Source organism: Acipenser ruthenus, chromosome 9 (genome assembly GCF_902713425.1).
Source record: "Acipenser ruthenus chromosome 9, fAciRut3.2 maternal haplotype, whole genome shotgun sequence".
NCBI classification, from domain to species: domain Eukaryota; kingdom Metazoa; phylum Chordata; class Actinopteri; order Acipenseriformes; family Acipenseridae; genus Acipenser; species Acipenser ruthenus.
Window position 1 is genome coordinate 39,984,614 of NC_081197.1, and position 59,713 is coordinate 40,044,326.

The window sequence follows — 59,713 nt, forward strand, 5'->3', positions numbered from 1 at the left end:
AAGCCTTCAATATAATGCCTACAAAAACAGGCTGTCTAAACTGTGAAGTATAACTGGCAGAAAGGAGGGTGATTATGCATAGGAAAGGGGGCCAAATCTGTATACAGTGTGAAATGCAGTTTTTTTTTTTTTTTTTTTTTTTACAATTTTATGCTAATCTTGGTTGATGTTCTAGTAAAACATGTACTGGTTTGGCTCTGTGTATGTATTATATGAAATATAGACGCCTATTCACAAACAAAGTTAAACATGACAAAAAGGTATTCCTCATTTAAAAAAACCTAGGACTACACTCACTCCTTAAGCCCGCTGCACACAGCCCGACTCAAGCCGTCCCGACTCATCTCATCTGAGTATGCACAGATTTTGCGATCAGTTTTGCTCAGTTTTGGTTTGACGTTACAGTACAGTTTTTTACGACTGTATGTCGCACACTGCTAAGACTGAATTACTGACCACAACTAGATCCTAGTGATTTCTGTGTATGCAGATTTAATTAATACTGCCCTGTACACATTTTTGTATTAACTTAGCCCAACATAGCGACCCTCATATTAAGCATGGCATCGTATGCTGATTAGACGGTGGAAACAGCGCCGCGAGGCAACCAAAAGAAGCGCTTAGCCTATTAATTAATTGACCATTTACACCGTGCAAACGTTTCAGGCATTGTTTGACTTTTTGTATAGTTTGTCTACTAGACTTTAGCCTGTGGTATATAAAATCCAAACTGTTGATTTTTTTATTTGACTTTGGCGTTTTTTTCTCAGCGTGTGGATCTAGGGGCTTGTGATTTGTGAACTGTATCGGAGATCTATGCACCGGTTACTTCTGTTTTGCACAGTAATAAAATATACGCTGCCAGTAGATTGATAATAAAAAGGTAAATTGATAATTTACCTTTGATTAGTAAACGCCTAAAAAAAACTATTCAAATGTGCACATATCTGGTATTATTTTTAATTCGGGACACTCGGAGCAATTCAAGACTAATGTATTTTTACCTGTGGATCTAAAGCTGTCAATATTCCGCCATCTTGTATGGCAAGTTACAAGACAAGCTACATCACTTAAACCTGCTTCACCATTGGTTGACACCCTCATGACTAATCAGTCTCAGTCAGTCTTGGTCGGCAACCGCCGCACACAGACAGACTGATCACATCTGAACAAAACTGCGTCTGAAAAAGATTCAACATGTTCAATCTTCAAATCTGAAGACATCCTGACTAAAATCTGCATAATCTTGGTTTTAAGTGCACACACACTGATACGATTCATCCAAACTCTGTACAGCCAGTTGAGATGAGATGAGTCGGGACGGCTTGAGTCGGGCTGTGTGCGGCGGGCTTTACATGCCTTCCCTTTGTACCAACAACTCTGCACCACAATTTAGTAAAAAATAATTTTACTTTCAAGCTCCAGTTACTTGGAACAAATAGCCTACTTTGACTTGCCCTTCATCAAGACTGGAAGTTTTTAGGAAGCACATTAAACACAGTGTTCTTGATTTAATCTTTAATGTTATTTTGAACTTATACATTATACATTATACATTAACAATGGCCACAGATTCATATAAATTATTATTCCTAAGATGTTCTACTTATGAATATGTGGGCATTTATTGTTGTTTGTAGAACTGCACGCATTACAAAGTATATCTAGAAAGTATACTCTTGAAATAAAATCTATTGACATTGATATGAATTTACAGCCATTGTACTATACATACACAAACTGTAAAACAAGAACTAAGAAACCAATTTACAAAACATGTTTTAACTTTACCAAAGTATCATTTCCCAACAGCAACAGAGCAACATACTGTAAAGTAAGATTATAATGAAACATTTGTTTCATGTGTTTAACTGATTGCACATTAAAAAATAATTGTCCTGTGTACTACAAAAGCGTACTGACCCAAAACAGGATGTAAATTTGCCCCTGGCGGTAAAAAGGTATTGATGGCTATAATGGTGCGTGACAACACTGGTAGTTTTATTTATGCATTCCTGTAACAATCAGATGTGATAGACTGAGGGTATAAAAGGCAGTCACCAGTTGTTGAAAGACTAAATAAAACTACAGTTGCTGCAACAATGTGTCTTTATGCCGGTAAGCTCCTTAAATCTTTTCATTCAAGTAACTGTGCAGGTCATTTAGATTTACATGTTTTTTTTGTTTTATTGAAGAATGTTCTACAAAATAATGCTGTACTATATTATATATATAATTCAGGTTTATCTAATAAAACTAGAAAGGCTCAATATAAGATATGATGCAAGGCTAAAGTGATCTAGAATGTTAATGTTGTATATTTATTTAATGCATCAGATACTGGAGCCAACAACAGTTAAATGTCTATAAGAGATTCCAACGGTTCAAAGGAAACGGTAAGCAATACGTTATATATGTATAAATTAATTCATTCATTTACTTACTTTCATACTTATGTCTGTTTATTATTTGTTTATTATTCAATATAGAATACTTAATTTCCCCAAAAATATCTCATAATCTGAAACCAAAGAAATGCATTTTATGTTCTACTGATAACAACAAAAATATGGACTGTGAAATATGAATAAGGGGGATGTATCATTAACTCAATAATAATTTATTTAGAAATAATGCATGAATGCATAGGTAATTACATAGTTATTCATGTAAATTATATTAAAGGGTAAATCATATTCATGTTAAGGGGTAGAACCTTTCAGAACCCACATGAGACTTGTCCTCTAAATAAATCCACAGTTTGTGAAACAGTTTTGTACCCTTCTATTTCAACACCATCTATGTTCATGATAGTGTTTACAAAACGCAAAATTTTAGCAAAAACATACTTTGTAATTTGATGTAAATGTAGTTTACAAAGTAGATAATCTACAGGTGATGTCTTTGTGGAGAAGACGGAAATCCAGCCTGCCACTTCCCCAAGAAGAAAGAGGTTCCATTGAGGTGAGTTCATGATTGCTTTAGTGAGCTCTTCCATGTATCAAATGTTTTCCCTGATCACCGTTACTATAAAACAGCATTTTAAAACCGGCAGCTCTCAGCCTCTTAAACCCTGATATTGAACTTCTCTTTTTGTAAGTGTTTCAGTTCTTGGTGAGTTTCATACTGAATATTCACCTGTTGTGTTAAAAAGATTTGATTAAAAATACAGTGCTGCTTTATGAGCTCTTTTCCTATTACACTATCCAATTAAATTTGAAGATGAAGGAGGAGGCTTCCCATCCCTACTACAAACTGTGCCCTTAATTGAAAACACACTTCCGTGTTTCCCAGTATTTTTGATTGAATGCTGCCATAAACAGAAACAAAACAACATATCTGCTGTTTTTGTTTTTGTTGTTGTTGTTTAATGATTTAACTGTTGGTTTTGCCACTTGTTTGAAATGATCAAGTGAAATGGTAAGTATATGTACTACATTCATACACTGTATTTATGTACAAGCAACAAACTACTAATGCATCCTCCGACTGATTATTTTAAAAATCAAAACGGTCTATAGTTGGGCATCAATATACTATGTCATCATCAAAGCAAGCAGACACTGCGCATGCGGCTCTGCTTTACCCAATTAGAATCCTTTCCAGCGCACGAGTCAGTGTGCTGACAGAACGAGTAACGAGATGCTTCTGGGAAATGTAGTGGAGTAAAAAGTACAAGTATCCCAAAAACAAAGTATTTAAGTAAAGTACAGATCCCGAAAACAAATACTTAAGTGTAACAAAGTATTTCTAGTTCGTAACTTTCCACCCCTGCTATAACCTCTGCTTAATACAATCTTTATAGTGTGTTTATAACCAGATTTAACAGATCTAAAGTGTTACTAACAAAATACCATTGTAATACCATGAACTGCAATCCAAAACACTGTTTACTTACCCCCGGCATACGATTATACCTAATTAATAGTACTGAACATTATTTTTTAAGAGTAAGTTGCTGATATCAAACTTACATTTATCAACATTTATCTATAAGGAGTGTTGTATTTTTTAGCTTTTTTTTTTTTTTTTGTCTTCAGCATTTTTCTTGTAGACCAGAGAGTCTGTCAACGGTTCTGTTCACCATGTCTAACTTGTCAGTAAGTGAGCCAGCGCTGGAGAAGCCGGCGAATGGCAGCTGTTCTGATGTGTACGAGAAGTACGTGTTGCCCTGTATAGCAGAGTTCCTGGGTACTGCCTTCTTCATCTTCAATGGATGTGCATCAGTGATTGAGAATACAGAGGGGACTGGGCATCTTCAACCTGCTCTAGCACATGGGCTGGCATTGGGAATAGCAGTAGCAATCTTTGCCAGAGTAAGGTATCTATATTAACCTCATGCTTCATTGTGTTTGATGCGGCACACATGTCAGTCTCTGTTTTACCATTTAAAAACAGCTAACTCCCTAACCCACTGTCTTATCCCAAATTGTTTTAATCGGTTCATAGTAGGTTCTTTGTCAGAATAAGGCAGGTATCTTTTCCTCTCCCTGGTCTGTTTTACAATGGTGTTATTCTTCTATGAAAATGTGTCTTTGTGCTTTTTTTCTAAATAAGGCCAAATGTCATATAATTATACTATTGTCCAGATTGTTTTTATTTAATTAGTATTCGATGGCTACATTAGAAGATGATGTACCACATAGGTATGAGAAGATTGTGGTAGATAAAGTACATGAACTCCTAAATGGATTTCAATTTATAAATAACATCTAGAGGCAATACTCTTTATGAGAGAAACCTTTCTGGGTAAATTTCACCAGTTGGAGATTTTCCTCTGGTGCAACAGAAAAGTGCAATCACAGATATTCCAATCTGAGTTCCTGAAGTTCCCCAGTAAATATATCTTTAAAAATCAAGTGATTCTAAGATTTATTTTCTAGTGGTGGTCACATGAACCCTGCAGTGTCCCTGGGTGCAGCGCTGATTGGTGGGCTAAACATCTTTCTGTTAATTCCTTACTGGGCAGCTCAATTTTGTGGAGGAATGGTTGGCGCTGCCTTAGCAAAGGTAGGTGAAAACCCTTCTCATCAAGACCAAAGCCAGTGTGCTGATAATCAGCTATACATAAGTATGAGGCATCCCTGAAATCCAGAACAAACTTGAAAGAGTAAGAAGAGTTCAGCCTCCTATTGCCATTATTATTTTAAGTGCAAAGAGTGGCTCAGAAGCGCAAGCAATGTGCAACAATAATGCCACAACCAGATATGCCTTCATGTTTTTTTAATTTATTTTTTGCTTTTTTAACAGGCCATAACATCAGATGTGAAGTTTTTCAACGCAACAGGAGCAGCATTTAAGTCTATTGAACGAGATGAGCAGGTTGGCAGTGCCATTGTGGCAGAGGTGGTCATGACCGCATATTTGGTGATGACGGTCTGCATGGGCACAATAAACAAGAAGAGCACCACCCCATTAGCCCCACTGTGCATAGGTCTGTCGGTTACTGTGGGTATTCTTGCTGGGTAAGTTTCAACTGCCTTTTATATTTACTATACGTATTGGCTGATTTAAAATGCTGGGATTGTTGGTGCTGAATCTCTCCACCCACGTTGGACTGGATCTCATTCAAATACTAATACATCAAGTCTACCACATGTGGGTGCAGTATATATGGGGACGCCCATATCTACACGACTGCTGCTCTGGTGCTACACCAATGTTGTTTTAATTTTGTTTTGTTTTGTTTCTGTTGAATAAGATGTAGGGTTTGTTTGCCATTTGTACTCAATGTACGAAATACTTTAAAAAGGTCAAACATATGTAATAATGTTTGGGGGTTATTTGTGTGTGTGCTTTCAGAGGATCTGTATCTGGTGGGTGTATGAATCCAGCCAGAGCATTAGGATCGGCTTTGATTGCTAACTACTGGGACTATCACTGGGTCTACTGGGTAGGGCCAATATCTGGCTCTTTGATTGTGGGCCTGCTTCTCAGGTAAGTGCTTTGAAATTTGTTTCACAACAGCTCACTGTAGCAATGAGTTTACTATTTAAAATATCAATGATATCTATCTGCGTTTCTAGAATTGATTTGTTTTATAAAGTATAGCACAGGTGTGTCCAATCACAGTCCTGGAGGGCCATTCCATTCCAGGTTCAACAGGTAAAATGATATAATAAACTACTTCAGGGTATGGCTAGAGATTTAATTAGTTCAATTAAACCATTTAGCACAGGGTTGGAACAAAGACCAGAAGCTGAAGAACCAACTTTGGCCACCCCGGGTCTAGCTATTTACAGAAAGTCCCCATGTTAAAATAATTCCCAACTTAAACATACAGTAGACTACAAATCCACTTCCCTCTAAACATAATCATAGGTATTTTCCTGAATAGCGCTAACAGAGGTGTTCAGTTCATTGTTTTGGGAGTGTTTCGATTATATTTTCAATAAAATATGTGCAAGCGTGTCCATCCAGTTAAAATGCACAACTATTACTTTAGAGAATGATGACTCTTCAAATCATTTCAAAATATGTTTAAAGAACTCATACCCTGTCCTGATAATTGCCTAATTTTCTTTATTGTAGAGTTTTCATCGGTGATCAAAAAATACGTGTGATCATGACATGAACTAAACTGGTGGAGAAGAGAACCGGTACACAGAGCTCACGTGGCAACTCGCTCTGATGCACAAAACAAATGTGCTAATAATATTCCAAAGAAATGTATTCTGAAGAAATTAAAGTTTTACTGTACATGGTACAGTTATTCTATTAAACTCAGTATTTGACCAAATGGCTACAATTTGTAGCTATCCCCCTCCCTCTCTCTTTTAGAAGTGGCAATACTTTGGTTTGGTTTGGTTTAGTGTTCACTTGAACATTTCCTCTTTGTATATGTATGCAATAAGACCCTTTAAGGCGTCCATATACGTCGAATATACAGACACCTCGGGGCGTTGGGAGGACAGGCCTTCAACCCCCGAGAAGTCTGTATATTCAATGTATACGGACGCCCTAAAGGGCCTTATTGCATTTATAATCCAAGAAAAACAGTGGATTTGATGTAAAAAAAAGCATAAATCGTGTTTAGGGCAAAAAATTATTAGTTTTTTTTATTAAATAGCATTACGCCAAATAAAGTAGTCCCATGTATAACTCTGTATACACACTAAATTAAGCTGAGCAAATTAATTAAATTAAAACATGTAAAAGAAAGTAAATCATATTTTGATATTGTGCACATTCCCATTGAAAAAATACACCAGGGGGCAGAGCTGAGAAGGCACTGAATTATTTTTTTCCTCCTGTCAGTGCAGACACACTGTTTGAGCAGAACAGATGGGAGGAATAAAAATAAATTCAATGACGTCTCGGAATTCAGTCATTTGTTCAAGGTATGTGTCAGAGAGGGGTGGATAATGTGCACAAGTGACTTTTTGTGTTTTTCTTTAGCGTTTACAAACTGCTAAATTATTTGAAGTGACAAAGTCAGGGTAGGTAAGCATAAAGACAGCGATTCGTCGGGTTTTTTTAAAATATTTTTTCTGTTTTGCTATATTCCAGTTCATTTAATTGATCTTCGTCCAAATCGGCATATCCAGTTACTATTTTGGGATTTGTTGCAGGTAATTGGTCACTCAGTTTCATAGTTACAGCTGTACATCTGTAAGTGAGTGTAAGCAAGATGGCTACCGATACTTAGGGCTGGACCAAATCAAACCTGATCGCTCTTGCAAAAGAGTGTTTATGTGATAATATTGCTGGTTTCCATATCGCATTTTCTTTATGTGTGCAAGTGTTCGATATATGAGGTCAGTGGAGCGGCTTGAAGTATGTACTTTTTTTTTGTTTGCAAATATCAGGATGTTTAGTGTTATTTTTTTTTTTTTTTTGCTTAATACGTGATAGTTTCAACAACTTCGAAGTTGATTATAAAATCTGGTTCTGTGAAAGTCTTGTGATGTGATTTAGAGCTGGAATTGAGTAGATTTGGTCGGGCGATAGCAAACCACTCCCCCTTCTCAACTGTTTGTAGTCAACAAGCGATAGCTTCTTTTTGAAGGGCGGAAAGGGCTTGTTTTGGTTTCATGAGATTTCGCTTGGAATTTTTCTTGTGTTTTATTACAGCAAATGCTTTCGCATCCTTGTTCATTAAATGCTAACTTTGATTTGGTCCGGCCCTTAGTTTAAATTCTGTGAGGCAGCGCAGTGATTTTGAAATATGTGAGAAGGCTCCAACTGTCCATACACATCCAATATATGGACAGATGGAACCCTGCTCGACCAATCACATTGCTTGTTTCACGTTCCATTATGAACCCTGGATTATAAAGTGTATTATAATATTATGTAAATAAAATACCAATCTGGATCATTTTTTTTTAAATTGCAGTCATTTGCATATAAAGGCTGAATAGTTGATAATACCAGTACACTGTATCATTTATGTATGACACACACATCCACAATGTTTAGATTTCACATGCTAGCCTTGTATTTAATGTATTACGCCTGTATTTAATGTATTTGCATTGTTTTTTTACTGTTTGTATTTAATGTACCATGTCCTGTATTTCACTGTATTTAATGTATTATGCATTGTTCCTCACTATCTTGTAAAGCGCTTTGTGATGGTGGTCCACTATGAAAGGCGCTATATAAAATAAATATTGATTGATTTTAAAATACATTACTGCTTCACTGTTACAGCTTTCAACAACATGTCAGTGTAATTCTGTTGACCTCAATTTTATATTTCCAGTCCACATGTGTGCTTTTGTTTGTTGTATGTACAGCTATGGCCAAAAGTTTTGCATCACCTAGAATTTTAGGATTGAGATATAATTATAACAAAAACTATATGAACATAATTTAGATATTTCATTTATCATCATGTAATCAAAGAAACTAACTTGGTTATTGGTGACTTTGATAACCAAATGGCTAACACACAATAAAAGCCACTGCTTGCTTTATTATACTCTTTATTGTTAATATGTGCTGTCTCTTTAAGAATGGTTAATGCTTTTTTCTAATACAGAGAACCATGCACAACAAGTGAGGTGGGTAGAAAATGAAGGCTGAATTAAGAAGGGTCAGCTTTTTGAGATTTGTGTGAGAGGTCTCCAATGCAATTTGGAATTGGAGTTTATGAAATAAGAAAAAAAGGACCTTTTGAGAGGCACAGCTTACCAAAGTGATTTCCTACTACAGTCTTCTCAAGAAAAGTCTTTCCCAATCTTGTTTACATGCTATACTGTTGTTTTACTTTCTAATTGCTTGGGTTTGTATTGCAGATGAGAAGGTTTACTTTTTGCTGTATAAAATGATCTGTATGAAAAGTCAGTGCTAAATTGTATACCAGTAAATAAATAACACATCATATTTATATATGTCACGGTTTCATGAAATGATTATTCATGGAACAGGAGCAAGGGCTGCGAGGAATAAGCCCTGGGACTTATTACACGAGAGTAGATGTTAAAACTTCATGCTGATATGAACTTGGCTCTCGCCAAGATAAGCACCAACTAAGACGTAGCTTTACAGAACTATGTGCTTGTGACTTACGAGAGATAACATGCTTTCCCCTTGTCTTGCGGAGAGCCGCCCTACGACTGAACTGATGGGTCTCCAAGGCTGTGTGGTCCAGTGGTTAAAGAAAAGGGCTTGTAACCAGGAGGTCCCCAGTTCAAATCCCACTTGTAACCAGGAGGTCCCCGGCTCAAATCCCACCTCAGCCACTGACTCATTGTGTGACCCTGAGCAAGTCACTTAACCTCCTTGTGCTCCGTCTTTCGGGTGAGACGTAATTGTAAGCGACTCTGCAGCTGATGCATAGTTCACACACCCTAGTCTCTGTAAGTCGCCTTGGATAAAGGCATCTGCTAAATAAACAAATAATAATACATTCTCCCAAGGGGAAAAATGAAGAGAAAGATAGATACGTAAGAACATAAGAAAGGTTACAAATGAGAGGAGGCCATTCAGGCCATCTTGTTTGTTTGGTTGTTAGTAGCTTATTGATCCCAGAATCTCATCAAGCAGCTTCTTGAAGGATCCCAGGGTGTCAGCTTCAATCCCAGGGTGCCAGCTTCAAAAATACATTTCAGAAAAGTTGCCCGAACTAACAAGGAACACCTGCGCTTCAGGAGATTGGCAAGGTCAGTCATCCGAGACAGAGCCACGTGGGGAGACAGGAATTCTAAAAGAGAGCAGGAAATTAACATGATAAGGGTCCAGAGAGGAACACTGGTATAGAGGAAAGCAAGTTGTTAGTAAAGGATACAGGGTTTCCCCCTGGCTCAGGGAGCATGTCCGGAAGTGGAAACAAGAGATAGAAAAGGGAGATTTGAGAAAAGCACAGAGTTGCCCCAAGACTCAGAGAGATACCGTCCTCGCGGAGGAGAGACCTCCAAAGGCTGGGGAGTATGCTGCCCCCCCCAGGGGGAACCTGGAATGATACAGAGATTGTTAAGATTTGGCTGGGGGTCCACTCTGGCTCTCAGAGAACCTTCCTAGCTGGGCCTAAGGCTCCCTGCAAAAAAATAAAGAAAGAAATTAAAAATAAGGTTAGTAAAGAAACATAAGTTAGTAAGTAAGCAATACTGGAAGAGTATTTATTTATTTTAAATTAATGACTAATCTCATCTTGGGAGGAAACCTCTGGTGGTCCAGGTGGAGAGATGGCCCCCACTCCAGACATACTAGCAATATTGTGTTGGGCCAAATAAATATCAAGTGAAGTCCCCCCCATCATATTTAAAATATGTGGCAACTGAAACCGGCAACTGCTCGACTTGCGACAGTGAGCTTGATTTGCACATAACACTACAGGTGCCACTACTGGAGCCCACTCAGAGGTGTGGGTGACAAGCATTGCCGCTCCATAATTAATGTAGTCAGAACTAATTAATGTAGACAGAACAAGCATAGTTGTGAGTGTAAGGGGCACGGCTGTAATTAAATATTTTAGTAAGACTGAATGCGTTTCCAGTAATTCTGGAGCCTGAACGGGTCAGCGGGGCCGAGCTGGTAGGCTCGGGATTGAACAAAAGTACACCGAAAAACACACAGCAAGCAGGATAGGACAAACAATCCCATGATTCAATCGTGCTAGCCCATGATTCAATGCTCGCACCACCACGCATGTCATCATTGGAGCCCACTCAGAGGTGGAGGTAAACAAGCATTAGACAGTAGAAACTGAGCTTTTAATTACCAACCCTGAAAAACAACCCACTACCAAAATTGCACAGGCTATCACTTCAAGCCAGAACAAGAAGGTGTCGTGAATACATGCTGCCACAATTAATGTAGACAGAACCAACGCAGTCAATGCCAACCTGGCATTGGCGTCTCTTGTGGCAGTCTCAGTGGGGTTGCCAGCTTCAGCTGTACACGCTTGGCAGTCTCCCTCTGTTCCAAATGCTTCTTGCGAAGTTCCTGTGCTAATTGTAAAATATATTCTCTCCTTGGTAAATTATTCTCTGTGCATTCTTTGTAAAGTACTCAGGAGTTGATGGCTGCTAGGTCCAATACATTGTAAAACACCTGAACAGGCCACCGTCAGGAGCCAGGTTTCACAGAATACTTCCGTGCCATCTGATCCAAAACATCAACTCCATATTTTGTTACGTTGTAAAACTCCACAGTCTCTGGTATTTATTTTAACTAGTCCCGATACTAATTGACGGACCAATAAAGCGCACCTGGCAGCAGGCGCCAGCCTTTAAAAAGGCTGATTGAAAAACAATACACTGTCAGTCATTCACTCAGGCAGAGAGTAGAGACTAATCTAATTACATCTAAACACATTGCGGACTGGTAAATAAAAATAATAAAGTAGAATACCGTTCTGTATAATTAAAATACAATTGTTTTCTGTGTGGCCGTCAATGTGACTGCTCCCGGGGCTTTTAGGTATAATGTAATATATCTCCTTTATTTCTGCACTCCCGCGTTTCATGCTTTGTGAGAATATTTAATACATACGGACAGAAAGGTACATGAACGCGCAGCCCCATATGTGTTACATGAGTGGAGAAAATTAAATTTTAAAGCCAAAAATAACTGCCGCTGGGCTTCTAGTGTTAAATAGGAGGGTTAATTGATATATTGCTTGGTTAATTAAGGCAAATCCTCTGAACCTGCCCCTGAATAACACACAATGGTTGCAACTAAAATGGTGTAATGTATTGGAAGACAAGCATTCTGCCATGGCATGCTTAATTCACATATTTGGTCTCAACAAAACTAGATATGTGTGGAATATGTTTAGATAAGTCCTATTCTTTGGGGTTTAAATGAAGAGGTGTAGTGTGCATATAAAATACGGTTTAATTATAGAGTAAAGCTGTATGGCCCAGCCCAGGAGAGAGGTTATCCTTGTAAGAAAACAGCACAGATATAAATCAGTGCTGTAAAATTCCTTCAATGTTTGTATTGATTTTCCTTTTCATACCTGCAGCAGTCTGGGGAAGCTAATATTGATTAGTCATTTCCTGCATACAGCTGCTGTGAAGAAAAACAGTAGCTCTGCACGTCTGCAGCCAATCTTAGGCCAGATTGCCACAGCTTCAAGTTTTGTCTTTAACTGACGTTAATTCACATATACATCAAACTTTCCCAACTACTGCACATTGCGAAGCACAGTGTGACTTGTTATATTCAATTAAATACTGTACAGTTATTACTTAACATAGCCAACAACACCAATTTAGACCATAAGATATCACAGAAACAACAACAAAACAAAATGATTTGGAACACCAAGTAGTGAACAGATGGGTTTTAATTGCCTTTTTAGAGCTAGCCAGGAGTCAATTTTACAAATCTCAGGGGGCACCATATTTGAAAGTGCAGGTGCAAATCTTTTGATTGGGAAGTGCCTAAAGGAACAAACCAAGAATATTCATCAGGAAACATTAAAAAAAATAAAATGCAATTAGTAGGATGACGGAGGCAGTAAGTAGACAATTGCTGAAGAGTAGTTACATCTCATTAGAATATTAAATGGTTATAACATTTACATATATGTATATTATAAAGTACAGCCTCACACTCTACAAAATAAAAAAAATGAACCACCAATAGCAGCAAAACCCGTGGAAATCAATTCTTTCTAGTTTTACTATTAATATTTTATGTGGTGTATTGAAAGCTGTCTACAAAAGCATCTTCACTATAAATAATATAGGAGGCTGTGTGGTCCAGTGGTATATTATTATTATTATTATTATTTATTTCTTAGCAGACGCCCTTATCCAGGGCGACTTACAATTGTTACAAGATATCACATTATACATTATTTCACATTATACAGATATCACATTATTTTTACATACAATTACCCATTTATACAGTTGGGTTTTTACTGGAGCAATCTAGGTAAAGTACCTTGCTCAAGGGTACAACAGCAGTGTCCCCCACTGGGGATTGAACCCACAACCCTCCGGTCAAGAGTCCAGAGCCCTAACCACTACTCCACACTGTGTGGTCCAGTGGTTAAAGAAAAGGGCTTGTAACCAGAAGGTCCCCGGTTCAAATCCCACCTCAGCCACTGACTCATTGTGTGACCCTGAGCAAGTCACTTAACCTCCTTGTGCTCCGTCTTTCGGGTGAGACGTAATTGTAAGTGACTCTGCAGCTGATGCATAGTTCACACACCCTAGTCTCTGTAAGTCGCCTTGGAAGGCGTCTGCTAAATAAACAAATAATAATGCATTTTGACTCAAGTATTAATACATTCATTTATTTGTTGATTTATTCATGTATATATATTTTTTTACATTTGATATATTTCAAATATATAATAAATATAAATAGATCATACAATATGTGTTAAATGTGATTTATTTCCCCAGTATATATGTAATATATTGCATTTTGTATATATTGTATATATTGTATTGTATATTTATCTGAAATATACAGTAAGAACATACATTTTATTTATTTGTCATATGGGTTTGTTGGTTTGTTATTACTATAATGAAGTTAGGTGGGTAACATCATAAACTTGAATCCAGTCCTCAGTAACTATGCTTGAGTTTTTAAATTATAAAATCTATGGAATTTGTTCTTAAGGCTGCTGCTTAATGATTCTGGTTTAATGATGAGTGAAACTGGCCCGTGTTGCTATTGCACCTTTAATTGACCACAAGGTGGTGCTGCAGGGCATAGAATGCAATAGTCAGTTACTGGTATCAACATCTCGTCTTAACAAATGCAGCCGGATATTTATAACAGTAAGTCAAAAGATTTTGAAGACGTTATTATTTATTTATTTATTTGTATTAATTAAAGATACGAACAGAGCAAAAGCTTGGTCATTTAACTTCGGTTGAATTATTTCTAATAAATTGTTATGGTTCTGTATATGAATCTGTATTTTTTCCAACTAAATATTGTTAAAACTAAAATAAACAGAAATTAAATACTATATTTAAATGCTACTGTGTTTACACCCCAGTAAAATATGGTTTTTTTTTTTTACTGTATAGGTTTGAGTTTATATACACCTTACCCCATAGAAATAAAGAAAATAACTTAAACAGACCTACACCAAATGTTTTGTCAGTTTCAGCTGTTCAATACAAATAAAGCAATTTATTAAAATGCATCTTCTGGTTTGTGCTTCATCTATCCATTGGTTTACAAAAGGCAAAAGTGTCCAATTAAAATAGAAGAATAATTTTTGATGTGAAAGTGACACAACAAAAGATCAAATGACATCCAACTGATATATATGTAACTTATATAGATAGACATATAGAATAATAAAGAGAGAATTTACTCAATACGGAGAATCAGTTTTTTTATTATTATTATTCAGCTTCATGTTGCGCTGTATACATAATGCCTGTATCAAAGCAGTTAACAGCATCACAGCTAACTAATGTAACCTTTATTTTGCCTCCTGCATCTCTAGGGAGCTGTGCAGCTGCATGTTTTGCACACAACTAAGATGAGCACATTTTAGTGTTGATCCTTCGTCCTACACACGCAAACCCATTGGATATACTATTGGCAGTTCCCTTAGCCCTGGTCCCTTGTTGTATAAGCATATCCCCCAGACAATCGTATTTGTGTTACACATTTACTGTTGTTTTCCTAAAAACAGATGCCTCGGAAAACTGTAGAACAATCAGGAAATGTTTATACCTACTGAAAATTATCACTATTATCAGTTTAGGTGGTGCATATGAAACTTTGCTTGATGTGCTTGATTAAATGGGATTTGTGTTTCAGGTAATAACCAGTAATAAAGCAGTTATAAAGCATATGTGGAAACTCAAAGTTTATTTAAAGGGCTGTAACAAAAATGTAGGTTGTGTGTCTATCAAAATTGTTGCAGCATTTGAATATATATTTGAAAATATGTATTTGTTAGTATCTACTACCCACTCAAAATGGAATGTTAATAAAGCTCCTAACACCCTTTTAGTTACCAGATATATTGACATGACATATATAGACATGATTTTATTGGTAAGTATGTATTTACAATTTTATTATGCCAACAATCAATCTGAGTAACTCTGAATTCTGTTTGCTGAAATATATATATTTTTAAAATATATATATATATTCCTATGTATCACAGTCCACCTGGCATATTAGCTGTGCCTTTAGAATCCTAAATGCAAGCTCTTTTTGAGAACTTCCTAATTCCACAGAAATCACATGATGTGTTAACCTTTCCATTCTGCTGGCCCCGAAGAAGTAAGATGAAGAAGGTGGGGCTAGTAGAATTTAAAAGTCACTCATTATGAAAATGCATCTATACATGAAGTTCATTGCATTCATTTGATGAAAAAGTTAAAGATCAATAGTTAAAGTACCCTTTCCCTTATTTAACAAACCCTATTGTACTTATTTGACAGCATCTAATTATGTGCAAGAGCACTTGCTGCACACAGTCTGTTTTCTTGTTATCTATGTGTTTCTATATAAACTTGACATTTCTAAATGTCTGATGGGTTAATTTAAATATTTGTGTTTGCCTTCATAAAAGTGGGAGCAAAATAGATTGTTAGGACAAAGCATTCCCCCAAAACAGCAATAGCTTTGTTGAAACCTACTTTGCAAACCTCCATGTTTTACTTCTCTGTATTTCAGTAGAACTTAATGAACTCAAAGGCTCCCTAAATTACTTGAGACAATTGTTTATTCACAGGACCTATTGTTCATCAGTCTTGCATAATTTTTAGTGTTGCTTCTTTCTTTAGGAGCAAAAACCACAGTGTTTATTTAGCACCCTGTGTAGGTTGAGTGGGTGTTTGTATATATGTGTGAGTGCATGTGCGTACTTTTTTTTTTTTTAAACTGTGTCAGGTGTCAGTGGTTGCTGTTTTTCACAACGTGATGTGAAAAATATCATGAGGACTATGCTGTTATACAATTATAACAATTCATTAGCTTTCAGGGAGAATATTCTGGGATCTTTTGATAAAAAACACACCCAATTAATTTTGTGGACAATAGTTTATAATAGCTTAAAATATGAGGCCATGTTGAATCATACTAACATTCTACAGCTGCAGACTTCATTAACACTAGAATGACCGTGCTTATAGGCATACCTAGAACAACAATGACCGGTCAATTTGACCTGTGTATTAAAAACAACGTAAATATTATAATGCAAGGACAAACAATTGAATATTAGTCGTAGTTTTATTCAGAAACGTCATATAAAGCATCTACACAACCAAAGTATTGTAAATAAACTGACATTTGAACAGAAATGTGTTTATATACAGACATATTACATAACATGTATCCTAAAGAAAAGTATATCATATATATACAAAACTATACAACAGAAACGATGTAAACAAGTATCACTTTTTTTAAAAAATGAATGGGTTTATATTGCTTACATAACAAAGTACAACCGAAGCTATATGTTTATATACAGACATACTATCATCGAAATGACATGAATAAATAAACATTTGAACAGAATGGGCTTCAGTTACAATTGTTTACAAAGTGCTGGCACAAATCACACAGATACTGTGCTTGTCAAAATATTCAGTGCACTTACTGCATTGTCTGTCTTTGCTGCATCAGAATCTTGTTTGGTAAAATTTGCAGTAATTCCAAACACTCTTTTTCTGTCCTGCTTCTTCAGTTATCCATGTTCAATGTGTATTGGGGTAACAATGAATTTCTTAGAAAAAACATGTGAGTTATAGTAACCAGTGCAGACAGACAGCCTCAGAGGATCATTGAAACAATAGAAATGTCAACAGACAGCTCACTTGAGGAATGCACACTGATATAATCAAACTTCAATACGGCTGCAAGCCCCGACTGATAAACACAAATAATACAGCAACATTTAATTGTTATAATATGTATCGGTCAATTTGACCGTGCCTGGTCGGAATAGGTATGGCAGTATTTTATCTCGCTAATGTTTGCAGCTACGCGATTCTTTCTTTGTCAGAGTAATTAGTACATATATTTAGGAAAAGTCAGGAAAGCACAGCTTCGTATCTTAAACACACTCACAGCAATTTAAATTTAAATTAAAAAAACAGCCAAAATGACCGTCTTTGTCATGCAGAAGAGTATGATGCAAAAAAAAACCTCAGATTATTTTACAAACTAAAAATACACAAGAAATAATGTCTTCCATCCTTCAATGATTATGAGATGGGTGGTAATAGCAGGAAAAGCAACTGAAAATAGGAAACACCTTTTCAAAGAAGAAGAAAGTACATTACTTGATATGCTATAATGGGAAAATGTGGATATTTAATACACAGAGGGGGTTTTTTTTAAAGCAAAGTTAAAAAACAGAAAACATGAGACAATACAAAATGCCAGGTAACAGCTGATTCAAAAGTGCAGTTTAGTGCAGGAGGACAGTTCAAAGTGATCTTTATTAATTGGTCAAATGTATGCTCAATAAAACAGAAAAGGCAATCTGCTTGTATTGTTCACTGCTTCTCCCAGATCTTGTAAATCTTTCTGCCATCAAATCATCAAAACACAGTTATAAATAAAGCAGTGTTAAGAATGCTGAAAAGCACTACAGCAGCCCAGGGACACTTTCTTTAACCCAGCATTTTCCTGAGAGGAAGGCACAGCAAACAGAATAGAGAGAATGATTAGTGTTACTTGTTTTCTCCATGTGAAACACAGAAGCATGTTTTACTACAGTGCGAGTGTTCATTCATTGTTTGTCAGAATACTTTTGGGTTCGGTGGTGACATTTATTCATCCTGGAGTAGGAGTCAAAGCTCACATGTACCGCAAGGAGGGTGGCATATATTAGTTCTCCTATATAGTTTTGAATGTCTAAGTTGTAAATCCTTTCGTAATCCTATTTTGGCACCCATGCCATATAAAATATCAAAAGTCATATGGTTATGATATTTGCTTTGTTTTATATAAATTATTTTCACTCTCATTCTTATTATTTAGCAATACATTATCACAGAGAGACAGGAGCTGAATGTTGCATATTGCAAATGAACCTAGCTGTCGCTGACAGGTTCTCAACTAATAAAACACCTTTGCTGGCAGATTCAGAAAGAAAAGACAAAGACTGAAACTGAATTTCCTTCCAAGGAAATAGTCCCCCCAGGGCAGGGTTTAGGCATACCCCTGGGCTAATGTGGGGACTCTCTAATTGCCAATACTTGCTCTGTGGGTTAATACAGTAGAATATAGTACTGTTAATTAGTGGCAAACTTTTAACTTTTTAATTTGGGCTCGAAAGATCTCCAGTGATGGAGAAGCAGGTTACTGTTTTACTTACGAGTGTGGAGCAGTTTGATATGCTAATTAGCACATCAGCAATATTAATCATTGTTTCTAAAAGCCACTATCATGCTGAAGAGCAGATAAGGACATGCTCATGAAGGTCTTGAATAGTAAAAATGGACAGGATTCCTGTTTGAAAGTAGACATCTTCAAGCTGCACTCAGCTGTGTTTGTTTGCTTCTTTCAGACGTACATACTGTTCTGCACAGCACCCACTCCCATTCAATCTGTAAAACATATTATGGGCAAGGCACCATCACCAGAATACTCTCACTGCCTGACTTCAATACATGTTTATTTTAAAACGATAATAATTGAATCCAGTAGTTCAGGATATCTCCCTTTCAGTCTCTTAAACTCAACTTTATCGTCGTAAAGGCACAATGACTGGAACATATTGGCTTTTTGAAAGGTCATTTTTATTCAAGTCTCAGATTTGATTCACTCTTCTGTTTTTTAAAGTTTTCAGTTAAATCACAGTCTTCCACACTGCACTATTTACAGACATGTGTGTAGTTTCCTATAGTTCAAGACAATCATGAAAAGGTGCTAACACTGTAGCTTTTTTAACAGCTTCAGAGCAAAGACAACAGTTAAAAAGATAAATATTTATTCAGTTAAAAAACATTCAATGCTAATATTTGCTGTCAGTAGTTAATTTACCCTTTAAATGCGTCATGTTTTAGTACTTAGCAGTGAGTAGGAGTTGGCTGCTATTGATGTTATAGTATTATTAGATACTACAGGATTATTGGTACACTGAATCCCTCCCTAGTTCAGTGGCATGCCTTCTTTTCCATTGCCACCGCTGTCTGTAAGATCACCAGTACCTTGTAATTCATCTCTCCAGTGTTGTGCTCCAGTCCTTAGCCACCCTTCTGTTGCAAGCCGTGTCCATCTGCCATCACTTCTGTAAGCCAGATGTCCTACCCAATGCCACTTGCCTCTTTTGATTGTCTCCACAATATCTATACTATTATCTGATTCCATTCTTCTTTGGGTATGAGAAGCATACATCTCTTTTTACCTCGTAAATGTTGTAGAATATGATGTTTTAATATGTGACTTAAGCATGCCACAGAGGTTACAACCAATACACTTTTTTATTTTATTTATTTATTTATTTTTAATGAAGTTGCACCTATTTGTAATTTAACAGCATTAAATTAGGCAATTGGTCATGTTGGTCATTCTAATGAGCTTTTCCTGATCAGTTGTGTAAAAAAAAACATTAGATTTTTTGCATTCAAAATAATAACTAAAGGCAATGCACTGTTGAGGCGTTCAGTATGTTCATATGTTTAGCTTTGTACTGTTTGAGTGTGTCACATCGTGATAACTGTTACACTTTGCACTGCTAAATTACGCACTGTGGTTTTTGGAATAACTCTGCACCTGAGCAGTGTGACTTGTGCCCCTTGTCATTATGTCTGACATGGCTTCACTGCTGTAGTCATTAGTTTTTGTTTGTTTTTTTGTTTTTTCTTTTGCCTACTTTATATATATATATATATATATTTACATTTTATTGGAATTGTCAACTCAGATCTGCCTCTGTGAGCAATTGTTTTTTTTAATTCAGTCAACATTTAGAAACTATATTTTTCTGTTTTGTATGATTATTATCTTTGTCCTTGTTTGTGCTTTCTGGTGGTGAAACTCGACACACAGTCTATTGATTGGTGGAGAAATAGGTCATGTAAAAATGTTGATCCTGGAAATATAAAAAAATAAAAATAAATAAAAATGTTGATCCTGGGCAGTAAACTCTTCATGCAATTCTACCATTACAGATGCAAATATGTAAATGTAATTCATTAAATTAAGAGAAGCCTGGATGAGAAAAAGATACTGGCATACTGATTAGAACAACTAATTTCACAATGATTAGTTATGATACTGGGCAAGCTACACCTGATCCAGATAATTTAAATATTTGACTTTCAGAGTTGCCTACTTTACTGATACTAATCTAGTTAGTCATATAAACCACTTCAACTCCAGATGTAAAAATGAAACCCCTTCCCAGGTACCAGATTTTGAAAATAATAATAATAATGTTTTCAAACCTGTAACTGCTATAAAATAAATGACCTAAACTGTATTTTTCATTAACCCTTTATACTCCTGTGTACTTCGTACCCATGTTCAATATAGAGATAAAAAACATGTTTTTATTTTATTTTTTGTTTGAACAATGAAAACAAAAACACTACTAATAACGCTAATAAAAATAATAATCAGTAAACAGTAATTATCAAATAAAAATCAAGCAACAACAAAACATGTATCATTCCCGACTTACTCTGTTGGAGGGATAGTCACAAATGCATGTACAGGGCTACTTTGCGCAGAAATTGTGATGGATCTGGCTGCCGCAGATGCCTGCCTCATTGCCTTTTACCCAGGACTGTGTTTTGATAGTATTTCGTCACAGCACTGTAAAAGGTAATCCAGGAACGGAATTGTAGTCAGTACATTCACGTCCCTTTTGTCGTGCCACCTCACAAACAATAAATCAGAGTTTCTAACAAAACATGCCTGTCCTTTGTCCAGTTTTTCTTCAGTTACTTCCTTTGGTACACCTTTGTTGGTTCGAATAGTCCCAGTGATGTGCGTATTTTGTGTAAGCAAAAATGATGCTAGTCTTGTAGACATGTACCAATTATCAACAATAATATGACACCCTTGGTTTGGTACATGATCAGCCAAATAAACCACAATTCTTTCACATAAACTGAGTTCACTTGCTTCTGGATAATGAAAGACTTCATATTTATCCTTGCCGATGTAAATTTGAAAATTTCAGATGTAACCCCTCAGACTTTATCACTGGGACACAGGCAGAAAAGTTTGATTCCAAATCGAGCTCTTTTTGTTTTTATGTACTGCCAAAAGTGAAGTCTTCCTTTCCACAAAACAAGTGCCTCATCAATGGCTATATTCTGTCCAGGTCAACTAAATCCATTGATGTCTCTCTGAGCATGGATAGAACCGGCTCCAGTCTTGTAAGAACGGTCATAGAATAGAATGGGAAACTTGACGTGCGCACGTATGGCATGGTACTGTAAGTGGGTTTTCATTTGATGTACGTCATGGTGTTGAAGTGGTTAAAACAGAAATTCACATTATGCTCAAGAAAATATATTATAAAAATAAAACAGATGTAGGCAATGAGATTGATACCATTGAGGCAAAATATGTTTTTAGATACAAGATGTTTTTTTCATTTTTTTTATCACATAAGATTATGCTCTCTCCCCCTGAGGGGATGTTGCTAGTGGACATCATGCCTTTATAAGCTAATGGAAGACCTTACATCAAAACCAGCTCCATTCCATATTCTAATCAATCATAATCTTTAATTTGTCTGAAATATTTAAACATCAGTGTAATTGCTAAAGTACATGCAGAATTAGTTAGAAAAACTAGAAGATGATCCATACTCCCACAAAATGAGAAGCTAATGCTGTACAACTCACTTCAGAATATCACATTTTGATAGATTGGGTTGTACCCAATTTGCTCTGAAATTACTAATTGTCTGAAAACTGACACCCTTCTTTAAGAATTAAATGAGGAGACATTGCAGATGGTGAACTTTCAAAAGCAACCACTGTATTACCTCTTATTGCAAAAATCACGACATGGCCAGTTTGATGAGCTGAGCAACCCAGACTACATCTTTCAGACTTTTGACTGTCAATTGAAGGAGCCAATTATACAAGAGGAATGGTTCTTGTTGGTTCTTTACCGAGAAGTGATTTAATGCAACAAAGAATGTGAACCCCAAAGCTGACAGCAGTAGAAATATATAGATTTCATTTCAGAAGAAGTTGTAATCAAAACAAACAAAACATGCAGGAACGATTTACAATGGCAGCAGCTCTTTCAATCAATCTTTCAATCTCAATTTTTACTTTGAAAACAAAAGTCCATAGTGGGTTTCCCCGAATGGCTCATTTCACCATTTCAGTGTCAATAATTGCAAAATTTAACAAGCACCTTTCTGATCATGTGGGGCCCTGTTTTATTCTCATGAAATTGAATTTCAGTTTAACAGCAGCCCCTTTTAAAATTGAGATACTTCGGGATATTTCAGGATACTTTTTTTTAAGTGTCTTAAATCAGCTGGAGATATATTTCTCAACTTTGACTCAAGAGTGTTCACCAGAGCATCATGGTATACCCAGTTCATACTCCCTCCTGCCATGCTCTTGAGTAAAAAATGAGAAATGTATTCCCCAGACATGTCCTTTTTAGACTAAATATACGTACCATTCACGAACCCCAGAAAGCAGGATGGTGCAGCATAGGCGAGGTTCTGGGGAATAACATGAAGGAGGAGAATTATATGATATAATATATTCACACCTTTGGAACAGCACTTGAAAAACTTTTCTTTTAAATCTAGGTTTGTTAACTTTTCTTTTAAATCTAGGTTTGTTACCTGTTCGTGTCTTTAGGGTCAAGCACCATACTGGCTGCAAAGCATGTCAGTCATTAGGGGATGCAGCTAGGTGGTTAGTGACAGGGAAGAAGTGCTGCTTCATGTTGAAGCCCTAATAATACACTTTATTATACACTTTTTTCAAGAAAAGTAAAAGGCTGTTATATTTCTGGTTGCCACAATATACAAAAGGATTTTTTGGGAACATTTTTTAGGGTTGATATTTATATACTTCAAACGTGTGTTTGTAACATTACCATAACATAAAGAATAAATGATTAAATAGCCTACACAAAATGCCGAAATGACAGTTCAGAATAACAAAGCTTCTAGCTAGAAACAGGACACGATCAAACACTGGTTTTGACCTCACAAACTGAGTGGTCTTGGTATTTGCTTTATTGTATATAATTACCTTTGCAGTAGGCATTTTTAAAAATTTAGAAATGACATTTTAATGGTGTCTAAAAATCCAAAAATAAGACAGCTCTAAAGCCAATAGGCCACTGAGTTCATTTATCCAAAATGATACCGCTGCATGTGACACCAGGCAGATCGTATCCTAGCAACCTGTAAAAGTTAGCTCGAGTGAAAATAATAGGTGCATCTACTGACTTTTATCCTGGTGCGCCATCCTACTACCTGACTAGAAAGAATGAATATACTAATTCCTGGACTGCAGCCAAAAAATTAAACATACTGTACCGCCAAGCTTTAGGATAGATTGAAGTTGCCCAAAGGAGTTCATAATACCGAAAAAGTACTGAAAGTTATTTCAAGTGATCTGGAAGACTCCAGTCTTTAATTACTTCCTAATTATTTAAGGAAGACACACTGTATGCCGATAGAATGATAGTGCTCTTGCTGTGCCCAGTACAAATTGCCTGTTTAAATATCTGTTTAAGAATTTTACCAATTAAACTATTGTTATACGCTAATAAAACTTTGGTGCAAAGATAAAATATAGATTTTCGAAACCTGTTTGTATCTTCGGTTTCAGAAACAGCACAGTTAATCACTTACTAGTAACAAACTATATAGCAATAAAGATGATTTGTAAATAGATTCATACATTTATAAAGGTTACTGACATCATTTTAAAACTGGCTATGTCATAACTTGATTTGTTGCAACCTCCCAAGAAGACAAGAAAGATGCAAATGTGAAAGAGTACTTGCTGATTCATTATATTTGTGTATGTTACTCAACATGGACCCACTGGAAGACTATACAGAATCGATGTTCAATTCAAATCACATTTTAAAATGCTGTTTTATAAATATTTGGAACTATTGGATATACTACAGGTGTACACTATTAACTGTGTCTAGGTACTCTATAGTTAACATGTACTAATATGCACTACTGTACATTCACTTAGCAAACAATTCTATGATAGTTGTGTTGCAAGTACATGTATTGCATTTGCAACAAAATTGAAAGTAGCTACAGTGAAGTTAATGCCCCTGTATTTTGAACTGTATCCATACTATTGTATATTATTACAAATAATATAGTATTTTTTTAAAGACTACAGTATGTGTTTTTTAATATGGGATATCTTCTAAGATATTGAATCAGTTTGAACTGGTCATTATTTGCCTAACACTCACTTCATATTAATGAGTTACAGAGTTATTATAGCTTGTGGGTATGCAATTCAGACCTTTTCCAAGTCTCAGGGTGCAGCAGCTGGTAAACAATGGCTGTAGACATCAACACAGACTTGCAGTCCAGGCCACCTTGGGCACAATACCAGCCAGACGGCTTCTTTCATTGCGTCTCAATGATGTGAGTGGCGAATCACATGGTGTACTGTTCATCTTGTCATGATAAATGCCCTGGTCCTAAAAAATGTCAGAGTTTATCTGCACCTAACAAGTCTACACCTAACAGCTAAAAGCTATGTTTCTATCAAGAAATACTAATTATTAAAGTGATGCAAGCTTCATTGTTATCACAGAACTGCTTAAAATATAATAATAATAATAATAATAATAATAATAATAATAATAATAATAATAATAATAATAATAATAATAATAATTATTATTATTATTATTATTATTATTATTATTATTATTATTATTATTATTAGGAGTAGTAGTAGTAGTAACAGTAGTAGTCCCCCTTTTAGATGTATATTTTCTCTTGGCTCTTGTTATGTTTAACATTCAGTTCCATGCTTCAAATTTTAACAATTATTTTCAATCACATATTGAGCAAAGCAGTACAACCATTCCTCCCTTTATTTTTTAATAGCTGGTCCCCAGCTATCTGCAGCTCTCTGCTGCTGGATGCGGGTGGCAGGTTTGTTTTGTTGATGTCCTGGGTGATCTCTGTCATTGAGATTTGCCTAATTGGGATGATCCCAAGTTTCAGGTGAATGGAACCATGTTTTTTAGGGGCAGATTGGCCTTCATCTGGACCTAGTTCGAATCCAGTCTGGAGCTCAGTGAGCTCAATTGTCACAGTCCAAGCCCAGTCTGGATGGGAACTCATCCCTATGACAAAAATGAAATCCCACAAAGATTACAATTAAAATGGATTACTCTGCAGGAAATGCTCATCTGTTCAGGGCTGTGAGCATTGCTGTTGAGTATACTCTGTCACATTGTAGAAATCATGCTGTATAAATGTCATTGTTAATCTAACCTAAAACAAAAGTTGCAAAACAGCCCAATCCCATGCTGCAAAGCTGACATGGTGTTCGTCATACAACCCCTTTATACTCCAGATTGGTCATCGTGGCTATATTTCAAGACAAATCCTCCTCAATATACACCATGAGGTTTATAGTGATGTCTTGTCCCACTTGGAGGGTATGGAGACCATACCAGAAAGCTTTCACAGATTGTGACATATCATATGTTTTTCCACATGAGTCGGACCACATGCTAGACTGCTCTGCAGCCTAAGACAGAAGGCCTTTTACCATGTAACAGCTGGTCCTGTGTTGGACCACTCCAACTCACAGGAGAGCTGTGGGGGAGGAAAACCCCATCATGGAAATTTGGGGAACAGTGATTAGAAGGTGCACATTTCACTTAAAACTCATGCATGTCAATTATGATGGTATTCTGTCTGTAGGTGTTGTTGTTGCTTTGGAAACCTATCATATTTGGGGAAACCACAACTGAACCACATGCAATCCATTATCATTATTTCACATGACTGGTAAATTTAGTCTGTTTGATTATTACTACTAACAGAAACTACTTCCATGAAAGGGTAGACATGTTTACTGCAAAAAAGGTTGATAGTCGTAGAATTAGTTTTGGTCAGCATATCATAATCCCATTACAAGTGATGTTGCTTTTAAACAATTTTGTATCAATTTCTTTATCCCATTATTGTTTGTTTACAGACTGTAAAGATTCAAAAACGCAAAACATGTTAAAATGTATATAACCAGAAGGGTACCGTCAACATAAATGTAATATTCCAAATTCTATATCTATCTATCTATCTATCTATATATATATATATATATATATATATATATATATATATATATATATATATATATATATATATATATATATACACATATTTTATTATTGCATGTTTCACAACATGGTCTACTGTTTTTTCTCTGTTTCATTGCAGAAATATTTATAGAAAACCTTTTTGGCTTGTCACCATTGTACAGGTTTCCAGAATGGTATCATAGTTTCAAAATACAAATGCTAATACAACAGTGCCATATGTGAAATATTTGTTCTCAATTCACTACAGTTGCCTAATGGTTCCAGTAAGGTTTCTTCAGGTAACACACCAGTATTTTAATAATTTATATATTTTTTTCGATATGTATCTTGCAACAAACCTGCGATGTTGCATTTGTAGGCTATTACACTATTGTTGGAATATTGTCTTTGATGAAAATGTTAATTCTGATATAAATGTAATATGGTTCAACTGAAATCAAAATAATGAAGGCAATGCAATGCAAAAATATCCCTTGCCCAGTTGGAATATGTACTGTATAACAGAACATGACTTTTTATTTAGAAAGCCTTTTTATACATTATTACAAAAAATAACAAAGCAGTAACAATATTTCCTATCCACAGGCTTGTCAGCTAAAAAAGAAAAATCCCATTTGACTAAATAGATTAGCTACACAGAAAGCAGGTTAAAAAAAACAACCTCCATAAAAACATGATTTGCTATGTAGAAATATCAGCATTCAATTGTGTTTGCAAAACCATTAATGTGTTTTGATGCATTCACACAAGGCACAAAGGCAAAAGAGATTTCATAAACACGGGAGTGTCTGCAGAATTTCCTATTTGACTACATCATTTGTCTCTTCTGAAAACCAGCAAGGCAGATTGAAAAAAAAAGAAAACTAAATAAGGAAGGATGGGCACCTCACCCCTCAGGAAAGGCAGCCTATTCATGTCATCTGCCTGTATTTTCATCAGAAGATGCCAGTCTGGTGTGCCTTTAGGATCAGCTGTTCTCCTTAATGCTTTGCCTGCGACACAAATTAGACAATGACAGAACACACAAAAGCAAGGGCCATGCTGGTGCAAACTTACATAATTCAAGTTAATGCAAAACCACAGTACAGCAGTAAAGGGGGGTGGGGGGGGGGAGTGAGATAGGAGACCCTTTAGCACTCAAGTGTTTTGTTCATACCATTTATAATACAATACCGTTAGTTTCTGTCAAAGACTATTAAGTTGAACCTGATCTCTAATCTATAATGTAAGATGTTTAAAACAAAATGCTGCTCTGGGAATGGCAGTAGGGTGTATTTTACGGATGTATTTTCATTTATTTGTTATTTTGACCTGCCCCTATTTTGAAAACTGTTTTGTCTTTTACTTTTTTCTGAATAAAATATTGTAGTAAGAAACCACTTAAAAGTTAAACTGACACATATTCAAATATACAAAATTCTGTTCAAATGTGTTACATGAAAAATACAAGCTATGTGCGGTTTATCTTTCCCCTGCTCTGTTGTAATGTATATGATGTTAAAAGGGATTGATCCAGCAGTTATGCAGGAGTCATGAAAAGTGCAGCTGCTTCTGAAAAGACTCCTCTAGCGGAAGTGAGCCTATTAGTGTTGCACTGTGCACTGGACCCCTTACATGAAGCACAGTACACTGAATCCTGTGCAACCCTGATATGCTTCCCCACCTCACTCCCCCACAAGCAGCCTTGAAGATTCTTTTCAGAAGCAAAGTATATGTAATAGTTTGTATATATGGAAAATGATTAATTAAGCAGCAACAAAAACAGAGAAACAAGAAATAGAGTTTAGGTACAGTGTATCTGTTTTGGGGTGATATTTTACACGGCTGAATTTTAACTGGTCCAGCAAAATTTAGTATGTCAGAGATATACATCCCCTGCCAAAACTGTAAACACAAAATAGAAGAAATGTGTATGATCAAAAAGTAAACCCTCATGACCTCCCTGCACATTGTAGAAAGGTAAGTCTGACATACAGACAGGCAGATGCAAATTGCGCAGAAGAATGTCCAAACCAAGTTTCATCACAATTGAATACTATCAATAACTTTTGCTGAACAATGTTTTGATCAAGTTTCATCATTAGCGCATAAACAGTTTTCTAGATACAGAATACAGTTTGAAAGTCTGTATTCCATTACAGTATATCCCAATGGCAGGTATATGCCTCCCCAACTAAGGATAGTTATAGGGTAAAGAACCACTCACCTGACCTATCTTCATCTCCTTGAGCAGAGTATGGCTTCACTTTTTAAAGGCAGTTGCATAATACTGTATTACTTTTTACTTTTTTTAAACACATTAACCAGTTTCTGATCTGGTTTAACAGAAGTTTAAGGAAGTTTGTTTTCTTTGGTTTATTTCTCACTTAAACGCCATGACAGCCTAGGGCTTAAAGAAATGTCTCTCCTCTGCTCTGCCATAACCCTGGTTGCCATGGAGATGGTGACGATCGATTACATGCCATCTGATTCCAACCTCATAAAAAAAAAAAAACAGGCAGCAGATGGCAACCAGGCTGCAAGGTCTCTCTCCAGAGAGGAGAAATGGAGTGAGAGAAAGGAAGAGAGCGAGATGAAGAAAAAGAATCAAGCGAACAGACTTAATTTGTAAGAGAGAAGCTACATTTGGGCCTGATTGCCTTGGAAGTCATGAAGTGTGGAAAAACTTGACTAGGCCAGAATTCACACACACACACTTGGTTTGGCCTTGCTATTGGACTAAAGAGGGGCTTTTTATTTATGTTTTGATTTTACTTGTGTTTTTTTTTTATCTTTGTACTTAGTTTGATTTTTTTTTTTTTTTTTTTTTTTGTAATAATAAAAAAAAATCCTTGAGAAGCTAAGCATTAAATACTAACATAATACATGATATTTTCTTTTCTGAAAACAAATAATTAATAATAATTTTACACTGGAGCAGGTTTCAAATGTATTATAAATTATCCAGGGTTTTGAGACAAAATCAAAAAAAAGGATTTGATGATGAACTTACTGAAAACAACTAGAAAGAAAGAAAGAACAAAAGAAAGAAAGAAAGAAAGAAAGAAAGAAAGAAAGAAATGGTCCTCTTGCATACAGACCTCTTGAGAGAAAGTAAAAGCAGAAGACAACTATCCTGATGTTTGCAGGAAAGGGGTGAAGACACAGGAAGGTGGAAAGCAAAAGAGAGTGGCATCTCAGGGGTATCTAGACAGACGAGGCTGGGAATGTAAGATGTAAAGTCTGCCTGCTACATTATGCAGCAGATGGTAACCAGACATGCCCGAGCATCCCGAGAGGACAGGGCAGGTTCACTGTGCTTTATTTTGTTTGTATTTTTTTATTTTTGTATTTATAGGATGTTGCATTAAGCCTCCAGTTGTAAATCCAGGTCCCCTGTGAGATGGAAGCATGTGAGCGAGCATGGGCATGAACCCCTCTGCTCATTGCCCAGGTGCTGGAGCTGACAGGGTTCTACTAGACAGATGAACTTGGAGCTCAGCTGGCACCCCACCTGGACACAGCCCGGGGGCCTACGGTCAGGCCTTGGCAGGGAGACATATTTTATTCCCAATGACAAAAAAAAAAAAGAAATCTATGTAAATTTTGCTATACTTCATTAAACTGTTTAACTCGTCATTATTATCATTATTTTTTATATGATTACCCACTGAGACTCATTTTCAGCAGGTTCCCAGACAAGTTTCTACAAGTTACAATATAGCAAAATATTACTGTGGCAAAGTGCCCCCCCTGTGTATGTTATATGTTACGTGTTGTGTGTAAATGTTGGTGTATAGGCATGGGTACACGGGATATAAGCGGTCTGTGTTTCACGTGTGTGTAAATTGTATATTTGTAGTTAGGCACGGGGATGGCACATCACATCACGTGCAAGTAAAAAGTAATATGTGAGCACGGGGAATTGCACTTTAATTAATTCACGTGCAGTTGTACCGAGATTCCAATTGAATGATTGACTAGCAATCGAATCTCGGTACAACTGCATAAAAGCTGCATGTTTTCACTCACTGGGGGGTTGGTGTTCGGTGAGTGGAGAACGGGTTAGGAGACGGAGGGTATTGTAAAGTAAAATAAATAGTAAAAGAAGCTCACCGTGTTTGTCTGTGTAGTTCGTTTTGTTTGTCTGTTTATTTTGGCTCAAGTGCCGTGTCCTATGTTTTTGTTGCAAGCCGTTTATTTTCTGTATGTTTATTCATTAAATGCTGAGCGCAATCACGCGCCCAGCTTAAACCCAAATCTCTGTTTGTTACTTCCTGCATCTGGTCTGACGCCACCCACTCCGGCCGTCTTTGTCTCAATTACACAGAAATATAAATATGAAAATGTAACAATTTTAACTGTAACTAGGACACTACCTCCTACTCTGTCATAGGAGGCTGTGTGGTCCAGTGGTTAAAGAAAAGGGGCTTGTAACCAGGAGGTCCCCGGTTCAAATCCCACCTCAGCCACTGACTCATTGTGTGACCCTGAGCAAGTCACTTAACCTCCTTGTCACCTGTCAATTACGTCTTTCGGGTCAGACGTAATTGTAATTGACTCTGCAGCTGATGCGTAGTTTACACACCCTAGTCTCTGTAAGTCGCCTTGGATAAAGGCGTCTGCTAAATAAACAAATAATAATAATAATAAGGGGTCTAGTCATAAAAGGTTAATGCCTGTCAAAATGAGAAAACAGGATTACATGATCGGATTTCGTCCATAGCCGCCTATTTAACAGCAGTTGCTATTCATAAGCGATAATTCAGATGTGTCGTTAAGCCTCAGCGATTATCGTCTATGAAGGCATGTTTTTTAACTAATTGAGAAAGGTTAACGATTACCTCATTAGCATAACATTTTCATCGGTACTGAGCGTCAACCTGCTATTCATAAGAGTGAACGACAGCAAAATGCTGTCGATAACTAGGAGTTATTGAACACTTTCTACAGTCAAGTCTAAACTAACGGCAGCCTCGGCAGACTATTTTTTTAAAGACATATTTTAGGCCTAGTTAAGAATGGAAATATTATGTGTGCGTATGGAAATGTGTTTACCAGCGTTGCCAAACAAAACAAAAATACAAAGTATTTATTTAAAAAAAAAAAAAAAATTCTAAATTATGACATGTCATGAATTTTTGGCAGATGTGATAGAGTCATCGAATCAGGTTTTGCAAATTCCTAGGGCCCTCTAATTACTGCGTATTTACATAGTAAAGCTATGGCCAAAAGTTTTGCATCACATAATTAAAATAAATAAAAAATGAACATAATTTAGATATTTTATTTAAAATGTATTTAACATCATGTAATCAAAGAAACTACAAAATTATATCTCAAAAGTCAGAAGCCATAATAGTATTACAGTATTTCATGTTAGATTTCTAAATGCCATTTTTCAATTTTTGTCAGTTTTTGTTAAGTATATGGAAAACTACAAAGCGGTATGTTAGTGTAACATTATTCAGCAGGTTTCATTTCGACTTTATGAAACAAAATTAGTTAATTCTATAAGGAGATGCAAAACGTTTGGCCATAGCTGTTGTTACTTAGTAAATACATATGTACTTACACATACCGTAGGCCTAATTACAATGTTATTATGCATAGTTACAATAAGGGGTGAGACGAAGGTCACGACACGATACCTATCACGATACACAAGCCACGATACGATTCATATCATGATACCTATGAAAAACTCATCTCTGCTTGACGGACTTGAAAATATTTCAGATCTATACACAGATTCAGTTGAAAATAATTATATGTATTAACCACTAAGTAGTATAGCACTTGTTTAAGTTTAAAGACAAAGCAGTATGTCAGCTAGTTTCTGGGATATCAGATTTAACTTAATTAACCAAATCTCCTTACCACATTTCTGAGAAAAGGAAAAGAATACTAAGCAATGTGTTTGATAACTTGTTCATGGGTTTCTTTAGAAAAATCTAAATATCAAGTATTTCAGCATTAAGTTGTGATGTTAATTTTTTTTTAATGTACATCAGCGTTTTTGAGTGCATCATACTTAACTTTAACTCAGCAGATTATTATAAGACTTATATAATAATATATATATATATTATTTGTTTATTTAGCAGACGCCTTTATCCAAGGCGACTTACAGAGACTAGGGTGTGTGAACTATGCATCAGCTGCAGAGTCACTTAAAATTACGTCTCACCTGAAAGACGGAGCACAAGGAGGTTAAGTGACTTGCTCAGGGTCACACAATGAGTCAGTGGTTAAGGTGGGATTTGAACCAGGGACCTCCTGGCTACAAGCCCTTTTCTTTAACCACTGGACCACACAGCCTCCTGGACCACACAGACCTATATATAGGTCTGATTCCAGTCCAGAGCTTTAAAAATATTTTCAAAGTCAGTGGCCTGATTTATTATTGTCTTTGCACCAATCTGGCCTTACAATACGATGTTTTGCTTCTTTATCAAGAAGAATGGTGCAAACTTCACACCGGCCCAGTGTTCTTTAATACTATGGGAATGTGAGGCAACGTTCTACTCATTAATAACTTGTGGCTCCATCCTTTGCCTTGTGCAAAGCAGTCACTATGAGTTCTTGTGGGATGAGTTGTTTCACTCAGCTGCTTGGGAGACAGCCTTCTGATGGTCTTGTCTATGAAGTAGCAGATGTGTTTTTTGGATTGATGTCAGGGATTTGCTTCCCATCTCTTTCCACTGAAGGGACTGTGTGTCCAGGAGTATCTTAATCTTCAAACAGCCCTTAGTTTACTGTGGGATACCATGGTAAATGCATAGCAAAGTGTAGCAAATTGTGATAAAACATTGTAAATCCATGATTTATATATCAATTAGATACCTCAGAAAGGAGGAAGACGGCTTCACTCGTTAATAAAATCCAGATCCGCAAGTGTATACATCTGAATTTTATTAATGGGTGAAGTCGTCTTATATATACAGTGCCGAGAAAAAGTTTGTGAACCCCTTAGGATTTTCACATATTTCACATATTTCAAACCTAAAATGTTATTAGATCTTAATCTAAGTCCTAATAATAGATAAAGATAACCTGATTAAACAAATGACACAAAAACACAATACTTTTTCAACATTTATCCACAAATGATTCAACATTCAATATCCAGGTGTGAAAAAGTATGTGAACCTTTAGATGCAGTAACTGGTGGCACCCCCTTGAGCAGCAATGACTTCAACTAAGAGTTTCCTGTAACTGTTGGTCAGTCTCTCACATCAGTTTTGAGGAATTTTGGCCCATTCCTCCTTACAGAACTGCTTCAACTCTGTGACATTTGAGGGCTTCCTTGCATGGACAGCTCGTTTCAGGTCATGCCACAGCATTTTGATGGGGTTTAGGTCCAGACTTTGACTAGGCCATTCTAAAACGCGGAATTTCTTCTTCTGCAGCCATTCTTTTGTAGATCTGCTTGTATGTTTAGGATCATTGTCTTGCTGCACTTTTGGTTCAGCTTCATCTCATGGTCGGATGGCCTGACATTCTCCTCTAGAATCTTCTGATACAATGCAGAATTCATGGTTGTGTCCATGATGGCAAGCCGTCCAGGTCCTGAGGCAGCAAAGCAGCCCTAAACCACCACACTCCCACCACCATGCTTGACGGTTGGGATGAGGTTCTTATGTTCGAACACAGTGTTTGGTTTTCGCCAAACATAACGTTTCTCACTGAGGCCAAAACGTTCTACCTTTGACTCGTCTGTCTAGAGAACATTGTTGCAGAAGTCTTGTGGATCATCTATGTGCTCTTTGGTGAACTTCAGATGGGCAGCAATGTTCTTTTTAGAGAGCAGTGGTTTCCTCCTGGCTATCCTTCCATGAACACCATTCTTGTTCAGTCTTTTTCTGATAGTGGAGTCATGAACACTCACATTAGCCAAGGCGAGAGTGGCCTGCAGATCCTTGGATGTTACTCTGGGGTTCTTTGTGACTTCCTTGATGATTTTTCTGGTTTGTTCTTGAAGAGGTTTTGGTAGGACGACCGCTCCTGGGTAGAGTGACTGTGGTCTTGAACTTTCTCCATTTGTAGACCATATTTCTGACAGTGGATTGGTGGAGCCCCAAATCCTTAGAAATATTTTTGTAACCCTTTCTAGACTGATGAGCATCAATAACTGTTTTTCTGAGGTCCTAAGAGATTTCTTTTGATCGTGGCATGATGTGTTTCCACACACCTGTATGGTGAAGACCAAACTCACAAAGTTTCTGATCTTTATATAGGGTGGGTTCTCCCAAACTCACTCCTGAAGATCTACCTAATCATTTAAACACCTGATTCTAATTATCCCCTTAATTGAGCTGATAAAACCAGGGGTTCACTTACTTTTTCACATACCCTGAATCTTAATTACTCATTGTTTGTCTAATTCATACATCATTTTGTTTCAAAAGGCATGGAATTGGTTAATATAAACCCTATTGGATATTTAAGAAAAGACTGGTTTTGATTCAAGAAGGCTATCATGGTAAAACTATGGAATTTCCATAATTAGCATTGGGGTTCACAAACTTTATATATACAGTATATACAGTGCCTTGCAAAAGTATTCAGACCCCTGACCAATTTTCTCATATTACTAAATTACAAATGGTACATTGAAATTTCATTCTGTTCGATATTTTATTTTAAAACACTGAAACTCAAAATCAATTATTGTAAGGTGACATTGGTTTTATGTTGGGAAATATTTTTAAGAAAAATAAAAAAACTGAAATATCTTTCTTGCATAAGTATTCAACCCCCACACATTAATATTTGGTAGAGCCACCTTTCGCTGCAATAACAGCTTTAAGTCTTTTGGGGTAAGTATGTACCAGCTTTGCACACAGTGTCGGAGTGATTTTGGCCCATTCTTCTTGGCAGATTTGCTCCAGGTTGTTCAGGTTGGTTGGATGACGCTTGTGGACCGCAATTTTCAAATAATGCCACAGATTCTCAATGGGATTGAGATCAGGACTTTGACTGGGCCACTGTAGGACATTCACCTTTTTGTTCTTGAGCCACTCCAATGTTGCTTTGGCCTTGTGCTTGGGATCATTGTCCTGCTGAAAGGTGAATTTCCTCCCAAGCTTCAGTTTTTTAGCGGACTGAAGCAGGTTCTCTTGCAGTATTTCCCTGTATTTTGCTCCATCCATTCTTCCTTCAATTTTAACAAGATGCCCAGTCCCTGCTGATGAGAAGCATCCCCACAGCATGATGCTGCCACCACCATACTTCACTGTAGGGATGGTGTGTCTTGAGGCATGGGCAGTGTTAGGTTTGCGCCACACATAGTGCTTTGAGTTTTGGCCAAAAAGCTCTATCTTGGTCGCATCTGACGACAAAACCTTTTCCCACATCGCAGCTGGGTCACTCTCATGCTTTCTGGCAAACTCCAGACGTGCTTTTAGATGGTACTTTTTGAGTAACGGCTTCTTTCTTGTCACCCTCCCATACAGGCCAGTGTTATGCAGAGCTCTTGATATGGTTGACTGTTGCACCATTACTCCACTCCCAGCCACTGAACTCTGTAGCTCCTTCAAAGTGATTGCTGGCCTCTCTGTGGCTTCTCTCACAAGTCTCCTTCTTATTTGAGCGCTGAGTTTTGAGGGACGGCCTTTTCTTGGCAGTGCCTGGGTGGTGTGATGCAGCTTCCACTTCCTGATTATTGATCCAACTGTGCTCACTGGAATATCTAAACACTTGGATATTATTTTGTACCCTTTCCCTTATCTATGCATTTGTATTACTTTATCTGTAACTTCTGTAGAATGCTTTTTGGTCTTCATTTTCCTTCAGATTCACAGCCTGAGCAATGATCCTTCAACAGTGGGGTTTTTATCCAGAAAATGTGACAGCAACTTTAATGGTTCACAGGTGGAGGCCACTGGTAAGGTAATTGTGTCCTCGTTAGGGGAATTTCTTTCATCGGTGTAAACTGGGAGCTTCCACAGCACAGGGGTTGAATACTTATGCAAGCAAGATATTTCAATTTTTTATTTTTCTTAAAAATATTTCCCAGCATAAAACCAATGTCACCTTACACTAAATGATTTTGAGTTTCAGTGTTTTAAAATAAAATATCAAACAGAACAAAATTTCAATGTACCATTTGTAATTAAGTAATATGAGAGAATTGGTCAGGGGTCTGAATACTTTTGCAATGCACTGTACATATATATACTGAAATTACTATGCAAATGTACAGCAGCAAGAGGAAGTGGAGAAAAACTAAAATCTTTAGTCCATCATTGAACTCACTGTGTGTGTGAGATAAACTATTGACATGACTTGTCAAAGTCCAGTGTGAATGACATCAGCCGTAGTGCCCTTACAGTTTGCTTGGCCCTAAAGATCTAATTGGGCACTGACTGAGTGATGCACCACATGGACAAAACCAGATGTCTATTTACATCCCTCATGTCTCTAAGCAGTTGCACGAAAGTGTTAGAACTAACGTCAGCGCCCAAACATCAACACAAAGGCTCTGCCTTGGAAATATTGCCCAAGGCTCAAATACCACATTTTGCTACAGAATGTTTCACCAGATGTCGTCGGGATTTTGAAAATACATGTTGGGACTCAGCTGTGTCCAAGGTCTGATTCCAGTCCAGAGCTTTAAAAAAAAGAAATGAGGGTCAATACAAGCCAAGTTTAGTTTCATTGTTCATTTTTCTCATTTAGTTCCGGTCTTGAAGAAACCAAAACAATTCCCTAAAGGTATTAACTGAGGCAGGCACAGGGGATAACAATGAACACATGTTGCTATGGTTATTATTGTTGCCTTTAACCCATTATCTGTGGACTGGCATATTAACCCTATAATGATTCCTCATGTTTTTTCCAGAAATTGAAATGGTGGCAATAGGGACGCTAACTTGCAAAGTAGAAAGGATTTTTTTTTTTTTTCAGAATACAAGAGCATTTCCCAGTTTAGCTAACATTTTTGCCTTTTTGTGATTCTCCACTATATTTTACTGCACTTTCACAAAATACTCTTGTATTAATGTTTACTTAGGCTTAAGACTGGACGGTTGTGGGCTTATTCTGGCTTTGGAAACATTAATAAAAACCCATTTTGAGTTATTATTATTATTACAACATCGACATACAAATGCTTGAATTGAACAAGGCTTTCTGTATACAGTGCACGTCTATAGTACTACTTTTATATACCAAGGAGTAAGTGATTTGAAACTCCATAAAGGACAGGGATTTAAATATAGATGGAACCCAAACATTATTATAGCATGCAGAAATAATTCTGAATTATCTGAAATGTTTGGCTAAACTTTTCCTTTAATCACACATGGAAAGGTAGTACTAAACATATGACTTACTTTGCATTTAATCATTTCTAAATATTTTTATTACAATAATTAAAAATTAATCATAGGGCAGACATATCTCATTGCTTTAAGGATGAAAACTACATGAGTACAGTCAGCTTTAAAACAAATGTGGCACTTGTTCTTGTATTCAATCACATAACAGCTAGGATGGTCTTGAAATCAATGCTAACGACACTGATAAGGTAATTGACAAGAATGTATGAATCTGTTTCCTGAAATTAAGTGAAACACATTTATTTACAATTTCATTTGGCTGGTTTACTACTGTATACAGATTATTATTTATTATGTATTATATCATACTATTTTTGTATGTGTTAAAATGTAAATAGTACATGTTGGTATATGTTTTGGGGCCTCATCAAATATGTCATTTCAATAAAAGTAGCCCAATGGGAATAAGACAAACAGTATTTTGTTATTGCAGGTGAACAGCAGGTCAGAAGTTACTGTGTTACCTGAGGAGTATTAAGGGCATCTGTTATTCCTGCCCATGATCTTTGTGGTGCCGCAGCTTGTTCACCCAGGCTGACACAGAACGGTGGTGACACCATGGAGTCTTCTACAGTGGGCATCTTCAGCTCATGCCTGAAGGCTATGCCACATTGATGTTGTACTCAGTCAAGCATTGCCATCATACTGGGCTGCACCCTGCTTTTCAGCGAGGAAGCACTGGTGTACATACTGTGTGTGACATCTTTTATGGAATATGCCTTAACTTAACAAGCAGATTTAAATAAAGCTCTTTGTTTTCAGGTGAGAAGGCTGTAGTGGCTCAAATCACAGTATGTTAATTTATTAAAAATATACATCTTGTTTAGAATACGTTGCATCGATAATAAGCTCCCGCCCCCATATATAAAATTATACTTTGGTACCGTCCAGAAATAGTAAAGTTCCGAATAGTATACTGCATATACTATAGTATATTATAGGAGACCATTTTTTATATAGGCTTAGCAATAGCAATCATTATCTCCTGTGGAGGTGGTCTCACACATGCCACAGTTCACATTTTCCATATATCTGAAGAACTGCTTATCCAGTTTCATGATACTTGGTATTAAGATTATTTCGTGTAATTTATTGAGAATGTCAGATTCTGGAAATAGAGGGTTGTCTGCCCGTACATCCATTTATCTGAATGCCACCAATGATCCCAGTATACACACACTATGAATTGCCCACCCTGGTTCAAACTGTCATGAGGGTTCTCCACCGATGGCTTGTAAAGGAGCTTTAAAGGCATGTGGCCAGGGTTAATTGATAATAAATAAATAAATGAATGCCTGGCCACATTCCATACTCGTTCTATATAGGGAGGGGATTCTAACTCCAGCCCTGCTCTATCTAACATAAACTTAAAACTTCCAACAAAGTTTGTTTATAAACACCAAAAACACACTATTTACATGTGCACTTTTTTTGTTTTGTTTTACCAACCAAGGGCACAGAATATATGCTGATGTTACATTCATATAAGTGTGAATTGGTTATGAACACTTCATTTTAAATTAGTCTTTGGTACCAAAGGACTTACTTTTTCTTTCAACATTTCTCACACTATATAGACCATGTGCAATTTGAATGCACCAATCTCCCTATAAAGATGGAGAGTATAAATCCCTCATAATTCATTGAACTGAAGCTGCATCAATATTTAGGATTTCATTTACAGTCATTTTACTTGTAGATCAACAAGCTGGGCTGCAATTTCACAGGTTCATATTGTATTTTTAATGTATTTGTGTGTTAGATATTGCATTGAACTGCAGTGCATTATTTTAGGATTGTGAATATTTCCAATACCATTTACCAGTTTTGGTTCAAAAGTGCTACAAGATGACGGATATAATGTAATTACAAAAAAACTAGAAGCGAATAGTTCATCTTATTCTTCAATGGTAGAACTCACTATCAGAGTTAAAAAAAAAAATACTCTGGGTTGAATGGTCCAGATTTGTTTCAGGTCTCTGATTCCCAGGCAGAGTTTATGTGTACTGGCAAGGTGACAAATGCCTACCATTCCACTACATTTCCCTAATGTGAAACACAGAGAAAGTCACAAAGCGCTCCACTGGTCTTGTGGTGTAAACAGATGAAGTGAATAGAAAGTGGGGGCATGGAGGAAGACAAGCATGCAGCGGAAAGACAGAAAGACTGCACAGACACCTGCTTACATGTTGTTTTTGTATGATAATCTGTATACAATATATATGGAGAACTGTAGTTATTCTATGAATTAGGATGGTCGAATAACCAATGAATAATGGAGCGAGTGGGTTGGTTACGGTAATTTCATGAGTGAAATAAACACAGCACTCCAGGAAGATCAAACTGGATCAAGCTGAACCACCCGGTAGGTGGTAGCGATGGGAATCGGTGGGTTAAAGCAACATTGATAATCTAACCTTCCTCAACGATTGATGAGGAATTGTTCATGTTTTAGCATGAATGTTATAGGTTATATACATTTAGTCGCCCTTTTATTTTATGAGGTGCTGTCTTTCTGAAGGCGTAAAGGGGAAAAATAATAAACCTACTGTCAACTGGTCACCCTAGTTAGAGACTGCCCACAGCAGCAAGGAGTAGAGCTGTCTTTGCTAATGTTGTAACCAGTATCCAGAAGAACATTTCTTTGGTTAATAATGTCAGTGTGTATATTAAATTGGTGCAGCCACATTCAGAGGGTCCTGATAAATTGGACAGTGCCTGAAAGTTTATGACTGCTATATTGTTCTAGTAAATAATTTATCAAGGCAGTTATTGTATTCACCATGTGTGACAGACAAGCAGACATGGACAGCGCATAAAGCTCTCAATTTTCTCCAATAATTCCAGTCTCGTTGACATATAAATACAAATTATAATAGACTAAACAGACTATTATTGAAAATAAATCCATATCAATGCATTTTAATTAAGGGTGTAGTAACAACTGCTAAATATAATGTTTAGCTTTTAACTGCATAATATTCTTAACTGCAAAATAATCAAAGAAGCCATTAATACTGGTGCTAATAAAATGACAGAAATTAAAAGTAAACATGTCAGTTAAAGACTGTAGCACTTACCGTGTACTGACATATTCTGAAATACACAACTTGATGCTATCAAAGTCAAGGAATGCTAACAGGTCAATGAACTGGAGCATAGAAAAGCTATTAAGTGAGAAGAAGTATGCTCTGACATATTGACCTATTTCAAATAGCCAGGAAAAACCTGAATCTAGAATTTCAGCAATGTGTGAAATGCACTGCTCTGGACCATCAGTCTGAAAATGAGATCTGACACACCATAGAGGTTTTCCTTACAAAACACTTCAAGAACTAAATTGCATACAAAAGTGGCATAATCACAAAATTGTCAAATGCAGTAATAAACATTCCCTGATGTGATGGCGCTTTGGCAAACCCGGGTCATCAGGCATGTTAATAATAGCCAACGGAAGACATTTCAGAGCTCACAGCAGACCTGTCATTATGCACAAATAACATATTTTTGATGTTAAATAACAAAATAACATTACAGTTGAGTTTGACAGAATTGGGTTGGTTACATTTAGACAAAAGTGTACATAAGCAGCTCAAACGCCTGTTCATTGCATTTAATTACAAAATCTGTCAATTTCCATGACTAAAAGAATGTCAGGAAAATAAATCATTCTTTTAAATTGCCAGATGACTAACCGGTATACTAGATTAGTTAACATATGTTATTACTCTCAAGATACCTGAAAAGTAAACAAATGAGGTGGGCATGTTTTTTTGGATATGGGTTACAATCAACTTTTAACCCTTTAAAGACCATTGAAACTTTTCTTTGTTTGTGGTAGAATAAAATATATTTTCAGCAATCCACCATGAATTATTGTCCAAAAGGCCAGATCATAAAAGTGGATCAGAAACTTAGACAAAACCTAAGACTGAATAATCTTTAACATATGTTTTGTATTGGCTAAGTGGGAGGTCTGAGTCAAAGGAGGGGGACCTATATCTCACATTGTTTTAACCCTAAGAAACAGAATCATCTGACTTGTTTCTAATAGGAAAAGAAAACAAGCCTGGCTATCGGCACAATATAGGCTCAGTTTTTGAATGACAATGACTGTATCTTGAAGTTAGCCCCGGAGTGGAAGCATTCAAAAAATGCTTTCAAGCTTTCAATTGTACAGTATGACATAAATGCATAAACTCACAAGCTTCCATACACAGACACACAAAGTCCCTGGGCCAGAGGAGGAGGAGGAGGATGGGAGGAAGCGGCTGGTTTAGGATCAGACGACATAATTGAAACTGACAAGTGTTGGAAATACAGCTGGTCTGAGAAATTAACTCAAATTGATTTGCCAGTTAGGGAAATGAAGCAATTGTAGAGAATGTTTAGCAGTAGAATGTTGATGATGTCATTTAAGAAAAGAAGAAAAGAGAGCATGTGTAACAGGCCGTGTGGTGAGAGGCACTGGCGTTACAAACTCTGTCCCCTGTCAGTGAGATGAGATGAGGTTAAAAGCAGACAAGTCTGGCTCTTTTGCACAGTGGTTAAGGCGCACACTTGATATGCATGGCCACTGCTTCGCGCACAGCCTCAACTTACATTATACAGTACAAGGAGATCACCTTGTACTTCCAATAATAGAGTACATATTTTAATGCTAACTTATGAGATATGCTTAAGTACAAAAACTTGGTCTTATTTAGACCTGCCTTAATAATATTAATAATATTATAGTCAGAGAAGCTGCTACTCACCTCCCACCTGTACTAGGTTGTTACAGTTTTTGTGTTTTCTGTAAAATCTTCCTTTCACAGTCTTTTGTGCTCTCCCTTTCGAAGTCGACAGACACAATCCCTAAAAATGTAAAAACAAAAGATAAATGTCCCCATTTTTTTTTAGATGGTACCAATACTGCACTAATGCAAATAAAGAACAGAGAATATAGTATTTCTTATCGGCCGCCTTCTACATACATACATATCCACTGGAAAACCCAATTGAGCTGACTTTAACAGGTTGACAGATTTTAGGTATTGTACAGTTGAAAGTGATCATCCAAGAAGAGTGGCAAACATCCCCCCAAAAATGTTTATCTCTTGCCCGAAGCCGTTAACAAACTGTAATAAATCTAAAGGCGGCGTTTATTATTATTATTATTATTATTATTATTATTATTATTATTATTATTATTATTATTATTATTATTATTAAAGGGGCTCATGAAGAAAATGTTTTAGTAAACATTTTATTTCCCTGAACAGTTTAAAAGCTTGGTTTGCATCCTTTACTTTCAGGTAGTCTTGCACTGGCATTTCACCTGAAAAATTAAATCATTCCCACGCCTTCATTCCTCTTATTAACTAAACTAGCTTATTCCCACGTGGACTGAAAAAGCACAAAAGGTAAGAGTTATGAAATTGCTTCATTAGCTATAATCGATATGTTGTGTTACAGATAGGTAGCAATTGAAAGTTAATGCAATGTCTAAACAGGTTAGGCAGTACGGGTGCATGTGCTGCACAGATCACTCAATGGCTCATGGCTTCTTTTCTATTGTCAAGTTACATGCTCCTGCAGCACCTGCCTGTCAACTTCATGAACTAGATGAGCTACAAATAGACTTCTCTCAACATCTGCCTCAGGACCAGTGTGCTTCAACCAGAAGCATCCTTCTCAGATGGTGGAGCTGATCAAAGCAATCAATAACCCCAACACTTAATCTAATCCTAACCCTTCTGTCCCCTTCTTTTAGTGTCCTCCATCTGTCAGACATCCCCTCTTGGGCAGAAACAACACCAATACTGGAGGTCCCTCGAGATGAGGGGACGATGAGAGATCATTTCTGTGAAGTGCAGTTACATATGTTGCTCCTGGCTGCACAGAATTGATCCTAGGTCAAACACTGGAGAACAAAATCTAAAGCCGTCTTTATACTGTTTATGCAGTTCTAATGTATATGAATGTTATGGTTATGTATTTACATTGTGTGATGTGTAAAGTCTCATATCAACCACGTTGCTGCTTATACAAGACATTTTGTAATGCTGTGCAGTCAGTATTCAATTTTCAGAAATCACACTTTTGACTCATCTGCACTGTAACATCTAGTACTTTTAACCAAGCACCTAAAACTGTATAATTTGTTAAAAAAAAAAAAAACATTATATACCATCCAGGTTGCTTGATAATTTATTATATAAAAATCATATCTAATAAAAGAGAATAAGAACCAGGTCATAAAACACTGACCATTTTAATGTTATTTATTTTCTGTTTAAATTAATAGCACCTTGTGGCAAAGTGGTTTGTAGTGCAACAGGAAATGCAGTGGTGATGCGGTGCTCAGGAATAATAGACAGCAGCAATAAAAGCAGCTCTTTATTTGCCAATAAATAATAATACCTGGCTCTACACATCGATTTGTATCGCTCAGGTTTGTCACGGGGTTCAGTCCCAAAATAATAATAGAAATAGACACACACTTTTAAACACACACAATCACAAGTCCAACAGTGAGTGCTCCAAGTGCAAGTGGTGATTCAATACAGTTTATTTGTGACAACAATGGTGTAGAGTGATCCGGTGTGGGTGCTGGCTTTTAGCGACAACTCCCGGATTAGTTAGCTGTCTACAAATGACAAATAACACAGGTTACAAGACTGGCGAATAACACACACAAAAACTAATGGTTTTCTACACAGTACTCCTTGCAGGTCGATGGGTAACACAAGGAACAGATCGCTCGGCCACATACCTTCAGTCACGCCCCCTTTGGTAGCGAGTGCAATCACGTCTCCTCCAATCCATGACTGACACATCACATACCGCGATTTCTAGTATTATGGCTTCGCCCCCTTTTTGGATGGCCGACTTCTGACAGACCCTGGAATGTACTGTCAAAACATCCAGTCCGGGGCACACTGTTCCTGTTATACCATGCCCTCACAGGTCAGGAAGGAAATTGTTGACTTGGATTAATTCGCTCTCTGTCACACACCTGCTTCCCCTTCTTTTGAGGCTCTTTCTGTAATTACCGCCCCCATCTCTATGAGACTGTGAATGGGTGAGTATGAATCTGAACTATAACTCTACCTCCCAACCAGGAAGGGCGCTAAGTAAGGTTGGTGGTACGCCTTTCGCAGAGATAGGACGATTCGATGGTAGGACGGAACAGGAAGTTGGCCATCTTGATAAAAGGGTGCAGCTGTAGACTGCTGAACAGCTGTTTTGTTATCCGCTGTGTTTATCCTTACCACACCACTCACATCCTGACAGAGACCTCAACATAATAATCTCCCACTACTGAAAAATAATACAGAAAGTTATTTCTAAGTGACCAAAACCTATACAAAACAGGCAAAACATCTGACTCCTATGGATATAGACATGATTCAGCATGGTATACCAATACCTAATCAAAATTATAAATCCAGAATCATGTTGTAGAATTCATGTTGTTCTATGCTTGTGCTGTAAATGCAATATTACATGATAGAAATGACTGTGGTCATTGATAGTAACAGGTTACTGTCAATCCAATCTAAAATTCATCACACTGCACATACTGCATGCACTACATAAGACATTTGTTTTGTTCTCAAGTCAACAGTGTTTATCTAACTAAAACATGTGTGGTAATACTAACATAGATCTATAAAATGATCCCTTGTTATTATGCAATAATTCACAAATTCAGTTAATTCACAATTTGACCACGTTGACAGTAAAATGTCATGTGCTATATTTACTGTATAAAGGACCTTCATTAGTTCAATGCTTTCAATGTTTCCCGTTGTTTTGATGTGCAAGTCAAATAGCGAAATAAAGGGAGAGATCACTTCAGTTTATCAGGAAACAATTGATTATGATGTCATAAAAACCAAGGCTCCAAGTAAGCCTAAGTTTACAAAGGAAACAGAAAAGAGACAACCTAGCCCTAGAGTGGAATCCTTACAGCAATTAGAACTGCACTCATTAGAAATGCTTTCAGGCTTTCAATTGTACAGCATGATATAAATACATAAGCGCATGTGATGGTGATACTTCTTATACCAGTAGCTACATTTGACGTCAAATCAGAATGAGTGATTGAGCTGATAGCAATCAGGAGCCAAGCTGTTCTGTATCTAGCCCCTACGAGTGACAGCGCCGGAATACTGGCACAGAATGCACACTCTTGGCAATACTAAATTATCTGCAATCATCTCATTACTTTAATCATCTCATTAGTTCTATCACTTCTATTTATGGTCATTCCTTTCCTGTTGTATTTCCCATGTCATGACAGTACTGCTCCAGCACTTTAATGCCTAGAAGCAATGCCTGCTGGTTAGTTTATAAGCAAGACTTGTGCAGGCCCTCCCACCGAACCCACTGAGGCGGGTTCTGCATCATCTCCTAGATTGACAGTTGCAGGCTATTAATATTAACTTCATTCATCTAACCCTCAGGGGACAGGTGACCTGCACAAACAAAGAAGAAAACCCCATGGCCTGGAGCAACCATGATCAAGACTAAAAAGAACACTATTCCCATCTCAGTGTTAGGGTCCCTACCAGAAAATCAACTCTGGATAATACAATGTAGAAAATGCACCCTGATTTGTATGCAAGTACTACATAATGCAAAATAAAATAAATAAATAAATAAATAATAAAAATAAAATGAAAATAAACTTATATTTTTATAACTTAAACACATGCTCCCTTGAGAAAGATATGTACAACATATTGAAATGTTGGCTTTTTGAGTATATATATATATATATATATATATATATATATATATATATATATATATATATATATACTAAGATCATAACAGCAATATATGTACACAAATAAAGTACAATATATGTGTTATATAAATTATATTGGATAATTCATTACTGTATTTCCAGGTGACATACACATTCTGTTATCTGGCCTGCAAAAGTAATCCATTACAAATTCCAACAGCTTCTGTATCACAGGGCCACATGCAATTGATAGTGTTAACTATAACATTTTAACAGGTACATGTTATGTCATGGGCAAAAAGGATGTTATGTGCATGGCCAAGTCATCAAGTTAGGATTAGGATTATAATTAGGATTTCACAGACATTTCGCAGACCTGTTTAACATTAAATACACCTAATATTTCAGAGCACTATCAAAGCCTAAAAATAGTGGTACTTGCTTCCTTACTAAAACAGAGTGCTGTCATTTGTTAAAAGGCAAGCAGGCAACATCTCCCAACAGCTGCGGCCGACATTCTCTGCCTGGTGTGGACTTGTCCATACATTGAGACTGCAAGTCTGCATCCACTGAATTGGTTGGAAGTGTAAGGCAAAGTTTTGCAAGTTATACAGATGTGGACATCAATTAGAAACAGTCCCAAAACTCGGCTACCCAAAGGTATCTGGAATTCTTTAATAAAATCCATATATGCAGCATGTTCGTTGTCATGTTATTTGTCCCATCCAGGAATTTATTTGATCAGTACCGAGTCAAAACAAAGAAAACGTGCCTAATCTGGTCTAAAATTCTAACTGCGTTTAAAAAGTAAGCAGCAGGTTGCTTGAACCGAGGTAGCTGTGCTTGATTGTAACTGTAGAGCTGATTTAACTTGGCTACAACCGACACAGGAATACTTTTATATTTGCGCTGACTTTCCAGTTTGTTTTCTGAAAGCTGTTGTTTGTTTTACGTTCTGTTCAGCAGCCTCTGTAGTAGCCTTTTGTTTGATGTGTGATTCTGAAGTTACAGCGATCGATCGTATTTTCTTTAAGGCGTATTACAAGATGTGCAAAACAATTACCTCCATCTGCATGTACAGTTTATTTGGAAAATGTCTTGTCACGATCCTCAGCCGAAATATACTTTGCTTGTTTTGCTGTGTCGTCCATTTTTGGTATTTTACGTCTAATGCTGAAAACTAGATTTTAGCAACCTAAATCAAGTTTTTGTTTTTGCCTAAGTGCAATGCACACAGGAAGACGAAGGAATACAAAAAAGCCTATCTACAAAAGAAAGCTACGTAGTTCGCGTCGCTTGCGTTGTGCAGTAGTTCACGAGGTTTCTTTCCTCCCCCTCAACAACTGAGTGTCCCGATGTTTCATTCTTGCTATCTGGTCACCCTACCCGATGGCTTGCACCGCCCAGTTCTGTCAATTTTCTTTTATTTTTATGATTTCAAGGCGAATAAACCTGGCTTGTTTTGTGAGGATGTCATGTTCATACCTTCTGTAGATACTATTTCTGTCGCAAAAGTACCAGCTAACATATGGGAAAAATGCATGTGGCCTCGACTTGCACAGATTCTGCTTCATACATGCCAGGGACATTAAACTTAATCAGAAACCAGAACTGCTCCGCATCATATTCCACATGTAAAGTGTGTACACTGAGATTTTTTTCCCCCCAATTATTATTATTATTATTATTTTTTTACCAATGTTTCAATTAAAAACGTATTACTGATTTTATCCCTATTTTAATATAATATATTTTTGTTTTAAAAGATAAAAACCGAAAATGTTGAACACTAACTATACTGTATTGAATTTGTTTTTGTACTGTAACCATGTATTGTCCCGTAACTCCTGTATGTCGCCTTGGATAAAGTGTCTGCCAAATGAACTAATAATAATAATAATAATAATAATAATAATAATAATAATAATAATAATAATAATAATAATAATGTTTTCTTAAGTCCCATAGGGTTAAATCTCATAATCTCATATCTGATATGCTTCCAAGCAGTAAATGTTATATAACTTAATTATAGTTTTGAATTTTTGTTTTTTAAATGGCTAATAATGTGTTGAAATCTATCTGACATGTATGAAACATCATATCTCCTCAGGGTCGTCTAATTGTATGCAACATCCTTATGGGAAGGCAGCCAGGATTTGTCCACGCCGATTGAAAATCGTAGAACAGATCTAGTGAAGAAGAGTCTAGTACTGGGTGCGTTCAATAGGCAGAGTGCCCTCTCGTGACTCCCTGGTTGTAACATATGTTAGCAGTTATTGAATGGTGTGTTAGGAGCGAGCAGTTTCACAATAGCAGGTAAATACATCGCTGTGTATTAAAACAGTTTCTTTAAGCGAGTTTTGCAATTTGTGTATATATTTTTTTAATGTAATTAGTACTACTGTATTTCTGTAATTTATTATTATTATTATTATTATTATTATTATTATTATTATTATTATTATTATTATTTATTTCTTAGCAGACGCCCTTATCCAGGGCGACTTACAATCGCAAGCAAATACAAATACATTCAAGTGTTACAATACAAGTAATACAATAAGAGCAAGAATTACTATAATTTTTGTTCAAGTAATGTAAAGTTAGTTTGGTTTAGAATCTTGAGGCATGAGTCATATTTGTCAAGTTATAAATTGGTAACTTACAGTTAATGACAATTCTTTGCAGGGGAACGAGAGGTTGTTAATAAGCGGCATCTACTGTGTATGTGAGTCTGTGTCTCCATGCATTTGCGTTTCCTTCCATATGATGATGTAGCTATCCTGCGTGGTGTTGATGGCTGAAGTGTAATGCTGGCTCCAAGGCAATCTCTGGTGGAAAAATAAGCCGTTGACCAACATCTGCCAGCATTTTCCAGTCTCTAGCAGCATCCAGTTGTCCATGGCGATGCTTGGTTTTAACACCTGTTCTTGGTGGTTGCTCTCCTGGGCGGAGAAATGTTGCCTTTTGTATGTAATGTTGTGATGGAACTGGTGGCAACTTATTGGTCATGTTACGCTTGTCTTCCAATGCTAAGGCCAAACATCGCAGCACCTGGTCATGGCGCCAAGTAAACCATCCTTGGCTAACCTTACATCGTGTCAAAATGTGCCTTAATGTTGCAGGTGATGAACACAAAGGACATGAGGGATCCTCTCCTACCCAGAGGTTTAGGTTCTGTGGTGATGGGAGAAGATCATATGTTAACCTGATGAGGAAACTGATCCTGCTCTGTTCCATTGACCATAGGTCTTGCCAGCCAATCTTGCGTTGTTCCACACTCTCCCATCTCATCCATTCTCCCTGCTTGGCCTGGGAAACGGCCTTTATGCACCTCATCCTCTCCTCCTGCTTTTGCACCTCGTTGACAACCAGCTTCCTCCGTTGAGCTGGGGCTGCCTTGTGCCATGTAGGAGGAGCTGAACTGAGACCAAGACCCCCTCTTCCATGCTGAACTTGCCCCATGATATCACCAATTCGAAGGGTAGCCTTTGCATCTTCCACAGCTTTCTTTGCCGCCCACTTTCTTCCAGTTTTCAACACAGGTGCTGCCTCCCTTACGCATTTGTCACGTGACTCTACTAATGTCATTTCCAGTCGGACCTTGTACACAGTCAGTGGCCACAGCAGCCTCGGCAGTAGACCAAACTGAAAGCACCAAAGTTTTAGTTTGCCTGGTAAAGCGCTGCTGTCTATGCTCTTCAACCCTTCCACTGCTTCTTGTCTAACTTCTCCCACACGAACTGTGTCTTTTAGATCCCCGTCGTACCATCTCCCAAGACCTTTCACTGGCTTCTCAGACACTGTTGGTATTGTCTCACCGTTAATGTAGAATGTTTTATCTACTACTTTACCTTTAGTTATAGAAATGCTCCTTGATTTAGTGGGCTTCAACTGCATTTGTGCCCATTCAATGTTATTGGTTAATTTGCCAATAACCGATTAGTGCAGGCTACTGTTGTAGTCATGGTTGTCATGTCATCCATGTATGCTCGAATTGGTGGTAGTCGCATTCCAGAAGCCAAGCGCTCTCCTCCCACTACCCATTTTGATGCCCTAATGATTACTTCCATTGCCATGGTAAAAGCCAGTGGAGAAATGGTGCATCCTGCCATTATTCTAACTTCCAGGCATTGCCATGTAGTGCTGAATTCTGAAGTTGAAAAACTAAATGGCAAATCTCCAAAGTAGGCTTTCACTAAATTTGTTATTGTAATCGGTACACTGAAAAAATCAAATGCTGCCCAAAGAAGTTCATGTGGCACTGAACCATATCCATTAGCCAAATCCAGGAAAGTCACATTTAGCTGATTGACAAGCTAAATATATATATAATAGATGGGCTTCAGTGAGTTACAGAAAATAATTTCATCTAGGGTTTCTGTGACATCATAAATTACGAGACCAAAGGTTGAGTCATTTATATACTGTGTGACAGAAAGACAATGATTCTTGGTGGTAAATCTCCCTACCTGTGAGGGTGCTAAGTAACGGGAACAGAGTATTCTGGACTACGTTGCCTGACGCTTCGTTCCAAGGGTTAAAAGGAAGTCGGTCATGTAGAAAAGAGACGGAGCTTCGGTACACTAACTCATTGACCCGGAGGGGAAATGATGTGGCAGCTGCAGATCATAAAAAGCAGCTGCAATCGTTTACCAAGGGGTCATGAGTGACGGTATAAATAGAGGTCGATAAAATAGCGGTGTTATCTGTTCCTTCGTTTTGGTTATTTAAAAAGTGACCTGGAAGGACCTGTGTTTGGTGAAATAATTGTGTGTGTTTGTTTTGTTCTGTCTATTTGTTTGTTTGTATTCACTAGACAGCTAACACGTTCCGGAGCTGTCGCCAGAAGCCAGCACAAACCCGGAACAGCACTGCACTCGTATCACTAACTGTATTTGCACTAGCACTAATTCACGCACTACCAGACTTGTGTATGTGTTTTGTGTTTTGTGTGGGTGTATAATAAAAACAGGACTATAACCCGGGAATTATAAATTAAGTAATACACGCTGCTGTATTACTTACCTTCATTATTGTTTACTGCTTGTTTAGCCGTCAGGCACTGGACAAAAACAAATAAAACAAACCTTTGCACCTGCATTACAATTGTCTGTCTGTTCTTTAATCACCTGCACCTGTACACTATTAACCACTTTGCCACAACTGTCACAGAAACCCGAGATGGAATTGTTTTCCAGTAACTCACTGAAGAGGCCCATCTATTATTTTTTATACTACATGGATACCCTTGTGAAGCTAATATTTAAGAAGACGAGGTTCAGCAGTACAGTTCCGTTTTTTTGTCACTTTTTTTTTAAAATAATGTTTCAGTGCTGTACAGATGTTCTATGTCGTTATCCGTTTCTCCAGTTTCTCTGAGATACGAATGTACCAGCTTTACATCTTTTTTTAACGTATTCTCATTTTGTTGATCATTAATGAACATATATGTACTGTGGGTGTTGTCGAGTGATTGAAAACGAGACATTTTGTGTTTGAATTGAAAGTGATGGTCTTGAGGAGTCGAATGGGTCAAAGTTCAAGTATATTTTTTAGAATGGCTCAGGATGCAAAAGAATGTACCTTTTTTTCGATCTTTATTTTTCAATTCAAGCAAAGAATAGGTGAAATCGAACTTTTTTAAAAAAAAGATATTTTTTATGCCATTGAAAAACGAAACCATTTAGCGAAACCCCTTTTATCATTTTCAGCATGCAACAAAACCATGGTTAGTAACATTCTAATTTAAATAACGTTTGGTCACAGCTGAGCTATACATTTAAAAATGGTCTCAAATAAACCGTAGTAAAACACAGCACATAAAAGTGTATTACGCAGACCTTTATTGCATACATTTACGAGTAAAAATAACATGCACAGAACAAAACATTAGATAGTTGAACACAACTAACTTGCACATATTATTCAGAGTCTGAGCTCCTCCTCTCCTGCTTCAGCACAGCCAGACTCAGAGTCACTGGAAGAGTCACAACTAGAGATGATTTCTAAATGATTCATTTTTGTAAGAAAATTAAAAATAGCGAGTGGTTTTACCGACGTTTATTGTATATAAATTTATTTCATTCTAACTCATATTTTTGGGGAATTCAGCATTTAACTAGCTTTACCGATTAATATCTGAAAGTGGCAAGCCTATAGATAGATAGATATACTTACATACACACATTCATAATAATAATAATAATAATAATAATAATAATAATAATAATAATAATAATAATAATAATAATAATGCAATATAAAAGTTACATTAAAACCCACTAAGACAACAAAGCCATTTTATAAGAGTACCTTTTCAGTCTTGACTAAGAAACTATAATGGTTCCAACTTCCCTGACGGACACAGGTAGTACATTACACAATTTAGGAGCTTCACAAGAAAAAGCCCTACCTCCCATGGTGATTTTGTTGACCCTAGGAATAACCAGTAGCCCTGCATCCTGCGATCACAGAGTGCGATTCAGAAGATATGGGGTCAGTAACTCCTGCAAATAACTTTGTGCTAATCCACTGAGGGCTTTATAAGTTAACAAAATCTTAAAATCAATTCTATACTCCACAGGGAGTCAGTAAAAAGAGGACAATACAGGGGTAGGCTGTGTGGTCCAGTGGTTAAAGAAAAGGGCTTGTAACCAGAAGGTCCCCGGTTCAAATCCTACCTCAGCCACTGACTCATTGTGTGACCCTGAGCAAGTCACTTAACCTTCTTGTGCTCCATCTTTCGGGTGAGATGTAATTGTAAGTGACTCTGCAGCTGATGCATAGTTCACACACCCGAATCTCTGTAAGTCGTCTTGGATAAAGGCGTCTGCTAAATAAATAAATAATAATAATAAACTAATGTATTCACTTTTCAGTCAGAATTCTAGTGGCTGTATTCTGAACAAGCTGTAAGCAAGATACCAGAGAAAAGTGCATTGCAATAGTCAGTTCTTGATGAAACAAAGGCATGCATTAGCCTCTTAGCATCAGGTACAGAAATAATAGGTTAGTTAATATTTCTCAAATGATAAAATCATACTTTTATTCTCAATAATAAATCAGGATCAAAGATCCATCCATCCATCCATCCATTATCTGTAAAAGCTTAATCCTATAGAGGATTACGGTGAGCCAGAGCCTAACCCGGCGGACATAGGGGCATAAGGCGGGACTACACCCTGGACGGAACACCAGTCCATCGCAGGGCAACTAAGGGACAATTTAGAGAGGCCAATCCACCTAGCCAGCATGTCTTTGGACTGTGGGAGGAAACTGGAGTACCCGGAGAAAACCCACGCGAAAACAGGGAGAACATGCAAACTCCACACAGACAGACCCCTGAGGCCGGAATCCAACCCAGGACCCTGGAGCTGTGAGGCAGGATCAAAGATTTTGATCCTGTGAGGCAGGATCAAATTTCTCATTTCTAGTTTTAGTTCCAATGAGAGACTGCTAAGGTCTAACTTATGTAAATTGATATAGTTGATGCTGTGGGCCTACAAGCATGACCTTCATTTTGTCAGAATTCAGCATTAAACTCATGTGACATCCAACACTTGATGTCAGCAAGGCAAGCAGCTAATAACACCCCCGTAGAAGGATTGCCTGGATCCAAAGACAAGTATAGCTGAGTGTCATCTGCATAGCAATGGAAATTCATTCTATGCCTGTAGATAATATCATCTAATGGCAGCATACAGTATATAATGAAAACAACAAAGGACCTAAGATAGAGCCTTGTGGAACACCGCAGACAGCTTCTGACAAATCAGACTTCACCTCCTGATAGAGACAAACTGGAACCTATTGGAAAGATATGACCTAAACCATGATAGGACACCTCCTGACAAACCCACTAAACTTTCAAGATGATTGAGTGGAATGGTCCACAGTATCAAAAGCAGCACTAAGATGTAGGAGAATTAAAACTGAAGGAAAGCCAGAGTCAGAGCTTATCAAATGATAATTTACTACCTTAACAAGGGCCGTCTCAGTGCTATGTGCAGCACAAAATCCATATCTGAAAACCTGTAATCACCCATCCTGTATGTTATGTATAAATTCATCAGCCAACTATAGGCATGACTCTTTTACACAAGGCAAACTTGTACTGTAAATGGGGAAGCAGTGTGGAGTAGTGGTTAGGGCTCTGGACTCTTGACCGGAGGGTCGTGGGTTCAATCCCGGTGGGGGACACAGCTGCTGTACCCTTGAGCAAGGTACTTTTCCTAGATTGCTCCAGTATAAATGGGTAATTGTATGGGTTAAAATAACGTGATATCTTGTAACAATTGTAAGTCACCCTGGATAAGGGCGTTTGCTAAGAAATAAATAATAATAATAATAGTATGTACTGCAAGTTATTATGTAGCCTAACATTTTAATCATTTTCTTTTATAGTATATATCAAAGGTAGTTGCTCCCTAGACCAGCAGTACAGTACATCTCTGCGAGCATTTGCCATCTTCCCCATTGTTATAGTTTGTGTGGTGCCTCCCATTGAACCAGCCAGCTGGCAATTACACTCAAACCTCCAGTCCAGTCCATTGTGTTTGAATTATCATAGTACAGCAGTGACCCCAGGCTACTTGCATTTGCACTGGGACAGGGGCTTCAGATATACTGAGGTTTCCATTGTATTGCCATATGTTATTCAGTTTTACATATAAATGGTTTCAATTTAGTTGAAAGTCATTATCGGCTGGTTTCACAGAACCTAATTAGCACAAACCTTGGACTGGGGCTAATTGTGGTCTGTGAAACCAGCAATGACAATTGGTAGATAGATAGATAGATAGATAGATAGATAGATAGATAGATAGATAGATAGATAGATAGATAGATAGATAGATAGATAGATACCTGTATTTAATGGAAGAATTGGCACCTACATCCCTAGTCTCGGTGACCTTCTCTTATAGTGTCTCAAGGATGCATCCTGACTTCTTCCTTCCCCTGTTTAAACTGTCTAATGAATAATGGTGCAACGTCAGGTGTACAGAGGGACACACAGTGGGAATGTGGGGAAAGCAATTTTCACAGACTTGAGGCAGTTAAAAACAAACACAAGGGTTCAAAATGTCTATGGCGGGGGAGAAGCAGATGGTTAAGTAGGCACAGTTTCATCAGAGACATTAACATTTCATTGATTTCAATATTTCAAAAGCTATGTATAAACAAGTAACAAAGTGAAATCTCAAATGAAGCTAATACAGTAAAGACCATCTAAAGGAGAGCTATCAAGGATTTAAAACCACTTGTCTTACATTGTATCAGCATGAGCACTGTTATCGCTGGTCCTTTTCTTCTGTTGAAGATATACTGCATTCATTCCACTGTTAGATTCCCTCAATTGGGACGTGAGTCCTTGAATCAGGAAGTGTTTATTGAATACTTGTGAGTAAGGAAGGCTTATGAATCCCAAGTAAAATGAGTTTAGTGTACTCAACTTTTTGCAATAACACTATTGCACGTTTTTTTTTTCTCCAAACCACTTCCCCCAATTATTATTATTATTATTATTATTATTATTATTATTATTATTATTATTATTATTATTATTATTATTATTATTATTATTCAGTAGATGCCTTTATGCAAGGCGACATACAGAGACTAGGGTGTGTGAACTATGCATCAGCTGCAGAGTCACTTACAACAACGTCTCACCCGAAAGACGGAGCACAAGGGGGTTAAGTGACTTGTTGAAGGTCACACAGTGAGTCAGTGAGTGAGCCAGGATTTAAACCGGGGGCCTCCTACTAGCCCACTTCTTTAATCACCGGACCACCCAGTCTCCAACACACCGAGACTGATGTGTATTCAATTGTCAGTTGTAAAATTGGAGTAAATTATATTTTACCATTCAAAACTGCCTCACTTTCGTTAAAAAAATATACTAAATAACAACTTGCCATTTTCTTGGCAAGGCGGATGTTATAATATAGTTATTTAACATTTCCTTTTTAATTATGTAATCTGCACTTATCTTATTTTAAACAGTTTACTGCGGGATTGTGTAGTAGACTACCTTAACTGTTAGAACTCACAAATATTATTTATTTATTTATTTATTTTATATAAGTATTAAAAATAATGACTTTTTTTTTAACTGAGCATCAACCTTTTTTGCTCGCTGACACATTAACATCCGCAATTTGCTACCTCAACATAGAGTAGAAGGTATACCTGGTAGTGCACAAATAGGGTCATCACAATCGATTGTCAGATTGTCTTTCTGTATTATCTTATTGTATTTTTTTTAACAGAGTAATATTACATGATGGAGTTCCCAGAACAAAATTTACTCCTGTAGACCATGCGTGAACTTTAGAATACAGGTTATTGTTCAGTTCCCGAGCATTGAACACAAGAGGGGTTTTTTTTTATTTATTTTTTATTTTGTCAATATCCTTATACATACAGCCCAATATAGGCGAGCTATTTTACTTCAAAGAGTTCCACCTGCTGACGTGACAAGCAAACTTCACTCTTAAGAAATCAAAATCTCCATCCAAATACTGTATACTGAAACGGTTGTATTGGAAATGAATGGCAGTATAATGAGCGGCACGCGCCTCTATTATAAAAGCAACTCTGAGAAACAATAGTGAGTGATTCCAGTTTCTAATGCCCAACCACGAACATTTTACAGCGCAACATTTTAAACCTTTTATACACTTTTTTCCCCTAAAAATGGTGCTGCATTTTTAATATGTACCTATTATATAGTTGTTTTTTTTTTGTTTGTTTTGTTTCTTGTGTATGTTTAAATTTGTAATTTGTGTTTTTCAAACTGATATTTGTCAGAAATTATGTGTGTTTGTTTTTTTTAAAGCTATAGATATGTTTTAAAAAGTTGTAACATTGACTCATTTAGGGAAACTGCTAATTCTACAAACTGAATCATGGGTTACCTGGGTTTCCAATTGTAGTAAAATTATTGACTATACATAAATGTAAATGCTTATATATATATATATATATATATATATATATATATATATATATATATATATATTATATATATAAGCAGTGTAGTAGTAGTAGTAGTAGTCGTAGTAGTAGTATATCCATGCAACTGAATATCATTTTTTTATTTTTTTTAAAGCTGTTGTAAGAAATGTTGAGATAAACTATTACAAAGCATTATTGGTTGATGTCCAAAAATGCATTTCAGTTGGTAATTATTTCACGACTTTCAGAATGATCATTGACTTGAACAAGTGCAATTAAAATAGCCAAAAAACATTTCCAAACACTACTTAGAACGCATATCCTACCTGTCGGTAATATTTGAGACACATTCTATTGGAATGATGATCTATAGAAATGTTTGGGGCTGAGAAAACTCCCACACCATGACAGATGTCAGGGCCAATTAAGTGACTGGGGCCAGGCCTACTACCCAATAGGATTTCTCATTAAATTGCAATTTATTACAAATTCCGTCCCCTTCCCAGGTCTTATCAGTTACACCATCTCCAGGCTCACTCTATTGGTGCCAGGAGAGAGAGACAATACACAGCCACACAATTATTCAGCTGCGGCGTCACTCCGGCTGGGCTTTATTAGGGGCATCATTTTAATCTTATCTGTTGCCATCTGCAAACTGAGACTGACAGGACCGGAGAGGATTTCTACGTTTCCAATAGATTCTGAATCTTATCTTGTATTATCAGAGAAGAGGAAATCTCTCCACTTTCACCAGACCTTATCTCCACAACCATCTCTATTGTTTCCACTGGAATTAGAAGAGGAAGAACATCGTCAGATCTTATCACAAAGTCAACAAGAGATTTAAAATTATATAGATCTCTCTCTCTCTCTCTCTCTCTCTCTCTCTCTCTCTCTCTCTCTCTCTCTCTCTCTCTCTCCCTCTCTCTCTCTCTCTCTCTCCCTCTCTCTGGCTAATTTTAAAGCATTATTTTAATTTTGTTGACTTTTTAAGACCATGCCAAGAACTGGAAACAATGTTTAATTGTAAAAGAAACCAAAGAAACCCCTTGTCTTGATTTAAGCATTATTGTGGGGATTTCCATTGAAAGGAACTTCGAGAACCACCTTGAATCTATTCCTTAGAGAGAATAATTTGGTAAGTTTGTCTTGATGCAATTCACATTTTATTATTATTATTATTATTATTATTATTATTATTATTATTATTATTATTATTATTGCGTATTCGTTTTCACTTATTTATACACCTTATGAACTATATTCGTTTCAATGTCGTTGTTTTCACAAGGTAACAAATACGAAAAGAAAATTACCCAGCTCAAAAAAAACTTCAGTATAGTACAATCGTAAAGTAGATTATGCCTTTGATGGTAAATGAATCGCTGATTGGATTGTAAGGTGTTAAGATCTTTGGGCGGAACAAAAAATACAATATAGACTATAATTTAATTTTAATTTTTCTATCGATGTATCGTATGTGTCTTCTTTTTAATAGATTGTTGTAAAAGAAATGTAAAAACCCTTTGTAATTTCTGCCCATATATTTTGGTGATGAGGACACTGTCACCCGCTAAAGCTGTGGATTTTATATTTTCAAAGTGACAGATGGTACTTTGTGAATATGGATTCTGACATAATGTAAAAATCGTTTTTAAGCAGAACAAAAAAAAATCGTATTATTTGCTTCCAGTTATTTGATAAATTACAAAGACCCCACATGTTAATATAATATACAATCATACTTTAAGAAAACGAAAGCCTGCTATACACAAGAATAAAGTTTCTTAGTATTATGTGAACATTTTGATAAATCAGGGAGACAGGAGGCAGGCTTTATTATGCACTTTTAGCAAGCATTTACAATTGATATAGGTCTAAAAAAATTGCCATGTTACAATTTATATTGTATGTAACTGTTTTATTTAACACATTATTTATTTGTTTTGTTTTTTGCCTGTTATTTGTTGTTTTTGTCTAAAATGCACGAGTTGTCATTTTACAATAAATCCTA

At 36.8% G+C, this 59,713-nt stretch overlaps 2 protein-coding genes and 1 long non-coding RNA gene across 3 annotated transcripts in view; 2 read left to right on the forward strand and 1 right to left on the reverse strand.

Annotated features, from left to right (window-relative positions):
* The first annotated feature begins 2,898 nt into the window (after positions 1-2,898).
* LOC117973007 (aquaporin-8-like) lies at positions 2,899-6,659 on the forward strand. Its single transcript, XM_034923801.2, has 6 exons — positions 2,899-2,964; positions 4,041-4,321; positions 4,884-5,010; positions 5,251-5,465; positions 5,803-5,937; positions 6,532-6,659. The coding sequence occupies exons 1-6, from the start codon at positions 2,899-2,901 to the stop codon at positions 6,572-6,574; spliced, it is 867 nt and encodes a 288-aa protein (XP_034779692.2). The 3' UTR covers positions 6,575-6,659.
* A 14,390-nt stretch (positions 6,660-21,049) lies between these two features.
* LOC131737993 (uncharacterized) lies at positions 21,050-29,388 on the reverse strand. Its single transcript, XR_009329557.1, has 3 exons — positions 28,877-29,388; positions 27,561-27,662; positions 21,050-23,053 (listed from the first exon to the last, which is right to left on the reverse strand). It is a non-coding gene; the product is annotated as an uncharacterized LOC131737993 (long non-coding RNA).
* A 28,839-nt stretch (positions 29,389-58,227) lies between these two features.
* The window catches only part of LOC117972839 (helix-loop-helix protein 2-like), a 3,608-nt gene continuing 2,122 nt past the window's right edge, over positions 58,228-59,713 (forward strand). The window contains exon 1 of the mRNA XM_034923169.2: positions 58,228-58,837. The gene's annotated coding sequence lies outside the window, so the exon portion shown is untranslated. The remainder of the gene's footprint in view (positions 58,838-59,713) is intronic.

What these genes read in the sequence shown, in the direction of transcription:
- LOC117973007 (XM_034923801.2), top strand. Translation starts at nt 2,899, where the DNA reads ATGTCTTTGTGGAGAAGACGGAAATCCAGCCTGCCACTTCCCCAAGAA. An exon ending in GCAATCTTTGCCAGAGTAAG is followed by an intron (nt 4,322 to 4,883) that starts GTATCTATATTA and finishes TTTATTTTCTAG; the next exon opens with TGGTGGTCACATGAACCCTG. An exon ending in ATTGTGGGCCTGCTTCTCAG is followed by an intron (nt 5,938 to 6,531) that starts GTAAGTGCTTTG and finishes TCTTTATTGTAG; the next exon opens with AGTTTTCATCGGTGATCAAA.